This window comes from Vanessa cardui, chromosome 2 (genome assembly GCF_905220365.1).
Source record: "Vanessa cardui chromosome 2, ilVanCard2.1, whole genome shotgun sequence".
NCBI lineage: Eukaryota > Metazoa > Arthropoda > Insecta > Lepidoptera > Nymphalidae > Vanessa > Vanessa cardui.
This window is the reverse complement of record NC_061124.1, coordinates 11,804,660-11,876,748: the sequence shown is the minus strand read 5'-3', so window position 1 is coordinate 11,876,748 and position 72,089 is coordinate 11,804,660. Positions and strand designations below refer to the sequence as shown.

The 72,089-nt window shown below is 32.0% G+C and overlaps 2 protein-coding genes and 2 non-coding genes across 5 annotated transcripts; 1 reads left to right on the top strand and 3 right to left on the bottom strand.

The window, feature by feature from the left end:
- Nucleotides 1–1,192: 1,192 nt before the first annotated feature.
- On the bottom strand, nt 1,193–6,390 carry LOC124541950 (peptidyl-prolyl cis-trans isomerase). The gene is made up of 5 exons (XM_047119892.1): nt 6,066–6,390; nt 5,672–5,857; nt 5,138–5,341; nt 3,830–4,002; nt 1,193–1,348 (listed from the first exon to the last, which is right to left on the bottom strand). The coding sequence occupies exons 1-5, from the start codon at nt 6,273–6,275 to the stop codon at nt 1,204–1,206; spliced, it is 918 nt and encodes a 305-aa protein (XP_046975848.1). The 5' UTR covers nt 6,276–6,390; the 3' UTR covers nt 1,193–1,203.
- An 11,224-nt stretch (nt 6,391–17,614) lies between these two features.
- On the top strand, nt 17,615–47,050 carry LOC124542396. 2 transcript variants are annotated; one of them, XM_047120357.1, is made up of 8 exons: nt 17,615–17,697; nt 40,190–40,295; nt 41,789–42,082; nt 42,769–42,972; nt 44,008–44,226; nt 44,471–44,554; nt 45,071–45,156; nt 45,899–47,050. In XM_047120357.1, the coding sequence occupies exons 2-8, from the start codon at nt 40,197–40,199 to the stop codon at nt 46,023–46,025; spliced, it is 1,113 nt and encodes a 370-aa protein (XP_046976313.1). In that variant the 5' UTR covers nt 17,615–17,697; nt 40,190–40,196; the 3' UTR covers nt 46,026–47,050. The 2 variants fall into 2 exon arrangements, with proteins under 2 accessions (XP_046976313.1, XP_046976310.1); XM_047120354.1 differs by having other exon boundaries at nt 45,887–47,050.
- On the bottom strand, nt 40,382–40,463 carry Trnas-aga. The gene has a single exon. It is a non-coding gene; the product is annotated as a tRNA-Ser (tRNA).
- On the bottom strand, nt 42,131–42,202 carry Trnat-cgu. Its single transcript has one exon. It is a non-coding gene; the product is annotated as a tRNA-Thr (tRNA).
- Nucleotides 47,051–72,089: the final 25,039 nt, after the last annotated feature.

Here is a 72,089-nt window from a genome sequence, read left to right as displayed (position 1 = left end):
ATACAAGCTAAACCAACTAAAACCAATTGATTTCGACGCTTTAGAGAGTTTGCCGTTAAATCGAGTGACGTTACATGGATTTTACACTGTATATTAATTATCAATATATTTATTAAACATTAAATAAGTTCCAATAACAGTTTATTTCTACACATTGATGTAAAACAAACAATAATCAAGCACCGAATAGGTATTATGCAAGTCGTAAGTGAAATGAGCGAAACGGCAACGTCGCAATTTTGGACGCCAAATAAGCGAATCCGTAGTCAGGAATTCCCCTAGATATATTGTGTGCGATATACACGCTGAAGCAGCACCTCATCTGCGCGGTGATTTCTTCGGGAACTTTTCAATATTTTATTTCAACTATTTTTAACAACTTTTAGCTTCCGTCGATTTTTGTACTACGGCTAGCTAGGATGTATAGGACCTAAGTGCCACCGGCTAAAAAAGGTGGACGCCAGTTTATATATATATATATATATATATATATATATATATATATATATATATATATATATATATATATATATATATAATATTTATTATCTGTTCGCATAATATAGCTTTTAGCAATAACATATAGAGTATTTTGTATGTTATTCTTAACTAAAATACAATGAACTGTATTATAACAGCATGTAAATACCCTACTGCTAGTTTTGCAATACATCCAATTAATTCTACTAATATTCTCACGAACATTCCATTCGGTAATAATTTGACAATTACTCTATTTAAAATCTGTATTTAAATAAAACTAAATATAAGTTTAATTTATATCATTAATTTAAAACTTGTAAGTAAAATATTTTTTTATACATAGCAATCAATTGTTCGTTACATTTAATGTTATTTAGGACACTGCACTTGGGTTTACAACAGCGTTGCCAATGTGTGGGGAATTACCCAAATTGCGGGGTATCGCAAGAGTTCCCCATACAACGAAAAAAAAAATTCGTCAGTAACCATGACTAGTCTGATTTGACGAAATTTACTTAGTAAATTTGATTTTATTGTTAGGAAATGAAAAACAAACATACAATAACATGATTTTTTTCCTTTATTTCTGTGTGGGGAATTTGTGGGGAATTGGGACTTTTATCCCCCAATTTGGGGAATTTCGCTAAGATTTTTGGGGAATTAGGTGAATAGACATTGGTAACCCTGGTTTACAATTAAAAGACAATACTGTTGTTATTATCATTGTAATTCACCGCAATTGCTTATTGTAACTTTAGCTGTTGTTGTTCCACTTTTAGTTCCATATCTTTCCATTTTTTTCATTACATCTAGACCGGATATTACGTGGCCGAATACTACGTGCTTTCCGTCCAACCAGTCAGTTCTGAAAAAAAAAGTAAAAAGTATAGATACTTCTTTTAAAGTTGTTTGGGAGTATTTGTTTGAGCAAATACAGACAATAAAAAACAAATTACGATTTGGACATTCTTATTTCTCAAAATCGTATCCATAACTTCACAAGTATTGATTATCGGTAACGAATTTATCACATCTTATTAATTTAAAAGCGTACGTTTATCAAATAATACAACAACATGAGTGTATATTATAATAATGTTTGTTATTGACAAACAAATATTGTCATAATACAGATATTTTTTTCATACTGAAATACGGAATCTAAATAAGTATCCCGGGCAGTGTTGGCAAAATACCAAATCATAACGAAAATTTCGAAACCTGCAAAGGGCGCAGCTGTGCCGAGAGATTTTATTACATTACCATAACTTAATCAATCTATCGAGAATACAAGTTGTGTAGAATATCTTACAAGCGTAGCATTCTGTTTCAAAATTTAAGGCTGTATCAAATCAAATCAAAATATACTCTATTCAAGTAGGCTTTTACAAGCACTTCTAAATCATCATATAACAACTATATTAAGTGAATCTACCACCGTTTCGGAAAGTAGATTCTACCGAGAATAACTAGCAAGAAAATTGTTAATTACAATTATATTTGCATGGAATATATCCTGCCTGGATCCTTACATAGCTTTACTTACTTATGTATATTACAAAGCCTACACAAGACGTTAAGAAAATGAAATTAAAAAGTTATGAAACGCATGAATGCAAATCTATAATAAAAAATTATAATCGTAACGAACATCCGGTGTCGAGATACTTTGAGTTCCGGAAAATGACATAGTCCTTTTAGCAATATTTCCTAATTCACTTGGTGGAAGGGCTTTGTGCAAGCCCGCCTGAGTAGTTACAACCCACTCTTCAGATATTCGACCGCTAAACAACAGTACTCAGTATTGTTGTGTTCCGGTTTGAAGGGTGAGTGAGCCAGTGTAACTACAGACACAAGGGACATAGCATCTTAGTTCCCAAGGTTGGTGGCGCATTGACGATGTAAGGAATAGTTAATATTTCTTACAGCGTCATTGTCTATGGGTGACGATGACCACTTACCATCAGGTGGCTTATATGCTCGTCCGCCAACTTATTCCATAAAAAAACCCCTCGAGGAAATAATATGGAGTGGGGCGATATGATTGTGTGGTATAGGTAAAATTTTGTAAAATTTGAGGGGGTAGACACAGGTGCAACTAATACAAAACTGAAACAACTACATATATAACATGATGGAATATTATTTATTCCATAATGATTAACGATTATTTATTCTATCGTAAATAGTTAAACGCGTTCTATACGATGGAGTTGATTACATTATCCACATGATTAACGCAACGATATATTCCGTTTTCAGTGGAATAGTTCCGCTTTGAAGATTCATGACATTATCTTCTCTACAATCTATGCATATAATAAAGTTGGATTGTCTGTTTGTAATAATAAAATAACCACATTTCACTAAATGCATAGGCATGTATACCTGGTACATATACTAAAATAATATTTTTTAAATTTTTGTATGTCTATCTGTATCGCATTGGCAGATAGCTGATGTAATAATAGGAGTAACTTAGGCTATAACAATATTTTTTTTATCAAATTCAAAGGCGCACGAAATGGCGGGCACATCTAATAAATTCTAGAAAATGTCCTAAGTCTTCTAGAAGTTCAAGAAAACGTGTACAAATTAAAACTTTATTCTACTTATAGCAAACTTCGTCGTATACTACTATTAGCAAATTGCGTCTTTCGAAAAATATCTCCCCATAAACTGTACTTTATTATTTATTTATTAATTAATTTAATTATTAACTCTTCTTTTTTTGGCTGTCAATTGTTGCCGGTCTGATGGAAAAAAGAAATGCTCAAATAGTGCATGATCTCATATTCCGTCAAACATATTCCATCACCACTCACCACCAACTATACTGACCATCATCTTATATACCTATAAATGTTTCACTTGACCTTAAGATGTACATAAAATTGTATAAACTGTTATTTGATATTTACAGAAAATTCTAACAAATGCTATTATTTCATTTTAAGATGGCATCTGAATATACTATAATTTTTAATGATTATGTACTAAAAATATAAATATCTGAAATGCAATATCCTAAATTAATTGTAATTGTCCTATATTTATTGATTTCTAGGCAGAAATATAACATTTTAATGTCTTTTACTATCATACACTGTTATTAAACTGGTGGAAAAAGTAACTACTGAGTTTCTTACCTGTTCTACTTGATAGAATCTACTTTCCGAACTGGTAAAGCTTAATATACAATTTAACACTGCACTATCATGATTTAAAAGTGTTTTTATAGAACATATTAAGATTTTTGGAACTTGGCTTGACACACTACCATATGTCTGAATATTAATAAAAACTTTTTACACATAAATCAAGTATTTTAAAAAAAGATCCTTACTTAGCCGTGCATAAAAAGAATTGTGATCCATTTGTATTGGGTCCCGAGTTTGCCATGCTCAATATACCCGGTCCTGTATGTTGCAATGTGAAATTCTCATCTTCAAACTTCCTTCCGTATATAGATTTACCGCCTGTTCCATTGTTATTTGTAAAATCACCTCCTTGACACATCTGATTGCCATTGATTAAGAACATTATTGCATTATTTTATAATTAGATATAGGATTAATCTGAGAATATTATATATTTCTGAAAGACCTTCTTTCAGTTGTATTAATTAAAACAAAAAGTGACAAAGATGAAACAAGAATTATTCATAGAACTTAATAAGGGATTTGAATAGTCACTGTTTAAAACATTGAAAACTTAAATGCATATCTTCACTAGGTCAAATGATATATTTTGACTATAAAAATTGCAATGAATAATATTACTGATCTATTGTTCATTTTAAAATAAAATTTGAAAAACTTGTTTTAAAAGGAAAAGAAAGGGTACACATTAATTCTATACTACGGAGATTTTTTTTTACATTCAATAACTATATATAGCCAAGCCAAGCCCAACATGATATAGCCACTAGACTAGTGCAGTTTAGCAGGGCTGGATTTAGAGGAGGATAACCTGGGCAACTGATAGAGCTATTACAAAAGAGATTCTGATCACTTAACAAATATCTAAATATAGACAACTTATAACTGTTATGTTGTATATCTATGTATATGTTAACAATTACTGCCTTAAAAGCAGAGTCGGATTAAAATGTCTGAAGGCCCTGGGACCACAAATCAGTGGAGGCCCTAGACTAACAGGAGTGTAGAGACCCTAATAAGTTTTTTTATTTCAATCTCTAAGCTATGATTTATTTACTTGTATCGGGAACTTTAAAGATAGTAAGTTATTAAAATTATTATAATTTGACTATATCTTCTAAGAACGACTATATTTCTAAGAAGATAGTAAGTTATTAAAATTATATTATAATTTGACTATATCTCGGTATTTTTTAACTTTCTGAAAACTGTTGTGGCCCCCACTCGGGCCCCAGGGCAGTTGCCCTGGTTGCCCTTCCTTAAATCCGGACCTGCTTAAAAGTTACAGATACATTGCAGATGAAAGTATAATCTAATTTATTTATAATTATTAGGGTTTTGGTTTGGTCTAGGGCCTCCTTTCAATCCAACTCTTCACTCAAGTATCATTTGATTTTGAATCATAACTCTAACTTATATTTTATATCAGGCAATAAAATACACACTTCTTAATGACACTAAAATAATTTCCTTAAAAATTATTAAAAGGATACAAAGTCTGGTATAATTCTGTGGAAACTACTTCCTTGGTAACCAAAGCCCTTCTCATGAGTGCACAGGGCTCTGAAATTTTCTGCAGTCTTCGGCACTACATCCGCTCTCAGCATCATAATTATCCTACCTATTTCTTGCTTGCCAACGCTTATGTCAAAGTACACTTGGGGATTACGTTTTTCTGTTGGCTTCGCGGGTGTAACCTAGAAATGAAACATTTATAAATATTAAAAATAAGCTTGGGATTCATATCTTTGAAAATGAAAAAAATAAGTTTACAATATGTATGATGATTACAATATTTGATATTCAGCTTGAAAATAAACTGTGACTCTTCAAGTTTTATTTGAAGCTGATTCACATTAAAGCACAAAATTTCCCTATTAAATTATTTTATTAATCCTTTTATCATATATGTCATTAGAAGTATTCTTGCAATTAATAATAAAATATCATCAGTATTTATATTTCATGGCATGCTTTAGAATCATATTTCATATTTAGAACCAGAAGTTAAACTATAATTTACTTACTGTGCCAGTTTCTGTGCTTTCTTTCGTACTCTCTTCTTCTCCTTCTTTATTGACATTTAGCGTCTCCCCAGCATGCTTCTGCAACCAGCTGTCTTCAGACCAGACCGGCCGAGTGGAGCCTTCTTTGATACGTTGCGGTGCTGCTATGTTAACTCTTATTGTGCGTCCAAATAATTCTGAGTCATTCTAAAATAGTTATAATTTAAGGTTATAGGATATTGAGTGACAATTTAAGCTTTTGCAATAACTAATGTAAAGTAGCTTATAAAGATATAGGAATTTAAAAAAGGGGTATTAGCGCGAAATTGTTATTAAGTGTCTAGTAATAAGTTCTTAAATCTTTCTTATTAATTCTAAGTTCTTGTTGTGTGGCAAAGGATTTCTTTAAACATACCATATTATCAATGGCAGCAGCAGCGTCTTCAGCATTTTCAAATTCAATAAAAGCGAATCCCCTATGCTTTTCTGTCTCATAATCTAGAGGTATTTGAACATCAACAAGATCGCCGAAAGGAATGAACGCTGCATTTAAAACCTTCTCATCGACTTCTTCAGCTAAACCACCGACGTATATTGTTCTCTTCGAATTAGGCTTGCTAGCCATGATTCTTTTTTCTACTAATCACTTATATATACAAAAATAATGTTGTTTTCGGCTATCCTAACCTAAAAACGCAGTTGATGTTTACGCTTTATGATAGTTCAAATTCAAAACTTCAAACATAGATAATACATATTTACTTTGCGACAAACGTCAATTGACTTCAGGCAGAAACTAACAGATAAAAAATATTAAGCACAGAAAATTCATTATAATTAATAATTAATAATAAAATTATATGTATTTTTTTAAATGAAACTCACCACTTAAATACTTGTAACTCTAATTTCACAATAAGCACTATGCTAAATACTAATGGTACTTTTATTTCTTTTATTAGGATTTTATACTTTATTATTTTATATTTTATAATTAATTAATAATATTAAAATGCATGCAATTTTTTTATAATTTAAATTAATCTATGTTGAAAATGTCCTATTCATCAAACAATAAACAAAAACCACAGATTAGTGACGTCTAAGGATTCAAAATACAACAGCGTTCTAAAATGACTTGTGCATTTTAATAAAAATAAAAAAAATGTTCCGAAAATGACTTAAATCCCATAACAACATAATTCATAACATTCAAAATTACTGTTAGACCGGTTGTGACTAGTTTGCAGAAGGTATTATTAGGCAGTATCATTATTTTTTCCTTCAAGACGTAGTTATGCGAACAACTGTATTTAGCGCCATTTTTTAATAATAATTGTAGTTATAACAACTCAAGTCGATACAATGTTTGTTTGGCGTTAATAAATTCTTGTAAAATAACATTAATTTAAGGTCGTAAATATATATGTTTTACTATTTTGCGTCAAGTAATAATATAGACATTAAGTTACCCTTGAAAATGTTGCATGTATCGTTTGAAAATTATCTAAAACATACAAAAACACAATAATTATATTTGTATTGTATAGGTATTCTTGTAAATAAATTGAAACTACTTTTCGCCCCACAAAACGATGGTAAACTTTCACAAAGTGATAATATACCACTATTTTAACACATAGAAAATACAAATAACAATTGGCATAATTAATTACGTACATTATTTTAAACATTTCACGAATGAGATTGTATGTAAGTACCAAGTGAGTTCTTACAGAATAATACCGCTGAATCGTACGAAAGAAAGGGTAATTATAGACACAATGAAACAAAAACCATACATAGACCCCAATCTGTTTCTATAATGTTTTTTTTTTTTTGTTAAATAAGCACACCGGCTTTAGGGCCATCGAATCATAAATTGAATTTTAATAAATATTAACCTTGTGAACTAGGATTTTACCTACGTATGTTTCTTATGTCTGAATTTGTACTGGCTCACTTATCAATCAAATCAGAACACTAACTTTTGTAAAAATATACTTTTTATAATGCCAGTCCATGTTCATTTTTCTAATTTCCACATACATACAAACATCTACAAAAAATTACATTAAAAATACATTCTCACCCAATTATTCGTCTACATTACCACACTATCATATGTGAAATTGACCATTACTAATACGTTTCCTACTCCAATTTATGCAGACGATTAATCTAAGTGAAATATATCAAGTGCGGATCTACTGCATTGATTTATAAGACAGAAATAATTATTTTTGAAAGTTTTGATAGGCTCTTATTTTACATTAACCTACTAAATATATTCATATTTTCTTTCTTTACCGTAGACTCGGTATAATACTTAATGCGTGATACGAGTATAATACACAACGGCTTTTGTTTACAGGGTGATATCATCCATCGAACACTGTAGTCTTCAAACGAAAAAGAAAAAAAAAAACATAAAAAACAAACAGTGTCAAAGACGATTAATCTATACGTCCTTTTTTTTAAATACAGTAAATTTTAAATTATCGTCTTAACAAAGCCGCACGTAAAGTTTGTAATCAATGATCGTCTCGAATACTAAAGTCTGTTACAGATAATTAACAGTAGGTAGATCTGCATAGATAGTGCAAATTGACGTTAGTGATAAAGCAGGGATAATGGCGGGAATCGTACAGGTTTAGCCGGATATGGACATGCAATGAAATTAGCCATAAATACGTGTTTGATTAATGAGCTGTAATAAATATATCCAGATAAAAATGTTATCTTATAGTATTTCTGGTTTAATTAAGATTTATTTTATAAGTGACAAAGAATGACTACTGGCACTATCTGTGACTTTCTAACCGCCACGGCTAATACAAAAAGGCGTATGTGAAAATTCGATAACAATTTATCTTGAGATTTATGTTACTTTATTTTTTTATTATAAATTAATGGTTGGTCTGGCCTTACTTAGAAACGTTGTTTAGCGAATTTTAGAATAAAACATTTACTTCTATTTCTATTTAATTATTTAAGGAAAGATATACAACAAAGAATATCTACACACTGACGTGTACATAAGATCGTGTAATGATGTTTTAAAATGTATATTCCCCTTCATTTGTACAAAAATACATTAGGCAAATTTCAAATTAATAAATTAAAATGCATCCTTTTTTATGGAATAGGTGGACCATCGAGCATATGGGCCACCTGATGGTAAATGGTCATCATCACCCATAGACAATGACGCTGTAAGAAATATTAACTATTCCTTACATCGTCAATAGGCAACCAACTAGTTCCCACTAAGATGCTATGTCCCTTGTGCCTGTAGTTACACTGACTCACTCACCCTTCAAACCGGAACACAACAATACTGCGTACTGTTGTTTAGCGGTCGAATATCTGATGAGTGGGTGGTGCCTACCCAGGCGGTACCTACAACAAAAGGTAAATAATGGTTAGTAAAGACAAAGTTCGACAAATTAACTATATTAACTTAAGTTACAAGACAACGTAGAATATTGAACTTGAAAGAAGTGAGAGGTACTTTTTTCGATTTCATAAGCAATTTGTCTCAAGAAGCAAAGGATTTTTTCATATTTTCCTGTTCACTTTTAGTCATTCTTAAGTTTATACTCATGGAAGTTTGGGGACAGACGTGAAAATAAAATTATTTATTATTGAGTTATTGTTACAACAAGATGAGATCATTGGATGGTAACGAACAATGAAAATTTACAGAAGCAACTTTTGTGAATACATTTCCAAAACTTTAAGAAGATTATTCAATATTTTATGCTTTAGCGTAAACACGTTGGACTTTTCTTAAGTAGATTTCACAACAGGTCATTATTTTTCTTATGTCAGTGCAATGATATGATCCAAGAGTATGACTTATTAGCAATATCCCATAGTGAATGAAAGTATAATATGTAAATGCATATTTGAACGTGTCTTGTGTACCTTAAATACGCCACGTGTGCAAGTTGCGACCTGAATTAAAGAGCAAGGGTGGCTGAGCAAGATATTTAGGTTATATTATATATTTATAATACCTTCTTTTTTATATACGAGTAATGTCTTATAAAAATTGACTCGTAAGACACAAGAAAATCTATTAATGTAAAACCAGTTGAAGTTGGAGCACTGTTTAAACCCTATACAACGTTTATAGGTAAAAACCGTTAGCAGTTAATTTAATTATTATTAGTTACTAAGGAAACATCAAACTTTATTCATAAAACTAAGGAAATAATTAGCGTTTAAGCTCTTTTACCTATTCTATACAAGTCTAAACTAGTGTAATAAAAGGAGAACGCGAATTTTGTGAGTGTGAGGGTGAACGAAATCACGACCAACAATTTTTCTAATCTCTTCTTTACCTGTTGCTTATGCAGACCACTTTGGGATGGTACCAAGTTACAATTTATTATACCGCTGTTCAGCTGTATATACCTCGTATTCTTGTGTTTCATTTTGCAGCATAGGCGCCAGTGTTAATATGGGCACAAGGAATATAACTTCTTTGACCTCATGATGTATCGATTGACGTTATACGAAGTAATTTATACTTCTTTCGACGACAGGAAAAAAAAATATAATAAGTCTGTAGTTCGATAGCTGCTGGGCTATACATCCTCTCTTGCGGAGAAGTTAGCAAATTTTTACTCTAATGCGCGTTAGTGTGTACCCACATAGGACGATTTTTAAAGGACCCGTATAGATTTCTTCACTATATGTTTACCTTAATCAGAATATAAAATGAACTCAACAGGTGCATAATGATTTTTTTCTGGATCTTTGCTAATAAGAGTTCCACAAGGGTCAATTTTTGGTCGTTTTCTATTTTTCGCTGTATGAATGATCTTTTATGAGCCTATTTGAATAAATATTTAATATAATCGTAACAAAATAATCGATGCTTGCCCAGAGCCCGCAATCTTCGTTTGAGACTAACGTCTACCAACTAAAAGTAGAGTGGTATCTACACAGACAGGCTTACACAAAGCCTTGCCACCAAGATGGAATTAGTAGAATTATCTATGAATAAACATGACTCACCTTCCATTGGTTCTCTTGCTCGTCTTCGTGAAATAACTAGACAACTTGCCGGGAAGCATAGAATCATTCCTGTTGTATAAATTGCAGCGGCGACTTGTCTCATACAATAGATTAACTTCTTGCGCCGCAGATACAGATTAAGTCCCCGCCGACTCGTTCAATCCGTATACAATTCGTTAGTCACACATAACGAAAGTGACACAGGGTACCGTTTGTTTGTCGTAATACACGTACAGTTTATTTCAATAGATGTTATACAATGATCGTGACTTTGCTTTACTCAGACTGGTTTAGTGTTTGTGTAAAACAAAGTAACTACCATTCGGCAGCGCTATTCTGTAAAAACTCACTCATTTGTATCTCACTTGCAAAATATTGAAAATAATCCTAAGGTGATAAGGTTTTTCTTTATCAGTATCATTCAAATGGTATAATTATAATACGGTAGATGTAGTATATATATAGAAAGCTGAGATGGCCCAGTGGTTAGAACGCGTGCATCAACCGATGATTGCGGGTTCAAACCCAGGCAAGCACCGCTATATATAAGTGCTTAATTTGTGTTTATAATTCATCTCGTGCTCGGTGGTGAACGAAAACATCGTGAGGAAACCTGCATGTGACTAATTTCATCGAAATTCTGCGACATTCGCATTCCACCAACCCGCATTGGAACAGCGTGGTGGAATATGTTCCAATTTCTCTCGTTAATGGAAGAGGAGGCCTTATCCCAGCAGTGGGGAATTTACAGGCTGACATTTTACTTTACTTTAGACTTCTTAACTTTATACTCCGTAATGTATTTGTAGAAATTTGACATTGAAATAAATTTTCAAGATACTTTAGACAGCCAGACGAGTTATGTAGTTACAGTACTTTGTCATACTCAAGACCTCGATCAAGGAATTTTTAACATGGTATCAGTATACATGTATGTGAACATATTCGATTTTTTAATAAACTAAATTTAGAATCTTTTAATGACGGAATGGCATGAAAGCTGCAGTTGTTGTATTAACATAATATTTATCGAACAAAAATATCGTTTAATATATCAAACCGTGTGGGATATTTTTTTAAATATTGATCCTCAATATGGCTCAGAAGATCGCAGAACTAGGCAGTGTAAATCTTGGAGTAAAAATCAGTCTTAATCTTTTTTTCTCTTGCTAATATGTTTACTATGGAATCGAATAGATTTAATTACACAGATTACATGCACGTTTTATGATTGAAACTCTTCCAGGTCCCACGGTTAGAGTAAAAATCTACATTTATTCGTATTGGAGTCAGTTTAAATTTTAACTATGCACTGGCAACATTTTGACGCGCATATTTTTCTTATATATAACCTTTTTAGTATTATTTTATTTATTTAGGCCTTTTTCTTTGTAACATGTTATATTAAAATTTGTTGATTATTAAATCGAAAATTTGAACTGATTATATATATTATATAAAATAAATTTTATTTAATAGGTAAAAAAAGTTTCGTTTAAAAGATTTTTAAATTGCATGGGTCCCTCTAAGGTAAAGGTCTTATCCAAGACTTTTACTATACAATAAATTATTTCATACAGCAGCGCTTGTTTAAAAAATATAACTCATATTTTTAGTCATCAAAATTGACATTCGAAAATTGTGACAGTCTTTTGTTTTATAGAAAACAGCTCTAGCTGTAAATAAATACCTTAGTAATTATTTATTAATTGTATGGTAATAAATTTCATACATAGTATTACATAGTAACAAATTTTACTGCGAACATTAAAATATACGTTAAGTTTTACGTACAATAACCGTTCTCTAATGCGCCAATTAGTACCGATATGATCCTGCAGATAGAATACGTGAATCACATCCAAAGATCGCTAGTTCGAATACGTGCAAGGGCAACTAATAATAAAAATTTTACGTTACGCTTGTGTATCTAACAAATTTGATGGTGAACAAGATGAAACCTTCATTGGTAATAGGGCTAACCTACTCCCCAGGTGGGTTTGCAGAAGATTCTACCATCGAATAGGTTAGCCCACACATTGTCCCGTCAAAAACCAAAACTTGGTATTGTTATGTAACGGTTTGGGGAATAAGTGACGATATCAAAAATATATAATATTTCTTACAAAGACTAAATTATCTCATCTATACTTTCTAGCCATTCTACGTATATTTTCAACCGACTTCCAAAAGGAGGAGGTTATCAATTCGTCTGTATTTTTTTTTTTTTTTTTTTTTTTTTTTTGTTACCTCATAACTTTTCACTGGGTGGACCGATTTTGAAAATTTTTTTTTTGTTTGAAAGGTGTTGCTTCCCATGGGGTCCCATTTTTTTATTTTTTTTCCGATGATGGTATCCATGTGAAAACGACATAAGTCTTAAATTTGCATTATGTATATGCGCGACAAATAGGTGAATAACTGAAAATCACGTTAACCAATTTTGATAATTCTTTTTTTATTATAAAATATATACTTCAAAGGTAATTTGGTGAAAGTTTGGTAAGGTTCTGAGCACAGGATCCATGACAAAGTAACGGAACGGAAGGGAACGGAACGATTCTGAGGAGCACGTTAGCGATACTCGGTCGAATCTTTTATTTATAGGTTATTTGGATATTTGAGTCACCTTCCGTAATGTGGTTATGTTTATGTAATTATCATAGTCGAATATTATAATCAACTAGCTACCCACCCCGGCTTCGCACGGGTGCAATAGTGATACTAAATATACTACAGAATTTGTTTATATACGACATCACATCGCAAACTTCTAAAATTATCAGTGTTTCTTCTATATTGTTCATGTATTATATACACAAACCTTCCCCTTGAATCACACTATCTTTTAAAAAAAACCGCATCAAAATCCGTTGCGTAGATTTAAAGATATAGGGACAGAGAAAGCGACTTTGTTTTATACTATGTAGTGATGGAACTCCTATACGGCTGGCAGTTAGGGTGCGATATGGGGCAGAATTTCTTACTATCTTTAATCAAATTTTGTGTATGTGATGTGATGTCATATGATGTACGAAATATAGTTGGTCTTTTTCAAAGTTTTTTTGCTGAGTTCGATTACAGCTCTTTCGAGGGATCCTTGTAGTTTACGCCGCGTGACGTATTAAATCCGCATTTTCGAAAGTCTATTTTTGCTTTATTCGCAAATTTCCTTTGAAATTGTCCTCGAAGTAGTTTCTGACTCATATAAACGGAACGTTTAATCTATCCATGTTAAAAAAAATTAGTTAGTCAACATCAGCTTCACTTAAAATCAAAAAATAAATAAAATTTTAACAAAAAGAAAAACCGACTTCAAACAAAACACTATTTTAAAACAAATTAATATGCACGAAAAAGTAATAAAAATAATTGCGTATTCAACATATTTTTAGAGTCTTCCTAAGTTAAATGAAATGAAAAATATTAGACTACTTAAAAGTCGATTAACGATTATATCATGTAGTTATAATTATTGTTATATTTGGAGTCGGTGTCAGCCAATAAAACCCTACAGTATATCTATCAAAAAACAATACGAGAATACTTTAACAAATATGTTTTTTACAAATTACCTTTTACACAATAATATACTGGATCAATCAAGGGGCTCGTATCGCTTCTTTCTTTTGATTGTTGGGGCAAGGGCACCGTGGCTGACACCGGCTCCAAATATACCAATAACTATAACTACATGATATAATCGTTAATCGACTTTTAAGTAGTCTAATATTTTTCATTTCATTTAACTTAGGAAGACTCTAAAAATATGTTGAATACGCAATTATTTTTATTACTTTTTCGTGCATATTAATTTGTTTTAAAATAGTGTTTTGTTTGAAGTCGGTTTTTCTTTTTGTTAAAATTTTATTTTAATTCAACTGACAAGTGAGGTAATATGTACTCAAATGTATACTCAGAGCCCGCGAATGACAGTCGAAAACTCTCAAAACCCCTTTCGAAATAAGAGCATTTTCATGTACTCAGAATTTATATTTTTAAAGGTTATTAATATCACAGAAATAACTTAATTTTACTTGGTGGTAAATTAATAAATTTAGTATTATCTTTGAAGGGTGCCAGTAAAACTCTTTACTGGCAAACACAGGAGACATAACATCTTAGTTCCCATGGTTTAATGATGTAAGCAATGGTTCTTTTTTCTTACAGCGCCAATGTCAATGGGCAATTGATGGTAACTACCATAAGCCAACCCACTACCCATTCGCCAGACCGCCTATTTATCTACATCATTATCTACTTACTTACTCACTGTTACTTATACAAAAATATGTATTCAATTTATTCAATTTACAAAATTCTTCACAACAAATTCTACAAAACACTTCGAAAATAAAATTTAAAAAAAATAAAATTGTTTTTTTTTTTTTAGTTTCATGTTTAAATTGTTTTGCCAAAGATCTGAAATTATTATGCCAAAAATAAAAAGATTGTTAAGTATGTGCAATATTTTTTTTTCCTTAGATTTATTCTTAACCAAACATGACAGTTATTTTTTATAAATTGTTGCAACCGACAGTATGGAATGGCTAACACCATGCTATGGTGTATGAAAACCGATATCAGCAACCGCGTTACAGCTAACACGTTCCCCTCACGTATCTAATTACTAAATACTTATTTTTTTATATTATAATTATCTGGAACTATATACGTAGACAACGGGTTTCATTGTTATTTACAAATAAAATATTATTTGTTTCAATACTAGTTACCCGTCCAGGCTTTGCACGTATTTACATAAAACATTTATCTATATTATTTCTCTTTTATTTTTTTTAATATTATAAATATGAAAGTAACTCTATCTGTCTGTCTGTCTGTTGCTCTTTCACGACCAAACCGCTCAAGTTAATTTCATGAAATTTGGTGTGAAGCAAACTTAAACTCCGAAAAAGGACATAATCTACTTTTTGTTCCTGACTAATGATAACCAATCATGAAATACGAGCGAAGCCGCGAGCTACAACTATTCTTAATATATAAATTTATTAAAGTAAGTAGTGACTACTGGTCACCTTCAACAGTCATCGTCATTTTTCAGTAAATTTTCGCAAAAACTCAATAAATTATACGCCTAAATATTCCTTATGAATCACTACGTTTTTTGTGATAAAACGAAAAAATAATTGTCCAATAGTTTTTGAGTGTATCGAATGCAGAGACCGACTGTGGGCGCACTATGTTTTATAATAAGTAGGGACAGTACACAGAGGAATGCACAAATTACATCTTGGAATAGGTTACTTAATCTTATTAAAAAAACATATGACAGTGTAATATACCAGTCAATTAAGCTACCTGAGCGTGAATTATTATTTTAATTTTGTTGATCAATTTCGTTGTACGATAGGTCTGCTTAAGCTGGATGGAATTAGCTTGTTGATATACATACTGATGTAGCGGACAGCAATTAAAATGAAATTTAAAAAAAAACTAAAATCAATTTTTTTTCTACCATAAAGTATTTTTTTTTTTTAATAAATATAAGACAACACCAAATACATTACTTTGATCCCAATGTAAGTAGCTAAAGCAATTATGTTATGGAAATCAGAAGTAACGACGGTAGCACAAACACCCAGACCCAAGACAACATAGAAAACTACTGATAATCTATACTGACTCAGCCGGGAATCAAACCGGGACCTACATGGTCCCGGTTTGATTCAGCCGGTGTACACACCACTCGACCACGGAGGTCGTCAAATTACAATTATCGTCAATTTTACAAAACAACTGCAGATTTTTGATAGATGTGTACTATAATGGTAGCCGGCCGCCATATTGTATAGGCCGGTTTTTGAGGTCTTGAGCATAGATGTGGATTGATATAGAGGTAGAGGACGACCAAAGAAACGATGGATGGATAGTGTGAAAGAAAATATGGTTAGAAAGAATGTTACTTGTGAGAAGACGTATGACAGAAACGTATGGAAACAGAAGATTTGCTGCGCCTACCCCAAATAAAATTGGGATAAGGGGAGGAGGATGGTGATGAGACAAGCCAGTTTTACAAGTAGACAACAAATATTATTCCAAAAACATGAATAGAAAATCAGTTCCTGAATACAAGACCAGAATACCTCATAAATGCGAATTTTTTCATCGTATCGCTATTTGTTTTTTTATAACGTTGGTTCCGTGGCTTCAGCTGTTTGTTTTTCTATTATATAGCCCTATATACTTCCACGATAATTTGGAACATCCATGTTCAGGCCTAACTGTACAAAATCGAGAGCATGAAAAACATTGTCGTTAAAACATCATCTAAAAACTTAAGCCTTTTTATAGTCTGCGTAAATTAAAAATTTTAGAATAAAAAGAATATTGAAGCATTTTTATATAAAGTCCCTTATAATTGAGAAACATTTTAATTTACCGACATCAATACTGTCAAGTAAGAACAATTTAAACGTGTTCATATATAACGATGTATATTAAAAAAATCTTGAATATTTTGATTATGTACATTTTTGTATATAATCTGTATTTTTAAATGGTAAAAAAGAGTAACTACTGAATTTTGCCGGTTCTTCTCAGTAGAACCTACCTTCCGAACCGGTGGTAGCTTCACTTAAAATAGTTGTTTAATGACGATTCAAAAGTGCTTGTAAAAGCCTACTTGAATAAAGTATATTTCGATGTTGATTTTTTTTTTTATATTTTAATAAGTTAAGATAGATTTTAAAAAGAAAATGATACCGTATCGCATCGATGTCTTACCTCTACTTATGACCAAAAAATTCGTTGAGTATCAAGACAGTTTGAAATGTACTTTTGAATATTCAAAATATTTGTCAATCGTACACAAACGAAACCGAGGCGTACAAATATACCTTTAAAGCTCAAGCGTGCAGTTCATACCGTCCGTGTGTACATAAAATACAGCCAGTATAAAACAGGCACCGCGGAGGTTTCGCGGTACTCGCTCGTGCAAGGTCAAGTGTGAGAGTCATTGCTCTACGACGCGCATCTGGATACCTTCATCGACTTCGGTGAGTACATTTTTTGAGTTTAACTCATTTTTGATTATGTACTGTGTGATATTAAACTCAGGGCGATTATGAGATGGACCTTTTATTTGTATTCATTTGAAATTTTGATTAAACTTATCATTGACATTTCTAACAATATCTCATACTATTTATAAGTAATTTATTATTAAATTATTTACTACAATTTATAAAACTGTTCAAGTAATATAATTGTTCTTGTCTATTCAACACTATGATATAAAGAAAGAAAGAAATGTTTAAAAAATAAAATAAAAAACGTATTAACTTATTATAAGTACTGACTAACTTAATCCAAAAAAAAAAAAATATTGTTAAAAAACAACAATGATAATTAATGTTAAAAATAAAGCTTGTTAAATAAAACCTCTTTAAATCAATTCAAAAACAAATTAAACAATATCTCCTACAACATTTTCTTAAAAGGAAAAAGAATATACATAAATACACAGAAGCAAACGGGCTTTTCAATATTACTAGCCTAGGATAAGAGGCACCTAATATTTAGTTGTTGTTATAGTTTGTTTTGTTGTTTCTAATTCAATTTTACTTTTATGAAGGGCTTTTTACATGCTCGTCTCGCTAGATTTTACGCACATATCGTTAATGCTATATCTAAACAACAACACTGCATTTTTGTATTAACAATTTATTTGATGCATACGTGTGTCAGAGTAGTGATAGGCACAGTTAATTAGAGAAGGCTGAATAACAATTCTGGTGCCATCATCAATGAGTGACCTATCTAACCGTCTTAGTATATGAAATAAAATAAATTATATATAGAATTGAATTGACAGAATTCTATTCTATACCAATATAATAAATGTGGAAGTAACTCTTTCTGTCTGTCCATCGCTCTTTCACGACTAAACCAATGAACCGAATTTGATGAAATTTGTTGTGAAGTAAATTTGAACTTCGAGGTAGGACATAGGCTAATTTTATTACGTAGCTCATGACAACCAACTTAATAACACACAAGCGAAGTATAGATATAGACAGCTAGTATTTTATATATCGCTCATCCAGAATTAAATAGTCACAATTGCAATCTCTAAAATTACTTTTTCATTCCAAACGATCTAATTTCGTACATACGTTACGTTCTTATTTCGTACAGCGTTCTGGATGAGCGATATCTCCATTGTCCATACAAGGGATATGGTTACTGTAAATTTAGTAAATGTAAACACTTCGGTATAAAAAAACAACTTGCTCTAAATACACAAGCCAATCACTGTACACGATTTTAAATATTAACTTCGCATAAGATAACTGTTGCTTGTAATTATTTTTGCAATGATAATATTCAATACCGTTAATTAATAATACAAATATGTTGAACTCGTAACGGTTTTTAATTCACAGCTTAATAAATATATTATTTAAAACAAGTACAAGCAAATTAAATAAAAGTATTATAACTATTGTTGTCTCCTCTATTAATATTAAATAGAGAATATGCATTTTTAAAGACGTATAACAAAATTAGAGTTTCTATATGTAATATAAAAATATCTGCTTTTTACTAAATGCATATATAACATGTATACGGTACATATACTAAAACAATTTATTTTACAATTTTTGTCCGTCTGTCTGTACTGTACCAGCTGATCTCTGGAAAGACTTGACCGATTTTGACAGGTCTTTCACTAGCAGATATCTGATGTAATAATTAGTAGCTTAGACTACCTCTTTTTTAGAATTATATGTAAAAAAATAGTAAGTACACTACAATATCCAAATACTGTCCAGTATCGCAAAGGGTCTCCCACCAAAAACTTATCACAAATTATATTACAAAAGTTGCTTATATATAAATAATAAGTCATTACTTAAAATCCGTAAAAGAAAACGCGCACGAAATCGCCGGAACAGCTAGTATAACAACTTTAAACCAGGGATATTATAGAAAGTAAAGTAAAATAGCAGCCTGTAAATTTCCCACTGCTGGTATAAGGCCTCCTCTTCCATTAAGGAAAGGGTTTGGAACATATTCCACCACGCTGTTCCAATGCGGGTTAGTGGTATCGTTGTTTTCCTTCACCTCCGAGCACGAGATAAATTATAAACACAAATTAATCACATATATATAGTGGTACTTACCTGGGTTTGAACACGCAGTTATCGGTTAAGATGCACGCGTTCTAACCACTGGACCATCTCAGCAGCAGGGATGTTATGGAGCTCCGTAACCTAAACTGGAACAATCAGATGTCCGTAACATCTTTTTTTTTATTTTTGCACAATGCTGTAAGTATAGAGAGTAGCTAAAATTGGTGTTTCTGCGATTACACCAAATACCAAGACATAGCCTAGACATAAAGTTAAACTTTTACCTTTTAAGTTTTCTCTTTTACAACACCTAAATAATGTTATATTCGTAATTGAAACTATCCGTAGTAATTGGTTTATCCGTAACCGTATCTGAAACCAAGTGAAATGTTATTTACACACGTTTCGGCTGATTTAAGCTTTTACCTTTCGTAAATGTTTTTAATGTCAAGTATTGTACATACTAAGATATACTGAAAATTTTATTCAAAGCACAATATCAGACAGAAATATTACATACGTTAACAGCCTGTAAATTTCCCACTGCTGGGCTAAGGCCTCTTCTTCTTGGAGGAGATGATTTCGAGCATATTAAACCACGCTGATCCAATGCGAGATGGTGGTGTTGGTGTCACGCTGCTCAAATGGGGGTTAATGGATACATGTGTGGCCGAATTTCGTTAGAATTAAACTCATACAGGCTTCAAACCGCATGCAGGTTTGAACCCGCAATCATCGGACAAGATGCATGCGTTCTAACCACTGGGCCATCTCGGCTATTTTTACCACCGCAAAAACAATTAAACGAAAAAAAACTTTACAATCAGACCTTCGCAGGTTATTTCTTAAGACGTGTAGATTCAGAGAAACCAGTTCAAAATTATACCCTATAAAATAAATCCATCAACGTGGACATCATTATGATCCTTATGTTGATGTATTACGGACTAAGGATTACATAAGATTACATATGTTGCCTACCGTACGAGTTAAAATATAACCTGTTGTACTTTAATGAGACCTTGAAGGGCCATGATGAACTCCGCGCATGTGAGGGCTTACAAAAGTTTATTTTCTTCGCCATCTTGTCGCACGTGACAGTGAAACATAATCCTACCCAATACAAATAGTCATAAGCAGGTATTTTAGAGTCGATATTACTGCAACTGCAGCGTAATTTTTCTTTTTTACTTATCATCATCATTACACTCTAGAATACAATGTAGTGTAGGACGTCTTTGGGCACGGTGGAGTGATGACTTACGCCAGACGGCTGGCAGGAGCTGGATGCGAGTAGCCCTAGAACGATTTTAGTGGCGTGCAATTGGCGAAGCCTATGTCCAGCAACTTAGTGGACGAAAATAGGCTGATGGTTTGGATCATCATTACATAGTTAAAACAAAGTCGCTTAATGCTGTCTGTCTCTATGAACGCTTAGCATTAAAATTAAACAACGGACATGGATGCATTTTTTAATATATAGAGTGATTCGAGAGGAAGGTATTTGTATATAATACATAGAGAATATAGTAAAAAAACACTGTAAATTAGAAGTTTCTAATGTGATGTCGTGAATAAACAAGTTCTGTAGTATATTTAGTATCAGTAATGCACCCGTACGAAGCGCTAGTTTATTATTAATCTATTATAATCTACATAATATATGAGCAAAATACCACCCATCTCAAGATCTCCGACACTAAATGTCTCGACATTTATGAAGTCTTTCAGTGAAGTAGAGAATCACTAAGACGGATTTGTTGGAAATATGGGTAACTTTGTATAAATTTTACTAAACCAAATTTATAAAGATCTAAAAGTTCTAGCGAGCTTGGTCTGTTTCCAGTTTTAGGTTGTGGTTATCACAGAAACAACTATATATTTAAAAAAATGTAAACAAATACATCTGACAAATACTTGCACATACCTCTTCATATGACGCGGTTGACATCACAAAACTTATACTGTAACAAGTAAAATGCAAGATCAAAACTAAAACAAATAAACAATACATATTTCCTTAAAAATCGCCTTATAAAAATGCGTTTGTGTGCAAACGCTTTTCAATGTATTACGATTGCATTCTTCAAGTTGCATTTTGATTCTAAGCAATGAGCAGTCCATCACTGGAAATAATGTGCCTCTCAGCGTACCCCATACCGGGTCGTCCACCTTCCGTATCCTGTCGGATTACTCCACTTGACTCTGAGTTGAAAAACGCCTAAAGTCATCTATATTTTTTCTAAACAAGTGGTCAGTTTTTGATAACTAAGTAAATAAATAAATAATTCGTAAAATTTTCACCCTTTGCTGTGAACATTTACAGTAATAATAAATGTCTTTCATATTAAAAGAAGGGCTAAGTTTAATTATTTTTAACAAATCTGGTACCTCCTTCATTTTCTCTGTTCTGCATAATAAATAGAATTAAAAGCCCTATAGAGATCAGTGTCATTTTATGGACCTAGTTGTATTAATTCATTGGCCCAAAATTGACTATCCTTTAAAATTATTCGATAACTTTTATACTCTTGACATACGGAGACATCGAGAAAATAAATATGGGCCTAAAGGCCATTGTATGTAAGCATATTTGCACTATATATGCAAAAGTTAATGTGATGAGTCCACAGATAAAATATTGCCTCTATTGCCTATTATTATTGCCTCTATATATCCTCTATGGAACAAATAAAAATATGTAATGGTGAACTACTGTATATTCCTGTGTTTGTTTCTTATTACCTAACTGACATCGGATGGGAGATTCTGCTGTAACTGAAGATTATAATTAAAACATGAGTCAAATTTATGCGCTAGACAGATAAATGTGCCACTAGTTGCTAAGTGGTCACCAACGCCAATATATATTGGTGCTTTAAGGAATCTAAACCATTCCTTACATCAAACCAATGCGCCACCAACCTTGGGAGATAAAATGTCCCTTGTGCCTGAAGTTATATAAAAACACTAAGTCCTGCAGATGAGCGGGTGTTACCTACCCAGACTTGCACAAAGCCTTACCACTAAGTCAAGGTTATTGAATATCTCAAAATTTAAATAATATTTAAATATTTTTGTGTTATACAGTAATTTTATTTATGTAAAGAGAAAAGAAAAACAACGTTTTCAAGGAAATTCTAAAAATGTTCCGGTATCGTTCGACACAAATAAGTCGTTACAAAATTGATGTCAAAATAATAATCGTAAAAAAGTTTCGCTAACCCGCGGCAATTCGCCATCGAATATAGTCCAAGCGTCTTGACAAAATATGAAAAAAAATGCCTCAACTTTTAAAATTACTGTTTGATTCCGTTTATAATAATCGCGAGCTATGGTTTTTCTGTTCAATAAAGTGTACGTGTTGACACAACTATTCTCCCGTTTATAATGGTAGCAATTTCTTTTTTCGGAAGCAATTTTGATGGAACTCTTTTTTCATCAAACACTTTTTTAATGGGCACTCGTACCTCGAATCGTTTATGGCATTCGAACGTGACGGCTTTTTGTTTTAACAAAAAACTTCACAGTGATATTTAAAAGCTCATTGATTTGTTCTGTAACTGCAGTAAATTTTGTCATCTTTATTGAATTTATTTCAGTAAATTGCAATTGGGAGGTTCTATCAGAAAACAGTTGTAAATGTGAAATAGAAAAAAAAATGCTAGCCAATAAACGCGCTGGGCATTCCTACCCCATACTGTTCGTATTTTTGGGTCGACTTCAAAAAAAGAAAATTATTAACTTAGGATATTTTAAGTCAAAGCCATATCTTTGTGCAAGGCCATTAGGCTCAGCAATTAATCATCAACTATTCTGCCAAACAGGTATACTTATTATTGTTGTTGTTTTGATTTTAAAGGTGAGTAAGTGTAACTGTATATAGGCAGAAGGGACATAACATCTTAATTCCAAACATTGGTGGCGCATTGTCGATATAAGGAATGATAACATGTTATCATCATAAAGATGAGATAAATTCTTACAACTTCCAATAAAAAACATACTATTGAGATATCTCTTTATGTTAACTAAAAAACATTTGGCTACTTTACCCAGAAAATGATATCAAGTACTCAGAATATTGCATCCTTATAAGCGAAGGAAACAGTTAAAAAAAAATTAAAACAAAATAAATTAAATATAAAACCTTCTTAGACGATACACAATACACAACATCGTAGATAAAAGAAACAATTCTTAAAACTCTATTGAGTGCTCAATTAAGTTAAAACTGTGTCTAATTGGAGAAGCTACGATTGTGATATTATAACTGTTATTTGTAATGACGCTACGGTAAATTGATTGTATTGTTAGTATTACGTTATAAAAATAATACGTTAAAAGAAAAAAAAACGTTCAAGCGCGCGTATGACTCACGATCCGAGGGTTCCTTACCGTTATGTCTTATGAAACCACTTACTAGTGCGTGAAATGTGTTTGGGAAAGATTAAAGGGCTATATTTGTTAAGCTAGCTATGATGTCTTACTTAGAATACGATTTAATTTCAACACTATATGTGTACAATAGCGAGTCGAGATGGCCCAGTGGTTAGAACGCGTGCATCTTAACTGATGTATGCGGTTTCAAACCCAGGCAAGCACCGCTAATCCATGTGCTTAATTTGTCTTTATAATTCATCACGTACTCGTGAAGGAAAACATCGTGAGGCAACCAGCATGTGACAAATTTCATAGAAATTCTGCCACAATACACTGTTGCGTGGTGGAATATGTTCCAAACCTTCTCCTCAAAGGGAGAGGAGGGAATTTACAGGCTGTTGTTGTTGTATATGTAAAATAAGATTTAATGTTTCTATATAATAGAATGTTTATATGACACGCTATCGAGTAACTACTGGAAATCCAATAATACAGGTTTGAATTTCATTTTTTTAATTCTCATTTTAAGACCTGAGTCTTAGGTGACTATGTTGCCCTGGTAGGTTACACAAATATTCTTATCTTTACATTAATTATATTATGTTATCTAGTGTCGGTTATTTATATAATGTTGTTTACCTTTTTATTATAGAAAATTCTGGCCAGCTCTGAAGTAGGATTAGCAAAATAAATATCATATCATGAAATACGGAATCCCAAATATAATCCCTATTACGTATAAGAAATAGGCTTTAATCACTTTGACAAAAATGCAATATTTAGCCAATACGCCGCCAATCTTGTTAACTAAGATGTACTGTCCTTTGTGCCTGTAGATACACTGGCTGACCTTTTGTTGTTGTGTTGTTGTATTTCTGTTTGGAGGTACATATACCTCATGTAGTGAGCTACCTAGTGAAATTTGCGCTAACGATTATGATTTAAGAATTGAACAATGCAGCACTATTCTGTTATAATTCACTTCGATTCTCACTCGTGAAATGTTGACAAGCGACTTTTAGAGTTAGTAATTCACATTTTGACATTTAACGTTCGTGTTTCGAATTTCTTACAGAATAGTTCTACAGATCGGTGTTCGATATTCGAGTACTTGGTTTTTATTAGCCAAAATAAATAATTATCCTTATATACTACATACTATGTATATAGATAGTAGGCTAGTACATTTCTAGACAGGACGTATATATATAAAAAAATTATTGTACTTTATTGACTGACAAAAATTGCGGAAAGAGTAACTACTTTATAGAATACTCTTTGAGAGTCGATGATATATTTACATTTAATTCAACACTGCACCATGACATTTCAAAGACGGCACATAACTACTAGAATAGAGTATATTTTGATTTTGATTATTAGAGAGATTCAAGTATAAATGTTATACTTTGTATAAACGTGTCACACAAACCTTTAAATTATATTTTTATCAGAAAATATCAGCGAAATAAAATTGTTATTATTATTTTTTGTTATAAAAACTTATTTTTTAATAAAGTTATTTTCAGTCATCTTTCTATGAAAAAACGCACAAAAAGCGTGCACGAAAAAACTTAATTTTCAACCATTCAATTGAGACGAAACCTGTTTACAAGATCGTCACAAACTATCGTAACATTAAACAAAAACCTACAGCTACATTAAAATCAAAAATATATACTTTTACATTTATTTTTCGATATATGCGTGAAATATTAAGCCTATGTAATTAGCCTTTAATAACGAACTTCTGACAGGCTTCTTATCGAGAATTTTTCGACACAAAAACCTAATAACTTTTCATCAGTATTTAAAATCAGATCCTCGGATTCTCCGGCCTCATCTGAAGCAACGGCAGTCAAATATTTGACGATCTCCGTGGTCGAGTGGTGTGTACACCGGTTTTCATGGATACGACACTCCGAGGTCACGGGTTCGATTTCTAGCCGACATACATCGAGTATGTCTTGGGTCTGGATGTTTGTAGTACCGTCATTACTTCTGATTTTCCATAACACAAGTGCTTAGGCTACTTACATTGGAATAAAAAAAAAACAACACGATAATATTAAAACAGTTCCGAAGCCAAACTAAGTCAGCGCTATTAATGAACATGGAGAGCAACAATAGCTTTACCGCTACAATCACGGGCCCTTGAGGCTAAACTGATACATTTTCTAATGCGTGTGTAATGTTCGCCTATCGCGGCGAGCAAACTGTAATCAGTTAATGCTCTGAGCTGTCAGACAACTCCGCTCAAACATATCCATTGAGCGGCTTCGTGGAATGCCTTTATTTTATACCGGACGGCCGTGCAAACCAATACTATAAACTCGAAACCAATATTACTAATCAGTATATACTAAGTATAAGTATATTATGAGTCAAAGTTAGTCAGTTCACGGTTTTTCCGAACCGATACGGCATGGGAACCTTCAATAAAAGAGCCTATTCCTGCAGATGTCCATTGGCGGTGGTAGTCACTTTCCATCAGGTGAGCCTCCTGCTCGTTTGCCACCTATCACATAAAAAAATGATAATATCTTCATCATGCCAACATATCTACCAAGGGTTCGGAAATAACTGGCATTTACATTATCGGGTGGTAAATGAGGTTTACTAAGTTTGAACTTCATTTGCCAAAAGTACCATTTAAGAGATTAAGTATTTCTTTCAATCTACTGGAGATTTGTACATATCACATATAGGAATACATGGAATACATGGAATTCTCTGTTGAGTTCTACATGCATTTTATAAAATTAATTTACTTTTTCTGGTGATAATACATTGTGCGTGTCTTTTGCGATAGAAAACCTACTCTCAGTACACATTTTATACGAGAACAATACTAATATGTAACACTATTTGTCGCACTTAGTGAGCTGAGATGGCCCAGTGGTTAGAACGCGTGCATCTTAACCGATGTTTTCGGGTTCAAGCCCAGGCAAGCACCACTATCTATATATGTGCTTAATTTGTGTTTATAATTCATCTCGTGCGTGAAGGAAAGCATCGTGAGGAAACCTTCATGTATCATATTTTACCAAAATGCTGCCACATGTGCATTCCATCAACCTGCATTGGAACAGCGTGGTGGAATATGTCCCAAAGCCTCTCCTTAATGGAGAAGAGGAAGCCTTAGCCCAGCAGTGGGAAATTTACAGGTTGTTACTTTACTTCTTTACTTTTTTTGCCGCATGCGGTTTTAAGGTAAATAAAGTTACACCTTCCTTGGAAATGAAAGTTACTTCATAAAAAATCATCAAATTCGTTTCAGTTTATAAGTCGCAAAAGAGCAAAAGACAGATAGACTGACAAAAATATCTTCGCATTTATAATTTTAGAATATATATCATCCTTGATACCACTGATATGCTGGCAATCTGAGAGTATTAATGTATGGCTTGTGTGTCTGTAAGCCTTCCTGCTTGCCTGCCCTGTCTAATAAGAGCCTGTAAATATCTAACTACCGCGTCTCCATTTGAGAAGGTAAGAAGCTTATTCTACCTCGACGTAATTAATAGCTTGTATGCAATGCTTTATATAAGTTCATTTAGAAATATCTTGATATAATTGCGAAAGTTGTATACAAACGGTAATATCAAGAAATTTTACATAAGAACTGTCAAGGATTCCAAAAGAAAGTACCTTCAACTGACGTAAAAATCACATAATATAATATCATAATAATCCGTCGTTATAAGATAATTAAATTTTTATTAGACATCAACAAAAAGTAATAACTTATAATATTAGAGAGATAAGTACACTAACATTCCATCGAGTAACGGAACTTCTATATTTTTATACATTAAATACAACATCATTAACTAGCGTGTAATTCGTAACTGACAAATTTTTTTACTCGTCACACGTAAGTATTATCGAGATAACACCGTTATTTTAATCTTACAAAAACAGCACATCTTTGATTGCTTGTTAATTATTTATACCGAAACTTTGTGTATTTAAAACTATTAGTATGAAGACAAGGTATTGTGCAGACTCGGGAAAAACAAACAATCTTGATATACTATTGATATACAGACGAATAAATGTTAAATATCAAGAGCTATCTCTAAATTAGAATCAATGATCCAAAGCCGAATTCATTATGTCAAAAATTATTAAATACAATTCCAGTCATATAATTAACAATATTAACAATATTATTAATGAACTGGATATAAAAATTAATGTAATAAAATGGACAATTAAAAAAGAAATAAATCTATGTTCAAAATATTTTTTCCGTCTCGGAACGCATGTGAATCAATAAAACAGGGGGGCATTTAAATAGTTTTTAATAAAAAAAACAAATAATTGTAAAATATAGAATTTTTGATAAATACATGTTTTTATTACATTGCCTTAGAGCATCGATGGTGTTATAAGTCGCAGGATTACTTGGTGGTAGGGCTTTTTGCAAGCCCGCCTGGGTAGATACCACCAACTCATTAAATATTCTACCACTACACAACAGTACGCAGTATTGTTGTATTCCGGTTTGAAGGGTGAGTGAGCCAGCGTAACTACGGGCACAAGGGACATAGCATCTTACAGCGTCATTGTCTATGGGTGATGGTGACCACTTACCCATTGGAGGTTGCCCATATGCTCGTCCGCCAACCTATTCCATAAAAAAGTAGTAAAATATTAGTAATTCCATTGCATAGCAGAGATTCTATTATTATGCCATAAAGCAACAATGAGCAACAGCGGATAGGAAACACGAAAGCATAAAAAGAAACATGACGTATATCGTTGTATATATAGCTAGTTAGAGGATAACTCTACCGAGATAAATAAGTATTTTATACATAGCTGGCCCCGCTGGCGTTTATAGTATAGTGTCATTGGGTGGAAGGAAAGTTGTCGTCACTTCGACTTTGCTTTGAAATTGTCATCCCCGGCTGCAAAGGACGGCTATCTTGATGACGTCTCATTTAAGAGCCCACGTGCTACTTACAGATAGGATAGCTCATACTCAAAGCTCTATTAATAGTCTTCTTATTATTGGATATGACTTAGTAAAACGACGACCTCCGTGGTCGAGTGGTGTGTACACCGGTTTTCATGGGTACGCCACTCGGAAGTCCCGGGTTCGACTCCAGGCCGAGTCGATGTAGATTATCATTAGTTTTCTATGTTGTCTTGGGTCTGGCTGTTTGTGGTACCGTCGTTACTTCTGATTTCCATAACACAAGTGCTTTAGCTACTAACATTGGGATCAAAGTAATGTATGTCATGTTGTCTCACATTAAAAAAAATCATCTTTTATAAGTTATATACAACATGTAACATCTCAGTTCCCGAGGCTAGTGACGCATTAGCGAAGTGAGAAATGATTAAAATTTCTAATAGCGCGTGTTAATATAAATTGATACCTAATTGTCTTTTTTCATGAACAAATCAGACGGCTAAATATCATCTGATGGTAAATAGTCACCATCACACTAGATGCCCATGCGCCCCTAACCTTGTGAACTAAATTATTACCAATCAAAAAGAAAAGTACATCAAATACTTCGTCACAAGAAAACTTCTATAAACTATAAGTTAGTCACGATTATCAAATTATCCTTTTATTTAAATTTACAATCGTTTGTAAGCCAACGGAAAGACCGACTACTTAAGACAAACATACGAAGCGGCTATAAAGGAATCCGTTATTCGAACCGTACCAAATGAATAGCGTAGGAATCATTTATATTTATTACCGTTGACCTTCAATTTAATGATACACCGTGTATGCTGTACTTGCGACTTTCTCGGTGTGAACCCAAGTATGGGAATAAAGCTTATTCGTTAATTAGCTCCTTTCTTAATGATTTTATCGGTTTTTATTTAAACTTACGTTTTATTTTTTTATGGTGTAGGTTGACGGATGAGCATATAGGCCACTTGATGATAAGGTCACCATCACCCGTAGACAATGAAGCTGTAAGAAATATTAACTATTCCTTACATAGCCAATGTGCCACCAACCTTGGGAACTAAGATGTTATGTGCTGTAGTTTGTATTGTATTGTGCCTGTAGTTACACTGGCTCACTCACCCTTCAAACCGGAACACAACAATACCGAGTACTGTTATTTGGCGGTAGAATAACTGATGAGTGGGTGGTACCTACCCAGACGGGCATACACATCGAGTCGTCCTTTTATCTTTCTACAAGGCTATGGATATTTTGATATTGGTGAGTTTTATTTTAGTTTTATAAAATTACCTTAAATATTAATAGTACAAGCCAATTTTTGGGTCTGTAATTATTGGATGGGATTATGGGTCTCATTTTGAAGACATCCAGTTGTAGATGCGCAAAGAAGATTATTGATTGAAATTTACTGATATTTCACAATTAAGGAACTAATGAATTTTAGAGAGCGAAAACATGTTACTGATGGTCATATAAAAATAAAAGTGAATTAATATCGACAAACTTAAATTCTAACGTATACATACTAGTTAACATTATATATTTTTTTAAATAAAGTTTCATAATTTTGTCACCAAATGTATATATATGTGGCTTACAATTTACAATGAAATGAAATCAAAACAAAACCGATCACTGGTCTTCAAATTCCTAAAAAATATTTTAAATAAGCCCGAAGTTTCGCGGGTGACCCTAATATGAGATTATAGACGTAAAGTGAAATGACTCCTCCCTTTGAGAATGAGCTATGGAGCTTAAGCCAACATGGTGCTTAATTGCGGACACAGGGTTAAAGACCATCGATGATACCAGTATTTTTTTATAACACTTTATATACATGAAAAGTAATTAACCTTATTTGAATACGTCTAATATACATTGCGTAGTCAGTAGGTTACTTTGGCTCTACTAATTGAATTTCAAACAATTTCCTGCGACAATAAGTGACGGTATAGTAGTTAATTATAATTAATTATTTATACGTAGTATTAGCAACCTCCTTTCACATTCAGTTTAGTTGACAGCGCATATTTCTACGTACTGTCTCCATTCCTACAGCAAACGTATTCCTGAATGCAAAAAGCTTTGTAGGACGCATAAATGTATACGAGTTGTATATCTAACCAATTAAAAGCGTTTATCCATCGCGGTTTACTTGCGAAGCACAAGACTGACCAATCAACGTCAATTCAGTCTGTCGTATAATAAATACTTGTCAAAGATACTATTTATTATTCGTACAAGTATCTTAACAGCGACGTGTCTTATTAGCTGATGTGTGTTTCACCTACATTGGATGGGACATTTCTACAACTTTGTTTATGATCCGTAGCTGGGGTTCGTGTTGTTATGTTAAGTGTATAATTTTGAATGGTCTTTCAAACGCAAAGAAATCCAATCTCAAGATATACTCGGAGCCCTAGAACGGAACGCCCCACGTCCGGTGACTTTGTAAAGGCAACAGGTCAATAACAATTACACAACCAGAAATAAAAGCAACAAAAAACCATTTCATCATGATCTGAGTCCATTCGAATAAACTAAGTTCTAAGCATATTGGAACGTATCTAAAGTAAAGTAGTAGTAAAGTTTAATTTAATTTAATTTAATAAACACCCTGCCGGCCGTTGGTACATTCTCCTTTTGGAGCTAAACTACTACTAACTTACTAAGTACATGTGGCAGAATTTCACCCGATGATGTGTCGCTCGACCACAAGACACGAGATGAAATGAAAATTACTTATTCCAAACTAGATTAATGAATTAAATTGCAATAAAAAGTAAAAGCAAGTGAATGTCCTGCCGGCCGTTGGTACATTCTCCTTTTGGAGCTAAACTACTACTAACTTACTAAGTACATGTGGCAGAATTTCACCCGATGATGTGTCGCTCGACCACAAGACACGAGATGAAATGAAAATTACTTATTCCTGGGCTAAGGCCTCCTCTCCCGTTAAGGAGAGGGTTTGGAACATATTCCACCACGCTGTTCTGTTCTGTTCCAATGCGGGTTGGTGGAATGCACAGGGCAGAATTTCAACGAAATTAGACACGTGCAGGTTTCTTCACGATGTTTTCCTTCATAGCTGAGCACGAGATGAATTTTAAACATAAATTAAGAACATATATACGAGTATAGTGTGCTTAGCTGGTTTTGAACCCGCAATCATCGGTTAAGATGCACGCGTTCTAACCATTGGGCCATCTCTCTGAACGGAACGTATCTATATTAATTGAATTATTTAACGTACTTTATCAGGTCTATTTAGACAATAGCCGTAATAAGACGAAATACTAATAACCTTGTATGTAGCCGTACGTAAAAAAAATGCAACCAGTTCTCTTTACATAAATACAAAATGATAAATCAACAATCAATATTATAATACTCAAATTAAATTAAACTTTGAAAATTTTTTTGAATATTTCAAACTAGTTTTGCTAAATTCGGTCACCGCAACACTGTCATAAACGATCCGGTTTATATAGTTTCTAAAATTACATCCGGTCATTCAATTACTACGAAAATAAAATAACATATGATATAAAAGATATACTAGATGTCTGAACGTATTAATTCCAAACTAGATTAATGAATTAAATTGCAATAAAAAGTAAAAGCAAGTGAATGTCCTGCCGGCCGTTGGTACATTCTCCTTTTGGAGCTAAACTACTACTAACTTACTAAGTACATGTGGCAGAATTTCACCCGATGATGTGTCGCTCGACCACAAGACACGAGATGAAATGAAAAAAGATTAATTTATTGGAGTTTCAATAGTGCTTTCAATGTTGAGTAACTCCAGTCTTCGTTTAATATTCTTTTTCAGTAATTTTCATTCCCATTCGCCCTCCTAAATTAATAATAAAAAAACAATGAGTTTGAAACTCACATACGCATTAACTAAAACACATTAATTCATTCAATTACGTTTAATGGCTGTTAGTTGTGACGTATCGGCATTTCATTTCACCAATGTGATGTAGCATGCAGAAGATACAACATACATTCATATTTTATATTCAGAATACCAATGATAACACAGATCATTTCAAAGTTAAAATCAATTATGCTTATTTGACAGTTGTTTTATTTTAATTGTAAGAAAGACAAGGTAGCTCTTTATTAAGCCACATTTTTTCTTTTTTCGAATCAATATATTTAATATTTTGATAGCAATTTATAACCGGCGAGCTTCGAACACCACTGAAATTACTGAAACGATATACCGTTTTAGATTTAAAGAAATCAGGAAAAATAAATTTGCTTCATTTTTTTTTAAATAACTATTTTTGTAGCAAACCTCTTTGCTGAATATCTATTTATAAGGTGTTCACAATTGACAAACGGAAAACATGCTGACGTTCAATACATTATACAAGCCCTTAAACAAAAACAAACAAGGCGTTTATTTATTTTTTAATTACGTCCAATAAATACAGATTAATGAAAATAATTTATAGATAAATACTTGGGATGTTTGTTCTGTCTTCCAGCGATTGGTCATACATTCAACCGCAACAAGCAAAAACCCCGTCGCGATTATAATTCATGACTGATGTTATTAAATTGATTGCAAGATAAACGTTCCATTTGATGAAGCAAAAAGAGATAGGAAGCGATTGCATTGAAAGATTTTTCCTTGAATTTCTCACGTTTATTACAGCTACTGTGTATATACTGTTTGGCGTCACTTCACACGACTTCCTATACTAACTATTTGATATAATTCTGTAATCAAAATATTTGGTCCCTAATTAAATTAACGATTTCAGACGCGAGCTTTCTTGTTGGAATTAGAATATTCTACTTGAAATTCCTAATTCAAATTATATATTTTTTTAACACAGGCTGTTTAAAAAAAAAGCAAACAGTTGTCATTTATTTTCCCGCCGTTTTCTTTTCGTGATATTGTGATTATTCGTGATATTTATGTCTCTGTGACAATGAATAAATCGAAATTGTACGTCATTTTCGAATACGATACGAATTTCTTAGTAGTAGTAGTAGCTTAGATGGCAATTTTCGTTACCATAATAAAGTTTTCAAATGTATTTAATTTCCAAATAATACCCAAAAAAAACTTATTATTAATACTATAAAATGAAACTGAACAGAAATAATATAATTATGTGTGATTTACAAACAACAAACCTTTCATTCGATTAATTTGAAACTTTGCACACTCAATATAAATAGTTACGTGAGGGTTTCTGCCTTTGTACTATTAATACATCACATAGTTTTAACTCACTAAACACACTAATTAATAACAATTAAAGTTTATCGATATTATAAACAAAACGGTTAAGAAATTATAAACGTATTTAACAGCAGTAAATAAAAACACTTAAAATTTATCTATATTATAAACAAAACTGTTAAGAATTTATTCCAATTTTATTTTTTGATTTTTAAACTAAAATCATATTTTAATCATTATCGATATTTAATCGAATTGGAAAATAATATCGATTTTTTGTCATAATCAACAAAACTTGATAATCTTTGAAGTCTGATACAAATATGTTTAATTCAATTCAAGAAGCTAATATACATAGTTCATAAAATACGATGAAATTATTTTCAATTTCCATACTGTTAGTCATGTACTACGTTTGTTTTCTTTTTTAAACCTTAAAGAAAACAAAAAACAACGACCGTGTAATAAACAGCCAGTTCCATCATGTTCCCATAATTATGTATAACAAAAAATTGTTTTGTTATGAAGGTACTAAATAACCTATTATAGATCGTTCACCTGAGATTCCACGGAAAACGATTACGTAAAAGCAACGATCTCAAATTATACGTTTTCATTATTTCTATTTACTATTTAGCATATAAACAGGAATTATAGTATTATAAGTTTAACTTTTGGAAGTAGTATATTATAAGTTTAACTTTTGGAAGCCTTTTTTTTAATAATCACATTGAGATCCAGTTTGAATAAGACTGTATGTGTGTGTGTGTGTGTGTGTGTGTGTGTGTGTGAACGTTTCTGTCGTATGTGTTGAATACAAATTTGTCGCATAATGAACAATTATTAATTATTTAATTAAACATACAGACTATAAATTAGTTTCTCACTCGTTTCGACATTAGAGTGATACGTTATTTTATCTATGACTAGCGACCGGCCCCGGCTTCGTACGGGCGCAATACTCATACTAAATATACTACATAATTCGTTTATTTATGACATCACATTAGAAACTTCTAAATTTATCAGTTTTCTCTACTATATTCTCCATGTAATAACACAAATAAACACAAACCTTCCTCTAGAATCACTCTATATACTAAAAAAAAACGCATCAGAATCTGTTGCGTAATTTTAATGATCTAAGCATATATGTATATGGACAGAAAGCAGTAAGCGACTTTGTTTTATACTGTGTATTTAAAATAGTGAATATAGAATAAAATAATTTTCTAAAATTTTACGATCGAGTTCCGAGGCGAGATTCGAGTTCCTTCTTACGGAATAATCCGATTTAAATTTGGAGATTTTTTGTTTATATTGTAATGTTGAGGCGTAAAGAAAAGTTTTTGCGATATTTTTTTATACAAATCGCGTGCTGTGCCCGTTCAACCTTGATCTTCATCTAATCAATTCAAAGTTTGATTCTTAACACCGTAACAGTTAATTTATAGTGATCTAGCGACCCGCCCGGCTTAGCACGGGTGCAAGCTGATACTAAATATACTACAGATTGTTTCTTGTTTCTTTACTATATTGTCAACGTATATACAAAAACTTTTCTCTCGAATCACTCTATCTATTTAAAACAACCGCATCCAAATACGTTGCGTAATTTAAAAGATCTTAGCATACATGGGGACAGACAGCGGTAAGCAACTTTGTTTTATACTACGTAATAAAATTATTACGGTAATTAACTAATTACTATTTAGTGTACGACTGTATTCAATTAAAAATATCTGTAATTTGATTGATGGAAAAGATTTAGCACATGAAGTTTTGACTATGTTTACCTACCTACTTACTTAAATTTAAACGAGTAATTCGAGAGTATTTGCTCTTACACCACTTGAAACAAATATAATGTTATTAAAGTTATTAATTTTGGGATATCTACCATGTTTTTTATGTTTTTTCGGTGGAGCTCGATATTTCGAAATTATCTACGAATGTCTTGTTCACGAGACTAAAGTGAATATCCCGAAATTAATAACTTTAAAAAAAATAATCATGTTAATTTAAAATCTTAAATATAATGTTATTTACATTGGCAAAGTTGTGTTTTATTTAGGTATTTGTCATTCAACGATGCCTCTACCGAGAGACCTGTCGCCATAATTTATTAAAAAAAAACTGTCTACTTGAGATAACTAAGATAGTGATACTTTAAATATTAATCGACAATTAATTCCCAGTAGCAGTCTGGTTATAGTGAACAGCTTATGGGTTTATGTGTAAGTATGTAGTGAACAGAGATACAATCCCATGCCTCAGAAAGCACGTAAAGCCTGCGCGTGATTAGCTAACCGTGGTATTTGGAATGTATTATATTAAATAATAATGTCAAATAAAAAAACCTCTTTACAAATAAGGTAAAAGAACGAAGATAATAGATAAAATAAGTTGTTATTAATGTAGTGTAACTAGCCAGTGTAACTACAGGCACAAGGTACATAACATCTTAGTTCCCAAGGTTGGTGGCACATTGACGATGTAAGGAATAGTTAATATTTCTTCCACCGTCATTGTCTATGGGCGATGGTGACCACTTACCATCAGGATGCCCATATGCTCGTCCGCCAACCTATACCATAAAAAAAAAAATCAATAAACGTTTCGAATGTACCCAGAGCTGCAAGACCTGTCTTAGATTAACGATTTTTTTTTTGTTGTATTGTTATCTCAGGTTATGTTATGTGTTATGTTATTCATTTCGTTTATGTATAAATTGCATAAATTTACTCTTTTCATTATATTCATTTGAAATAAATTATATTACACAAATTTAGCACCAGTGTCGAGTAAAGTTGTAGAATTTATATTGTCGGTGCAATAAGAGTCTTCTTATAAATCTCCTTTCAACAAAGGTTGTCTCTGAGAGATCGCTGCGAGCGATAAGACCGCCATTGCACGCCAAGTGCTTCTTTACCCATGCGTTTTATATTTTGAACTTGGACATTATAAATATTAAATAAGAACAATTTTCCAAATTATTTAATAATTTTTACGTTCGTATTGTACTATAAAAGTGTTACTTGCTTATAAGGGTACGCCACAGTATAAAAGAAATTATGTAAATGCATATATATTTATTAAATACATAAAAGATTGCCTAACCTAAATCCTATATTGTCGCATAAACAGAATGTATTTTTTTACTACAGTAGTGATTTTCATCAGTAACTTATTATATATTTATATGTATTATATATTATATTTCAGTTTATTCATATTTTTAAATAATATTATTTTATATACATAGAATTATTAAATTGATATTTTAATTCGAACATAACAAACAACCTGTTGCAAGCAATGTTCTTGACTCCACTCGATTATTCAAAAAAAAGGCTTTCTGTGTCCCTCACTTTTGATCCAAGAATTGAGCAATGTTTGGATAGGCCTTACAACGAATGTACCGTGGATACAAAATATTTAATATTTTGAGGTAGTGAGGAAACTGCAACAAGAGTTATAAAACTCTTATTTTGACAGTATTTTTATTGACATAACATAAAGCTCTCCAAAAACAATCGAACAAAGAAAATCGCTTGACAAACAGAGCATTAATGTAATAAAAATAAACTTATCGTATTTTATAGCAAATTGTAGCAATAAGATTCATAGCTACTATACGTATAATAAATTACCCATAAAAAAAGTATCAAGACCAAGTCCAAGTTCAAAGACTTGCTCTACAAAAAAAGCATCAAATGATAAGTATGGTTAGTATGGACGTCATTACGCAAGTTGTATAGCAGATGCGCTCATGCACAGGCTGTGCGAAGGCCGTGCGCGACCATTGACCCCAAGCAACGCCATCTATTAACAAGTAGCTGTAATAAAATTTAATCTAACCTTGTTGTTTGTTTCACGATATGAAATCACTTAAATAATAATACAACAAAAAGAAAATCACTCTTAATCTTTCGTACATATTTCAATATATAAACAAGAAGCATTGAAAGTTCAGTTAAGCCTTAGAACCGTAATAATTCTAATTAGAAATTGCAAACACCCTACCACATTCTATTACGGGAACAGGTTGTAGCAAGATTTTTTAAATAAACCACTTCTTCCAAGAATAAACCCGGTGCTACACGAGTGACAAAGTCGAACTCATGTAGAATAATATACGTAGAAGCTTATTCATAGTTTTTAATTTTATGAACAAAACACATTTTATTGGTTTATATTATGATTTCTTATTAATGTACGTGCCAAAAAGAATGACAAATGAGTTTATGAATGGCTGTCAATTCTCGTTAAAAATCATAATTCGAACTTGTATAATTCTCGTAACTGATTTCGTTACGAGGCATAATGGCTTTTTTTTCAAATGTAATTAATATTTTACAAGCGAAACTTGTTTATTAGAATCATACCTGATATTGTATTTACAACACTCTTTCATATATTAATAATGATTTTATAAAATAGTAAGTAAATTATGGTACTAAATTGTTTGTAATAATCTTAACACGCTTCAATGTGTGTGTGTGCTCTCAGATGCAGTCTGAGGCCAACGTTACTCTGCTATTAAGCTACTATGTGTGGAGGATTATAATTAATCAATCCATATGTATTTCTGGTTTTCCATTCATGGCGTGCGTGATTGAATAAAGAAAGGGAGCCGAAGCTTATTCAACAAGAAAGTTCAATGAATACTAAACGATTAATTCTAATAGGTCTAAATAGACCATGGAAAGCCTATATTAAGCACTATATATGTAACTTATACGGATTATACAAGGTTTTATTAGTAAGGCACTTCCAAATATAACCTTTTCAATTAAGATATCAATGACATAATCAAATTGATTTTTGTTTAATTCGCGCTAAATCCTGTCTCATCCTTACTAAAGCGCCATCTATTATCCGATAGCCGTAATTATAAAGTACATTTTCAAAAACAAGTACTAAGTTACTAAGCTGTTATAAATATAATTTCTCATGTCACGCTAACGGTTTTGAGGCGATGTTAATGAACTGGTCAGTAGATTTATTCGTTAGGAACGCCCACTTGACACCGCTGTTAGATAACGATTTATTTGAAATACATTAAGCTAATAAATATAATAACTAAAAAAACTAAATTGATTCATGCTCGTTTAAATCAGTGCACTTGATAAAAGTAAGACTTAGAAGTAGAAAAGAATTTAAAGACCGTGAGTCTCTATGTCTTAATGTTTTAAAAAAAAAGATTTTTATGTCTGTATTTTCACGTAAATATTCGAAATTATTAAACGAGTGTCACTCAGCTCAGCTTGGAGCTTAATTTAGGTTTAGAATCATTTAAGCGAATGACATAAAAAGTTATCATTGTATAGAGAAAATTGTATTCTTCTTATAACGGAATAAGTAGCGGGCACTAGATAGTATGAAATAAAATTTGAAAAGTATCCTTCCCCTCGAACCCCCCTATATTGAATTGAAATAAAGTCAAAAAGAAAAGAAATAAAAGGAAGTCAAAATCTATATAAAGATATTGAATATTAAATTGTTAACGTACATATGTAAGTATATATTTCAAGTTTGGCGAGTAGGTACAATTTCCTTTCCTGCACTTAATAATCGGAAATTATACGTTAGGAAGTAGGAAATGTTACAAAACAACAATTTTATACAAATCATGAATTATCCCTAATAAAGAGTATAGCTCTTTTCAATTTTGATAACCCTTTACTACATAAACATTTAAAACTAAACTAAAATGACTATTAAATATTGAAAATTTACGTATAAATTATTATAATGTACGTATGTTATAATATGATAGATAACTAAGAATTCGTAATAATACAAAACCATCTATGTATATATCATTTTTTTAAAGTATATTTTATGTTTTTTAATAAATAAAATGTTTTTGTCGTCAGGTACAAAATGGTGCAAAGAATATTCTTATTGTGCCTCCTCAGCTTGACGGCGAAGGCGTTAGCCAGCAGTGATGATAGATTTATAAAGAAATACGCAATGATGAAGGTAAGTAAACTATGGATTGAAATGTATTTATTAAAAGTAATTTAAAAAATACAAAGAAAATATTATTATAGCAAATAAAAACATTTCGCAGTCGGTAGGATTCGAACCTACGCTCCCAGAGGGAATCTGATTTCTAGTCAGACGCCTTAACCGCTCGGCCACGACTGCTGTTATGTGTTGTTGCGAAATATTTGTATACATACTAACACTCACATTATAAAAATGATTATCACGAATAGTGTTTTAAAATTTTTTTGGAATAATATTTCGAAATGGCAAAAATAAACGAAATGATGCCATACATTAGACTTATTTGAAACATTTAATAATAGCTAAGAATTACTTACTTTCAATATTGTTTCTAGATTTTTTTTTAATTAGGACGTGATTATAATATCTCAATTTGAAAATATAACAAATAATGTAATAAGTATAATTCGAAATTAAATATAACTAAAATATAATATTTATGTGATTATTGGCTCGGTAGCAGCCAAATTTCGGCGCTCGAATTTCGAATGTAAGCAAGTAAGCATTACTAAATGTATAACGGGTAAATACTAAATATTTTAGGGATAATATTTTTATGATATATAATATTATATTTGATATTATATTGAAAATAGAGTATTCATAAAATATGTAATTATGAAGAATTAATTATTAGTGAATTAATTACTGCGTTTGAAAGCAGCGACGTCACTGGATGATAAGCTAAATGTAAGGGTATAATTATATTTAAAAAAATAATTATCGTTATATTTCCATTTTGAAATATTAATGATTTATATTTTTGTATTATTAAGATTAACTATTATAACGTATTATTAGTTAGGTTCAAGTAGAAATTTAGAGTTTATATTGTGTTCCGGTTTGAAGCGTGAGTAGGTGGAATTATAGGCACATGATCAATGATATTCTAATAAACAAATATGTTATACCCATACTAACCAACAGAAAAAAGTGTGCCGCGCCGGGGACCGTTAATTTTACATTTCGTTACAAGTAAAAAGGATAGCTTGATAAAAACAATAAGTAAAAGGGATAACTAGATGTTTTAATTACGCAAAACGTATTGCTACGTAATTATGATGTATTATAACGTATTACTACGTAAAAAAACTAAAGGCAAACGTCCCAATTAGGACGTTTTCTAGTCTTCACTTTTTGCGCGTTAATGACATATCTTACTAGAACGTCATTGTCATATAACATCTTCGTTCTAAAGGTTGGTAGCGCATTGGTAATGTAAGGATTGATTCATACCTACATGGCGGTGTCTAGCGACGTATGGTTTCATATATTGTTCATAATATCTACTTAATTTATTTAGTAGGAATTATCTGTTACGTTGTAGCTGATGATTTCTCATGTTATTTTGTTTAAATCACCGTATTAACCAAATTCGAATTATTTGAAACTTTATAAAAATGATAATGATATTTCATTATTAACGGATTCATTTTTAACAATGAACACATCTCTGTTTTCAGATTTACGAAAGTTGTTTCGGTCCGGAAGTAGTAAAACAAATACGTAAAGAAATGAAAGATGCCTACGCGAAATGCTCCTCACCGCCATCTTTTGACGAGCCGCCGAACCAGCACAGCATACCATCTATCCTATTAGGAAAATTACCGCCTGGATTTACGATGGACCCGAGTTCGCAAACCATCACTAAGCCGACAGATGGCGCTATTCACGGCCATGAAAACGATTTGGCACATGACCAGATCCAAACACACAAAGTGACACCACTAGGCAATATCCTACCATTTAGACAAGGGGTGAGTGTTCATATGAAATTGTTTAAAAAAATATATGGATGATATGGATGCCTCCTGTGAGGATTGAACTCACGACCCCTGGTTTACGAGACCAGTGCTCTACCACTGAGCTAAAGAGGCGATGTTAGCAATTGCGAAATATTTTCTTACATAACACATGACTTTAAAATTTTTGATATATTATTTGTAATTCAACTATTTTATTTAAAATTGATAACATATCCATGTAATTAGAAGTAATTACTGATAATAAAACTATTTAATGGTAATTTATAAACATGTTTTATAATTTTACTAATGTATGACTGATAAGATTTCTGATCGACTACATTTCAGGAAAATTTTCTGAATATATTTGAGAATATGAGTTTTAGGATAACATGTTTGGCTTAAGAACAGATTCTTGGCCATTCATTGTAAAGCAAAATTTCTTCCGCGCCAAAAAACAGCCAATCAAAATTGACGACATTCTAGACGCGATCGATTTAATTTTCTCATGGAATTAATTTATATAATTTATATATTAATTATAATTTAGGAAACATAAGATTATTTCCTCTTCAAAAGGCTGGCAACCTTATAGCGAGAAAAAACTTCTAGATCTTAAATCAATCATATAAAATTTAAGCTAAGTCCTAAATTATATATTAATTGTAGTTATTAATTAGGTACTCTTTGTTCCACAGCCTACTTTCCAACCACCAGCGCCCTACATGATGCCAGGGCAGTTCCGACCATTCGCACAGCCCTACTACCAGTTCCCATACAACCCTATGTTCTACCCTCCTGGAATGCAGTACAACCCCTACGCGTACCAGCAGCAGCAGCAGCAACAGCAGTATCCACATGGATTATACCAGCAGCCTTACTTTGGAAACAGTAGGGTGTCGGTAAGAGATTGTCTTAGACTAACTATTTACGCGTACAAATATATCATAATAATTTATGAAATAGGCTATTTGACAATGCGAAAAATAAATTGTGAATTATTGTAACCAGTGTATATTATGAGTTTAAAAATGGTTATTTACTAACGAAAGTTGAAAATAATACGTAATTTATTCAAATATCCATAAATAAAAATGCAAATTTTCAAACGTTTGTCACGTGACACAAAACGCTCCTGATTGGTCGGGCTTATGATGAAGTCACTTTCTTGTAAACTTTGCTTTTTTACTATATGTACCACAGATTAAAATACAGCAAAGTGACGTCACCGACCCCACTGCAGCGCCATAGTGTCCAAATAGCGTTTTTGCGCGCTAATTAAATATGGAATTTTTATTATGATATTTTTCGGCAAATATGTACTAGAAATAAAAAATACAACTTTTACTGGATTTCTTAACTTCTACTAAATAATATAAAATGGATATTAAAAACCAGTCAAATAGCCTATTGTCTTCCAACTTCAACACCTAGGTGTTGTTGTGGTCCGATTTCAAAAGATAGAAACTGGCTCATACTTACAACTGACTGGTTATAACTACAAGCACAAGGGACACCATAGTGTAGATCCCCAAGACCTGGTGGGCCATTTGCTAGTCTGTCAACTTATTTAAAAAAAGAATATGCAATGACAAAGTTAATTAAAGCATACATTATGTAAAACACTTTGTTTCTATATAATATAACAACGTTAAGTTAAACAAGGTTCCAAAAAGTATGTACAAGGCCAATGTACCCACACTTTTTTTAGAATAACGGTAATTGTACAATACGTGCCCATAGTTACTATTAGGTACATGTTTTAATGCTTATATTTCTGACTTTCAGCAGAAGTATCTCACAAATGATTTTTTGAGCATTGTATAATTATGAAACTCCAATTAAACAAAACTAATTGAATTTGAAAAAGAAACATAAGCCCATGATTTTGGGATATCATGTCGAATAAAAACGATCTTCTATTTATCTTCTTGCAGAGAGATTTGGACCTTCGCGATCGTCTTGAAATAGTATCCCGCGGTCCGAACGCGGGTCGCGTCCGTAACATAACCTGCGTGATGCAAGAACTCGGCTACATCGATCACAACCTGGAACCAAACTATGAACAGATCACGCAACGCATTGCCAACCTGCCCGTGTCCAGCGAACTCAAGGGAGACATACAAGATGGACTTCAATTCTGTCAGAAATTCTCGGTAAGTATATGTTAGCGCCATTGTCTTTTTCCGAAAATAAATTATCTTTGGACCATCATCGTCATCATCTTCGCATGTTTAAGTATTCTCTGGGAGATAAACCTTCGCATATCGTACATAAATCGATTTCACCATTGCATGATAAAATTATTAGCACGACTTGCATATAATATTAAATAAAGTTAGAGTATTGCTTCATTAAATTAAATTTTTAATATATTCTATAAAATAAAATTATTTCCAGCAATGTGTACCAGATATCAAGCGGGACGTAGCTCCATTATCTCAAGAACTTATTAAGCCGATGTTCTTCTTCCGCTGTTATAAGGTATGTTTTAAAATATTTTAATTGTATATCTGTTCCTTTAATATGGACTTAAATAAGACCAATTCACTCAACCCTCTTAGACAGCTGATCGTATCGAAGCTAACTAACTAAACAAGATACATTATCGAACACAAGTATATGCGCCTTGGAAAACTTTATAAAGGTACCCAACATAGCCCAAGAGGAACCTGTCTTTATTAACGATTCCTATCCAGTAAAACAATTGCGATCGTGGTCTTCACCACGAATCCCCTCGTTTCTTGTCAGAGTTCTCCTTGGATTACTCCTCGCTAGTACGTACAGCGCTAGGCCATTCCGGCTGACTTCCTGCTTAGGCACCTTACTCTATTCCATATCTTCCATACTCTGATAGATAATTAATGATAATCCCACACAATCGAATACAGTTCAAACCTAGAACTGCGGCATTGTGAGCTAAATCTAGACCGAGAAGGTAGTCTATGTGCGACAAATTCATGAAAAAATCATAATATAGATGTAATATAATTTTACCAGCACAAGAAGCTAGAGGCTTGCATCATGAAAGACATCCGAGAACGTTTTACAACCGAAGACGAATTGGACACAGACGGCGACTTTAGGTGAGTATTCTTCATTTAAAAGAGCTTAAGTTACTTCTTTGAGTTTTAAATTAATTCTAGCAATGAACTTATCATTGAGTTAAATATTTCTATTGATTTACTCAATTAAAAATATCAGAGTTAAATTTTTGTTGATTAATTATTAAGAAACCTAAGATAAAGTAAAGTCAAAGTAAAGTAGCAGCCTGTTAATTTCCCACTGCTGGGATAAAGCCTCCTCTTTCATTAAGGAGAGGGTTCAGAAAATATTCCACCACGCTGTTCCATCTAATGAGGGTTGGTGGAATGCACATGTGGCAGAATTTCGATGAAATTGAACACATGCAGGTTTCCTCACGATGTTTTCCTTCACCGCCGAGCACGAGATGAATTATAAACACAAATTAAGCACATATATATAGTGGTGCTTGTCTGGGTTTGAACCCGCAATCATCGGTTAAAATGCACACGTTCTAACCACTGGGCCATCTCAGCTCTTACAATAGTCTAAGACAATAATAACTTGAAATAGCATATTGATAAAAGATTGTAAGTGACGAGTTAAAAAGTTACTTCGATAGGAAATTCCTAGTTTTGCATCAGGTATTGCAATCGATATTATATTTTATTGAATTAAAAAAAAACCCTACTTTTCTATATGTAATCTAGTTTCTTTAAATGAAAGGTATCCGTATCCATGTTTACATCTTCTCATCAATGCAAACAATTGTATTTTATAATAAACCCACAGGTCTTTACCTAGGTCAGCAAGGTCGATCCGCGAGGAGCCTCTGAACGACCCAAGGCTCGAAGCGCTTGATGAAATGGCTGTATACCTGTACGACTACCTCAGCGGCGGAAACGGCCTCGACTATGACTTATATCTGTAATGTGCAAAAGTTATTGTATAGATTGAAATCTTAATTTCGCGATTTTGTATGAATAGGCTTTCAGATTTTCAAATTTCAATTCGTACATACATTATTTTAAAAAATTATACGCTTTTTTTGAAATTGGAACATATTATAGTTCAGCCGTTGAGAGGTTGACTTAACATCTGTCCATTCATCGCATTTTGATTTACCAAAATATTATTCTCTTATTTATAAAATTTATGACAAATTGTCATTTTAATTATGTTTGTTAATAGGACAACTAATATTGCTATCGTAAATTCACTTCTTTAAACCTACGATATAGAATACTCTTATAGTCGATCTTTAGTTAAACATTAAAGTTTTGATGCTGAATTAACGTGAGTTTAGAATTACCTCTCGAATTAAAGAGTTAATAATGAACCAACACTACTTATAGGATAGGATATTCAGTTTTATTTAATAGAGTAAAGACTCTTTGCTGCATTTTGTAAGATTTTTTTTTTTTTATTTCGAGTCAGTTTATCTGATTACATTGCCAATATCACATGCTCAAATAGATAATAAATATGACTTGCCATTGAACGCATTTTTTTAACAATAAGATAATAATAAATATTTTATATAATCGGCCTTTGATTGTAGAGTAGAAAGATATTTGACTCTTTCTTTCATCGACAATTCGGTATACGAAAGAAGAAGATAAGCATAGTGTCACAATACAGCTGATATTTAACGTTTATTATTAATGGGAAATTTTTGGTAAAGGATTCTAAGTGTTTGCTACTATTATGTTTCTCTATAATTTCAACAGTATGTCGGGATGTTTAGAAATGTATATAATACGTAGCAAACGACGGTTCTTGTCAATCAAGCTGACGTGACGTCATATAGCTTTTTCGGCAATAACATATATCTTATAGTTTATTTTAAGTTCCTTTGAGATTATTAAGATTGCATTTAATAGTTATTATGTGTTTAGTTATAAGATTATCTTAAGCTTTGTAATCTTTTGAGGATTATAATTATATAATAAATTATTTTTATTTTGTTTTATTTAAACTCAATAATAATAAAACCTTAATAATATACTATATCTATTGATACGATTTAAAGAAAGAGAAGTCTTTCTTTACTCAGTATTACACAAAATAAAAAACTCACGGCTAGATTTTTCAATGACACTGGATTGAATAAAAAAAAACTATAATATGTTACTAGTTACGTTATCATAAATGTCAAATAACACGTTTAACAAATTTTGCACATGAATATTACAGATAAAATCGACGTCGCTTTTATATGAACCCCAATCATAAACCATTTAGCACATTCTAAGAAGTATATTTACGAAAACTTACAAAGAAATCATAGTATAAATATTTTATTGAACACGTCGCGTGCTCGAGGGCGCAAAGGGCATCAAAGGTGAATGTCCATCACGACACTCCCGTACAATTACCCTGTCAATACCTCACCTTATTCGTTGCAATAAAAAAAAAACCATAATTCGAGACATTTGTATGTATTCGCGCAATCATAATCGTAACATCAATCAAACATGTATTTTAAATTCAATAACAGCACTTATTATTAAAGTTATTCATTTCGGAATATTTGTCATGTGTTTTTTTTTTTTTGTTCGGTGGAGCTCGATGTTTCGACATTATCTACGAATGTCTTGTTCACGAGACTGATCTTATATAATAACAGCACTGTTCTGTATCATGATTATCTCACTAGTAAATTGCTGATTAAGGATTTACTTTGCTCTGTATTTTGATTCGAGTCTAATTTTTTTTTTTATTTCAATTGTTAAATTTGAAAGAATCGTTAAAGAGCGTTTGTGTGAAAGATATTAGAAAACGCATGACTTCTTAATTAATAGCACACCTTGAGAACGAGATGATCGTCGATTGATGGTTTCTTACACTGTCCATGGCACCACGTACCTCGTAATCAAATGTTACGGAAATGTATTAAACAACACGTTTTTCATGTATAATTCGTATACTACACTTTTTTAATGTTTAGTAGTGCATTCTACTTTTAAATTCATTAAATAAATTATCGAAATCGATTCATTATTCGATGTTTAGCCTTGAAAGTATGACAGACTAACAGACAATTACATCGGCACAAAACATTATTATTGATAATATTATAAAAGGTCACGAATTGATGTCTACACGACATGGCATAAAAAAAAACCGCTGAGTTTCTTTCGCCGGTTCTTCTCAGATCCGAATTGCTTCTTTCCATCTCGGTGGTAGAATTTTGATTATAAATAAGCAATTCTAACGCTTCTGTATTGAACAATGATTTTCGGCTTTGATTTTGATAACTATTTTTAAGTAAATAAAAAAAGGTAAATTTAAGTGACTGTACTGTATTTGTGTACATTCTTTTTCTGCACACATTAAAAATATTTAACCAACTTATCACATACAGCCAATTTGAAATACTCTGTGTTGTTCCGATTTGAAGTGTGATCACGAACCCAATGTTAATTTAGGGAAATAACATCTTAATACCCTAAGTTGGTGGTACCTTGAAAGTTTATAATATGTCTTACAGTGTCCGTGTCACCACTTACCATTAGGTGGCTTATTTTCTAGAAAAACATTTGATGGAGATATATTAAGCAACATTCTTTGCATTTCTAATATGTATACGTAACTTTCTTAATGTTTAGTGGTACTTTATAACTTTACTTCATTAAAAAACCATCGAAATCGATGCAATTTTTAGCCTCGAAGGCTCGGGGCCGCACTAATTTTTTCGTCTCACCTGGTATATCAGAGCATCACTAAATCTGTACTCTTTTAAACAAACTACTAGCTACTACGCTAGACTTGACTAGACCGACTAGAGGATAAAAGAAACAAAGTGCCTGTGCCCGATTGAGGGTTAATGCTTAATCGGGCACAAGGAACTATTTTCCAACTCTCCTCTATATTTAGCTAAATTCCCCAATATTGAAATTGGTTACCTTTTGGTTGTATTATTTACACAAAAATAATCTTATATAAATATAAAATTATTTTACTAGTTAGTTAGGTACTATATAGCTTTCAAATTTCAAATGTCAAAGTATACTTAAGCTATGAAAAACTGATTTTTTTTTTGTTCCTGCCCGATTAAGGGTTAACTTACAGACACAGCAACATTTATCGGCAAAATATATACCAAAAATATATTTTTTAAATAAACGAACTTTTAAAGCTCGCTTATTTATTTTATCTATTTACATTGTACATCAAAACCGAACATAAAAATGTAGTTACGATCCTCACCACAGGATATGACATTTGTGTACTTCTTTCGACATCGCAAAAAAATTTTCGTGAAATCCAAAACCCTTTTGTGATCCATCGGCTATTTCGGAGAAAGAGCGGTATTTTTTCAACCGATCTCATAATATAAAAAACCCTACATTATATTTGTTTGTTCACTGAGATCCTACAAAACTTTCACCGGTTCTTTTATAGAGCATATATTTTTGTCTCTGCGAAAAAATTTCTACCTGTGTTATTGAAAGAGGTGCTGGGAATGTGAACCAATTTTGAAGGATTACATTTTGCGACATTATATACTATTTACTTTCTTCTATTTTTTTTCTTTTTACGATGCAAATAAATTATAATGTACCGTTTGTTTTAATAGCCTCAAGTCCCTCCAGAACTCTCGCTTTTATTTTTTAATTACTGGAAACTACGGAACAGTTTAAATTGATCTCATCGGAAACATAAATTTAAAATGAGAGCCAAGTTCAATATTATATATGTAACTTGGTTGTTGATTGCAACGAAAAAAATTCAATTCCTGAAATTTATTTATAGCTACATTAAATATTATTTATTCTATATAATGTCCTTGGTTCGTTACTTATAACATCAATGTAAAATAAATTAATATTGTAAGAGACATAATACGCTATCCTTCTTACAGATGCAAATAGCATGCACATATTGCTTACCTATATTTTCATGTTATTTGAGGCTGAAAATACAGCAAATTAAAACTAAAGTAACAGTTTTGGCCAAATACCTTCTTTCCAGGGACCAACAATGAGACGTTTGGTAATACGCTGATCCAACCCGGGATAGGTGGATACATGTGCAATAACAAAAAAAAACTATTTTCTTGTCCTTGTTATTTTAAACAAGCAATAATATAACCTAAGTATTGTGTATATCTTGATACTCGACTCATACAATTGTTGACATTAAGAAGGCAAAGAATTTACGCTCCAATATTTTAAAACTAGTGGTCGCCCGCGGCTTCGTTTTATATTTGGGTTTTGGTTGTCAAGTGTTAGACAAAAAAGTAGCCTATGTGCTTTCTTGGGATTTAAATTTGCTTCATACCAAATTTCATCAAATCGGTTCAGCGGTTTAGCAGTGAAAGAGCAACAGACAGACAAATTTACTTTCGCATTTTTAATAAACTCAACTAAAACTCAAACTCAAATAACTTTATTCAATATAGAAGCATTACACTTTCTTATTGATGGTTAAGAAAATACCCTGACCTGAGAAGAACCGGCGAAAGAAACTCAGCGGTTATTTTTTTTGTTTGTCCCATATATTATATAAATAAACAATTTAATATGAGATGAAATAGCCAGAAGGCGATTGTTTCATTCCCAAAGTGTGCTAACGATCATAAACTCATTAATTGTATAATAACTTTTTGCACATAAGTGTTATAATATTAGTATAAATTTACAATCGACCAGAATATGTTATGTAATTTTCAAATGTCATTGTTAGTGATCATTCATCGTTCGATATGTGATATCAAAGAGTTATACAAATGATAGATTCGTCACACACATGGTGCAGATGCGTTCGCAAATAAACACTCATTGTAATGTTTGTTAATGTACTGCGAGGCACTCAACCCATTGGGATACACCTTTCGCTTGTAATAGGGTAAAGGGACCATATATTGACACCATTATTAAAACTACTTTTATCATTATTAATAACATCATCACTACATAGTATAAAACAAAGACGCTTTCCACAGTCTGGCCCTATGTATGCTTAGATCTTAAAAATTACGCAACGGATTTTGATTCGGTTCTTTTTAATGGATAGAGTTAGCAGGAAAGTTTTGTATATAAATACATGGACAATGAAGCAAAGAAACGCTGACAATTTAAGAAGTTTCCAATGTGATGTCGTAAATTAACAAATTCTGTATTAGATTTAGTTAATGTATTAAAAAATAATTATGTCACTACAAAACACACTTGTATGTGAGTGTGAGTGTTATTTCTGTTTACATATTTGTATTTATTGAAACAATTTATATATATTAGAAATAATTAATCCTCCATAAAAGCTCTGTTTTATTGTCATTATTCAATATAGTAAAATTATCTTAATTACTAATGATAATTTTTTTTTTTTATCACTGGATAAAGTTTTTTTAAAGCCTCAATATTTAAATATATCTTAAAAATTATAAACTAATCGAAAATCAGTAATATCCTTATAAAAATATAAAACTAAAAATCAGTTATAGTAACATTTACCCTACACAAAATATGTAGGACACCTTTTCTCACAAAATCCTCGAAGAGAAAGATCCTTGTCAAATAATCGCCTGCGCAAGTGTTGTGTATACAACAATAGCGCAAAAACCGGAGCTTAAAGGATTGGCAGAGATAAATGTAAAATTTTATGGAAGTTGCGATCGCAAGGTGCTTTATGACAATCACAATTCATCATAAAGAGTTCATTATCAAAAAAAATATAAGCGAAAAAAAATGTCCATCAAGATGTTTCAGAAAATAAGCATGTCTTGTGACAAGGTGACCAGATGGCGGATACAAGGTACTTAATACTTTATTGGGTACAGATATAGGATGAGTGAGCCAGTGTGACTACAGGCACAAAAGACATTAACATAGATCCCTTGTTTTAAAGTGTCGAGAGTTACACTGTTACCTCGTTTCCATTAATTTACTGGCATTAGGCTTACTTACCTTTGCCCATGTGTCAATATTTTTAAATAAAAAAAAACATCGGCCAAAAGCGTGTTCAGAATCGTGCTCATTGAGCAAAAGATCACATGATTTATACCGAATTTAATTTCATAATTCATCTCGTACTCAAATATAAAAGAAAACTACGTAAAGATACATTCACATATCACATAACATTTTGCATTCTGTGTAACCATAATCTACGAACCATAGGAACATTGTTTTTAAAAACGCTTGAAATAAAAATTCTCCAAGGAGAATAATTCTTATATGAGATACTTACACATGTAGCATTCATGTATGAATAAAATAATAATACTGTTTTATGTACCCCAATAAACATATATGTACATAAATAACATTCCTATACCTGAAACAGCGATCTCTTCCAGATCTTAAGGTGGAGTAAAGAATTAGAACTATGAAGTGTAAAGATGTAAAGTAACAACCTGTAAATTACCCACGGCTGGGCTAAGGCCTCCTCTTTCATTAAGGAGAGGGTTTGGAACATATTTCACGCTGTTCCAATGCGGGTTGGTGGAATGCACATGTGACAGAATTTCGAAGAAAATAAAACATATGCTGGTTTCCTCACGATGTTTTCCTTCACTGCCGAGCACGAAATGAATTATAAACACAAATTAAGCACATATTTATAGGTAGTGGTGCTTGCCTGGGCTTGAACCCGAAATCATTGGTTAAGATACACGCGTTCTAACCACTGGGCCATCTCAGGTCTCTCCAAGATGTACATAGCATAGATAAACATTATAATATATAAATCCATAATAACAATCTTAAGATTAATGAATGTTCAGTCCAATCATACTCATAGACATATGTATATGTATAAAATTGGATGTAATTTATCTATCAAATTCAATTAAATTCTCGCGAAATGTACAACATTTATCCTCTAATATTTTTAAAGGAAAAAGAGTAATACAATTTAGTTACCTTGTAAATACACTAGTTACCTGTCCTGGCTTGGCACGGGTAAATTGCCGATTATAAATATACTACAAAAGACGACGACATCTCTTAAGAAACCTCTAAAATAATCAAGGTTTATCTATTATATTGTGCATGCATACGTATAAACTACTCTTGAAACAGAGTCTTCAGTAAATTACTGTATTTTTTAAATGTTGATAAAGAGTAACTACTGAGTTTCTTGCCGGTTCTTCTTGGTAGAATCTACTTTCCGAAACGGTGGTAGCTTCACTTAATTGTTAAATGACAATTCAAAAGCTTACTTGAATAAAGTTTATTTTGATTTTGATTTTGAATGCATTAAATAACCCGCACCTCGTAAAAGAGATTTGAAACGTCAAGTTTCAGTGTTGAATTAAATTTGAATCTACCACAGATTTGGAAAGTATATAATCATTTCCAGAATTTTATTTTTTCTATACTCTGTGTATAGAACAATTTCTTTTTTATATATTCCGCCTAAAAGTAAACAAATACTAAGTCCACGCTTTTTTATCTGTAATATAGTCTTGTATTAAGTACATAATATGCATTATTAATCAATGCTTTTTGGTATGAGTTTTTTTTTTTTAAATAAGATTATATTTCTTGTATTAAACACGGTATCATAAATAATAGGCTTAATATAGCTAATAATTTCCTCGAATTCTTTATTTACTGTACAATACATTTAATAAATTAAAATGAACTTTATGTTTTAAAGTATACAGTATGTTTTCGTTTGTACATTATATATGGATGTCAAGTACAGGATGAACGACTAAAGTGTGAACCGTATCTAAGATGTAGCTCTTGAAAGTGTGAAATCCTGTTCATTGCGACAAAAAGTTTTAAAGCTATCGTTGCAGATAGAGTTAGACTTAGGGTATTTTTAAAATTGCCAGTATTACAAATAACTATTGTAAAGTTTTCTTGGTATATTACGTATTATAAAACAGAGTATTTAATTAAATCTTTAGTATAAAGATTTTGATTTTAATTCGTTACAGATTATCGTAAACTCCTTTTTAAGCCAGACAGGTTTCGGCAAATATTTCCATTTAAAAATTTTAAGCAAGCAACTACATATATCGTTGTTGAAAAAAACGCAAAAAAATAATAAGTTAATATTATTTCTGTATACTGAACTATATCAACTTAAACAAACTTAAATAAGAAGTAACGACCTAAGGAAAAAATTAGTATTGTATCTTTTCAAATGTTATAATTTTAAATTAAACTACAGCACCCACGTGCGGCTAACCGCAGATGCTAGACCTAATGAGCTGGGTCCCATGGGACTCGAACTCTGAACTGCGAGGTATTTCCGCAAGATCGCCACTAATCATTAGGGTATCCGAATGTCATTTACAATTGTCAAAACAGATAAGTCCTGATGTGACATTTTTTTCTCTGTATTCTGTATTTTTTTTTTATAATTAAGTTTAATCATAAGTAACACACACTCAAATCAAATCAAAATCCACTTTACTGTACTTTGTTGTGAGATGGCCCAGTGGTTAGAAGGCGTGCAACTTAAACGATGATTGCGGGTTCAACCCCGGGCAAGCACCACTATATATGTATATGTGCTTAATTTGTGTTTATAATTATTTTTAGAATTTAGTAGATGGTGCAAAGCCTGAGATACTGAGAAATTATTATGGACAATATTAAAATGTGTATCTAATGTTCTTACATTGTCAAAAATGATGAAATATTGAAAGAAAGACATTTTAAATTGAATTAAATATACATGTACAGCGTACAGGTGATGAATCCTCCAAAAAAATACAAAAGTATTTACTTATTACTTTATATATATTGGAATAAATCTACAAAATTAACCGTTAAATACTACAAGTGGTTTCTAGAGAGAGGAAATTACGATGGAAATAATGTATAATATAAAAAAAAGGTATAATTAAAGTATTTATTAAATAAAAATGATTTTGTTCACGAGAGCTTACCGATAGCGGAGAAAAATGTTTTCGGTCTCGCCCTAAGTATCTATAGGCTTTGCCCGATAGATACGAATATTCGCGTTATCACGATGTGGCCTTGCCATCACTGCCATCAAATGCGACGGTAATATGACACGAACGTAGAAAGATTACTCACAGGATCAACCGCTTGACAAGCTGTCCAAGGCATCAGAGGATTTCTTATAGTTAATATTGGCAGATATTTTTTTTATTGACTCTAAATAGGTTCGAGCCTAAGAATCTACAGCCTAATGAGCAATCAAGTCAATAATTTTTTTTTTGCTACATAAAAACTTTTTTAAAAAACTCAAGATAAGTGGTCACATAAAAAATATATAAATATTAAACATAACGGTTTTCGAAAATCACACGTATATCACTGGTTAATGGTTTAATATGGTTGCTATCTCGAGTTCCGGATCGCTTCCCCCGGGTCAGATAAGTCAGGAATCGGAAGCACTTGGCGTATTCCCAAAACTATCATAACATAGAGATACAAGTTTGTAGAAAATTTCTTGCGATGTTTTACGATGGAACGAAATTAATGACATTTTTAGCCATTTTTTTTGTATCGGGAACATAAATTGGCGACACTATATAGCTAATATATGTTACTAATATGTGATGTATTAATCTATACTAACATTATAAATGTGAAAGTAATTATGTCTGCCTGTCGCTCAAACCAATTAAACCAATTAACCTATTGAAATAAAACTAGTTTTAACGGATTTAAATCGCGTATATTACAACTACCGCCAACGATTTCTTAATTAAATAATATTTCTTTTGTACTTCAAATAGACAAACGTCACCTCAGTCTACCCGTGACCACGAACGCTGTAAATTGCTCGAAACGTCGGGATGATAAAAATAATTAATATACGCGATTTAAATCCGTTAAAACTAGTTTTATTTCAATGTGTAATAATCGCGAAAATCTAAGACACCAATTAACCCAATTTTGTGTGTTGCGAACTTGAAATCTAAGAAAGGACATATTCTACTTTTTTAGCCTAACAGATGATAACTAACCCCTAAAACACGAGCGCAGCGGGTGACAGCTAGTTTAAAACGCAATGTCATAAATAATCAATCGAGTATAAGTGTATTTAACCTAGAACACTTCCTATACACAATAATTTATTATGTAAACTTATTGTTCGAAAACACAACTATAATTAAATAAAAATAAAAAAACACAACTGAAAACGGTATTTGTATGATAATATTTGCTAATTATGCTTAAGACATACGGATCTAATAATTTACCTCAGTGCTTAAACTTGCTGTATAAAAAGAAGATACATAAAAAAACGTCAAAGAACTTTGTAAACCGATATCTGCCGGTTCAGTGTCTGAAATGTAGCGACAAAAAGGTCCTATCGACGCCTCCTACTCGTACAGAAACGCCAAAAAGAACATTTTCGATGATTTATGGAGCAAATTAACGAGAATATATCCTCATTCCTGAACATCATTTCCTGCTAGAGCGAACTCGCAACCGAGCTGAAAAAACGCAGAGCAGAAATGCGAAAACCTTAAAATATTTCGGGTTTAACGGAATAAAAAGCCACGGATAGTTAAAATTCATCATTAAAAATTATTCGTTACTTGCGTTATAATTTAGTAACGTTATTTTTTTATAACGTTATAGTGGACTGAATCTTTTATTAAAACAAATGCTTGCATAGATCGATGTTATTTTTAAGAGTAAAAAGATCTTTTAATCACTTGGAACAACCGTCTAAATTAATCAATGACAAAGATTTGTTACGTTTAAAATTAAATTATCATGGTACAAGATAAAAATGAATTATTTCAAAGAGAATTGAAAAAATAAATGATTCATTTTAACTCGACGCGAAGGATCGTTGCAACTGACATCCGCATACCGTTCGGCTCGTGTTACAATATTTTTTATCTGTGAAAAAAGTTAAATAAAAAGTTTGCTACCATGCGGCAAAACAAGTGCAGCTTAACTACCGCCTTGAAGATTTTAGATCAAAGATTCAGTATAACTTAACTTACAGAAGTGCCTTTTTTATTACAAAGGAAATTGATTGCCTACAAATATCTACTAATATTATGAATCCCTAAATGTAAAAGTAAAAGTAAAGTAACAGTCTGTAAATTATCCACTGCTGGGCTAAGGCCTCCTCTCCCATTAAGGAGAGAGGGTTTGAAACAAATTCCACCACGCTGTTCCAATGCGGGTCGGTGGAATGATCATGTGGCAGAATTTCAATTAAATTAGACACATGCAGGTTTCCTCGCGATGTTTTCCTTTACCGCTGAGCACGAGATGAATTATAAACACAAATTAAGCACTTATATATAGTGGTGCTTGCCTGAGTTTGAACCCGAAATCATTGATTAAGATGCACGCGTTCTAACCACTGGGCCATCTCGGCTCCCTGCTTAAATATATACTAATATTATGAATATGAAAGTACTTTTTCACAAAAGCAGTTTATTAAGAATGGATACTTGTTGATACTTTTCTGTATCTGATCACAATTATTTAATATATTTATCTAGAAGCTCTAGTTCCAATGTGTGAGTGCATCTTACGTCGTGACAATGACGTTGTAAGAAGTACCTATAATAACATACTGATAACGTTGCCAATATTGGCAACTTATCGGCTTCTATTTTGTCTAAAATTGCATTAACTCACTCACCCAACTTTTGAGCTGAAACTGAGTTAACAAGACAAAATAATAATCGATGTCCCTGTGCTTATTGGCCCCTGTGGAATTAGTTGTGATGGTGTTAAGAGATCTGATGGACTGGTTCCCTGGAAACAAGGACAGTATATTTTTTGGAATGCTACATGAATTAACACACTGGCCCAATCTTAAATCGTACAAAAATCTCTTACTGCCCTTTTCAATTCCTTTTTAATACAGATGAGTCGTAATAGCATTTCAACGAGGAAGTCACAATAACATCTGTACAACCGAAATTTGTATTTTTTATTTATATATACATATAGCTTAATGTGAATAATTCCGCCGTTTCATTACTTTTTAACTACGATTATATTTAGTACGTCTATTTTTGTGTTAATCTTTGGTCAAACTCGCGTCATTCATTAGATGGGTCGTTCGTCTTCATTGCATGTGACGGAGATAGTTTAGTGTTTAAATTAATGTACGGATCGACTTTTAAAAGCTATAACTGGATTATTTATGATGAAATAATACGGAGGTAAAAAGTTGCTTCAAAATTCATAACGGCGTTATGACAACAAAGCCAAAGGGGATTATATTATTATGTACATATATAATTATGTTCATTTTAATGCTCTATAGATAGCGTTATGAATATATTTCATAGCTATGTAAATGTCCAGAAAATATAAGAAAAAAGATGTAGGTGGATTTGCAAATGGGATAACCGGTGGTAAGTGGTCACCACTGTCATTAAACATTGGAGTCGTATGAAATTTGAATAAATTCTTCTATAATCAATGTGACGAGTTGCTTTGTGCTTATAATTACACTGGCTCATTTTTTAAACCGAAAGATAACAATGCTAAGAATTCATTTAATCTTGGCGGTTCTAACGCCAACACAAATTCAGAAGTATTAATTTGCCAAACTATAGCCGTATATATTATAGGGTAAAGTTTAAATATAGTTATACATTTTGTCCAATGCCGGACTAAGACCTCCTTTCTTTAAGATGATGGAGCTAACGTGATGGGCATTGTTCCCCTGCAGCCAGTTACACCCGTGGCACATTTTTCGTCTAACCCAAATAGGTATCCTAACCATGTTTTACTATAGCGATCGCCACACAATAAATATGAACACAACATAAGGACATGAAAAGTGAAAAGATGTGTAGGATATATAAGCTGAACTATGTCAAACATATAAAATAAAATCTATGATTAGTTATGTTATTATAAATTATAATAATTTAAAAAGCCTGTTTTGTTTAAAAGTTGTTAGTTACCTGTAATGAATTACTTTTCGTTTGTAACAATTAGAAGTAACATTTATGATTGATCATTATTTTATAGTTGGTTAATCTAAAAAAGAAATAATGGAATTTTAATGTGACGTGTTACTAAGTACATATACATGTTACATGTTCGTGTTAAACGCACAGAAATGTCAAATTTTAGTGTCAGAAACGTTTCACTCAAACGTTGCATGCTCATATTCGACCTTGAAATTTTAATTTCCTCGCCTTCGAATAACTTTTACTTCATAAATGTTTAAATGTCAATTTATAATGTAAAAACGTCTTTACAATTTCGAACCTGTGAACGTGGCCTCTCATCTTCTCGTCCTCGCCCTTACCCTTGTCAGTCGCAAGTAGTAAATGCTTTACTAACAGATTTTAAAATCGATGTTCAAGGAATTCACACTTTTATTCATATTTAGAGTTATTCGGTTCATGAAATTTTTGGAACATTTGTGAATAATATCTAATAAGCAAAACAAAGTAATCGACTTCAAATAATAAACTATTTCAAAACAAATTCATATGCACCAAAACAGTTATAAAAATATTAATTGCGCATTCAAAATATTTTTAGAGTTCTTCTTAGTAACATGAACTGATAAATATAAGACTACTTAAAAGTTGTCTTAAATTTTCGCGATTATTACACATTGAAATAAAACTAGTTATAACGGATTTTAATCTCGTATATTAATTATTTTAGACATCCCGACGTTTCGAGCACTTTACAGCGTTCGTGGTCACGGGTAGACTCGAGGTCTATCTCGGCTCGAAACGTCGGGATGTCCAAAATAATTAATATACGCGATTAAAATCCGTTATAACTAGTTTTATTTAAATACTTAAAAGTTGATTTACGATTATATAATGTAGATACAATTATTGTTATATTTGGAGTCGGTGTGAGCCTTCAGCCTCCATTTTTGAAGTTGATTAATAAAGATAGAAGAGAAAAGTAACGCTATATACCTTTTGCACATACACTTGGGTACGGCACGGTGACTGTACTATGTATAATTTCATAAGGCAAAAACAACACCAACAACAGCGCGATTTTAAAGACATTTTGTGCCTCTCACAGCCACTCTGTGGAACCAGCTTTCGCCGGTGGTTTTTCCGAACCGATATTACTTGGGAACATTCAAGAAAGGAGCATACTCTTTCTTTAAAGACTGACAACGCACCTGCAAGCTCACTCGCTTTCCATCAGGTGAGCCTCCTGCTCGTTTGCTATCTATGTAAAAAGGCACAACGATAGTGCTGTATTCCATGTAAGTAATGAGAAATCACAATTTGTTTCGTGTACGTGGCCAATTATTATCAAACATGAAATATTAATTAGTACTAGTTCTTTTTACACCACAGCGGGTGAAATACCCGCTTTTCACCCATTTAGTTTCACTAAAAAAATGTAATTTTAACATAATCCTATCGAAAGGTAAATGTTACTGTTTAACCGTTTTTCTATTCTAATGACTAAACTCTCGTGTTGTGGTTCCGTCGAAATCAGATCGGTAAGGTATCAGAAAGGTAACGTAACCGTTGTAAATTAGTAGAATTGGTCGATTTTTACGATTCAACTGAGGTTTATTTTTGTGAAGAATTGTCCTGGAAAGAGTCCAGGAAAGCTATTGAAATAGACAACGATTTATATCATATGGTGTGCTAAAAAATTAATCATAGCTAAAGTAATTAGTAATTTATACCAAGCTGAGCTCATACAGCTATTGTGCATACATATTGCTTGCAAGAAATATAAATCTTATTGTATGTTGGTAATAATATACAAAAAATGTATGATTGCAAGAACACTTAGTCTACAATAGTTTATAAATAAAAAAGCACGTTTAAGCACGTGTAAAACATATCAAAAATATGAATTCATTAAAAATATTGAAATTAAAAAATCTTAATATATGCTGTACATTTTAAAATAGCGTTACAACTGAGTTTTGATAAAACGTTATCCTTTTTTTTAACGAAAATCATTTGACCTTGAAAACATCTGTAGCAAATGATTTACAAGCGAAAACAACTGAACAAAAAGATAACTAATCTATCCTAAACAGTTAAATTGGCACAAACCATCCAACAATGGGGCATTTTTATCTGAAGCATCTGCAACCGGACACTAAGACCACAATGTCTACTGCATACATAAATCTACAATTATTTTAACCGATGCCTTTTTTAAAACATCCACCCTCGCATCATGGGCCATTGTGCACAGTTGAAGTTTTTCTGGTCATTTTAAGGTCTATTGTTAAAAAGATGTCAAATAGGGGACAATTTTTGCTTAATAGCGCGCAGCTGAAACTTTTGTAGGTTAAGAAAGTATGTTACATGATATGGTCAGTTGGAATGCGGGTTAGTGCCATATCGCTTAATCAATTAAAAAAAAATTGACGTTTCGATTTAACAAATTAAAAAAGGTTTTATTCTAGATCGTGTAGTTTTGTAGTTCTGTCTATATATGAATACTGTATGTATGTGTAATGGTACTTGAAAAATAATAAAAATTCTAGTATGTTATTGGTAATTACTTCAATATTAACTAATCCATACTACGAATTTGGATAACATAAATCATCAAATATAAATTAAAACAAACTATTAATTTTATCACAATGTTAATTACATTATCTAATTCTGAGTATTTTTTTTATCCAATAACATATATAAGGTATATTACGTGAATTTAATTTTATTTAACTTTAAAATACTTCCCGAAATACATAGCGTACAAATGTTTTGTAAAAATAGAATTTAAATAAAGAAATAACATTATATTTGCATTTCCTTAAATAACTCAAGCTAATAAATAAATACAGAGTAAAACAAACATGTCAACAAAAAACAACTTTTTTCACCTTGACATTACGGGTGGCCAGTAATTAAGTGACCGTTTGAGACAGAGCCACCTTAGAAGCGAGATGTACAGATAAGATTGCCACCTTTAAAATGTCGCAAATTACTCGTAATATTGATAATAGATAGTTCCGGATTAGAAGAAATTTTATTATTGTTTCTTAGGATCGCAAAGAAAAATAAGCACACTGAATTATAAAGAAATCTTAAGCTTTAGAGCTGAGATGGCCCAGTGGTAATAACACGTGCATTTTAACCGATAATTTCGTGTTCAAACCCAGGCACTCACCATTATAGATATATGTTTAATTTGTGTTTACAATTCATCTCGTGCTTCGTATTCCACCAACCCGCATTGGAACAGCGTGGTGGAATATGTTCCAAAACCTTCTCCTCAAAGGGAGAGGAGGCCTTTAGCCCAGCAGTGGTAATTTACAGGCTATTGTTGTATATACATATATGTGTTTCTACAGTTATAGAAAACCACATAATATCTTATATAAGTAAGGAATGAAAACAATAACAACGACAAAAAATATATAAATAAACAATATTTTTAAAATCTTAGTAGATATACATACATTAAACATATAATAACATTACGTTAACATTATATTACATTGTCTTAAACGGTATGTTTATATTTTGAGATGAATGTAACAATAAATAATTGTTTCAATTTTTAAACTACTGCATAACAAAGATTTTGTGTTAAATTCTTATTGGGTCAAAATAGCTTCAATTAAAAGTACTATTAATATTCTAAAATCTCTCGGGCCTAGCTAGAGCTAACAGTGTTACTTTTAAGTAATGTTAGCCTAAAACTTACAGTGAAAATATAATAATTCCCGTCTTTTCTCAATTTAACCTTTAATGCAGAATAATCCTATCCAATATTATCAAAAAATAACTAAACCAATATTCATAAAACTTTTAGGTACATAAGCGCATCAGACATTTATTAGATAAATACGCTTTACAGTTAACTTAAAATTTAAATTATATATATGACGTAAACTTCGTTCTTAAATTCTTGACATCTTGATTATAGCTACATTAATACAGTTATAGGCGATACCTATGTTTAAAATAAAGCTACATATACATGCTTACATAATACATCTCTACATACTTGAAACTAAAGCCGCTTTCAGACGTCCTTTGGTCCTTTAAACTACTAACTAAAACGGTGATGTAAGTGGAAGATTTGTTTGTATATTATATGTATAAAGTAAAAAAAGTAAAGTAAAGTAACAGCCTGTACATTTCCCACTGTTGAGATAAGGCCTCCTCCTCCATTAAGGAGAGGGTTATGAACATATTCCACCACGCTGTTCCAATGCGGGTTGGTGGAAATTAATGTATAATACATGCATATTCATTTCAACTTACCTAGCCGGAAGTAAATAGGTTTTTTTTAAGTCAGCTGTTCAGTCTAAAAGTATATTCTCTCTTATTAAATCCGCGTGAAGCCGGCTAGGTAACTAGTATCATAATAAAATATATATCATAATAGTTTACTCTATATTTTTAAGTTCATTATATCTCCGTTATAAATGTACAGATTAATATTATGTGACCATTTCTCATTTGTAATACGGAAAAGCACTTCAAATGATCGTACTTTATCTAATATCTATGTTTTGTAACCCTCTGTCCATAATTTGTTATCGAAATAACAAATCGGATTCCTTTTGTTAAAATGTTCACAGAGTTTAGTCAGATTGATTATTTAATTAAATCTGTACCCGCATTGTTCATTATGAACGAAGTATTAAGGATACCAGTGGCGAAAAAAATATTAATAAAATAAATGGCAACACATTGAAAACAAATTCTTAAAATAACTAATAACGTAATGTATTTTATCTATGCTTACCTTTCTGTTCGTTACATAAACAGGTGTAGAAATATTTTTTATCTGTAATTTCTTTGCCAGCCATATGCTACATGGTAGTCCGGGCGTAAGTTCGAAATTTAAACGGCAGCTGAGCAGAAATAAATAAGAGGCTGTGACACGCGCCGCGCCCTCCCCTTTTATAATTACTTCATTTTATTTTTAAATTGTTTTTTCTGTTCCACAAAGATTCCCCTCTATGTTCGTTCGAAAACAATGTATTCTCCCCAACACCTAATGGTCGCTTCGGCGTGTGTTGTTTTAAATTGGATACGGGTATAATAATAAATTGACGGTTTTAACTCGACTTACGGAGTGTGAGTAATGATAATTAAATTGATCCTTATTTTTATCTTATGTTTAAAAGTTACATTATATAAGTTTTATGGGATTCCTAATTTGAATTATCAAGTTTTTTTTTTTAAATTTGTATATTGATACTTATTGAAGTACTCCATTACTTTTTGATACAATAAAATCTAATATGTACAATAATAAATTCACATATATTTTATTTCTATTTTTATTTTTAACAGTATTTAGGAATTAGTAGAATTATATTTTAAAATATAATTTGAGTAGACTAGTCTAATTGAATATATGACATACAAATATGAGGCTGTACAGAGAACTGTTCCAGGATTTCGGTTCCACCTTAGAGCGGAAGCCGTAACTTGAGGACAGGTAAACAATACAATATCTAGGAAACCCGATCTCCCCACGACACGTGACCAGACCGAAATAACACCCACAGTCTGCCATATATTGACAAATCTTACGGCCTCACTGAACCAACACACGCTGTGTATTATGAAAATCCGAAGTAACACCGACAATACATCAACCTAGTCCCCTAAGGAAGGGGAGACGTTCTATTTTTAAATACTTCCCTATACGGCTCATTTTATATTTTTTCCACGCAGTATTTTTAACCAACCAGCCAGTCTTAGATGGTCTTTATTTTTAAATATTAGTTCGTTAAAAGGAACAGGGGAAGGTTATTTTAAAATGGTAAGATTATAATAATAACTTGCAGCCGTCGTATGTAACATATGAGCGCGTGCGTTCGATATTTGAATTTGAATGGTGGAACGCGTGCCCGTATCGCACGCGTCTTTATCTTTTTTATTAGGGGAATCTAACCAATGAGGAACGTTTTATTTTAGTTTTAAAAAGTAGGGGAGTTTTTTATTTGTTATTTACACGATATGATTCTTTTTTTAAATCGTATTAGGCGTGTGTTTTGTACATAACTCAAAAGGGGCGGGTGGGTTGTTTTTTACGAATGTTTTGTATAATAATATCCTTTAGGAACGAATATGTTTGTATAATAAAAAAAAAAACATTTATTCACATACTAATGATTGTAATTGTGGACATTTATTTATGAAATGTTCAATAAGGGATATATTTCTCTTTGGTTGATAAAAAAATTTAACTTTTTTTATCGTCACAGATTAAGCAATCACAGCAGTTACATTAACAATGGCGGGTCAGACGTATATCATTTTCCTAATCCCGTTATTTTCCGGAGCAAATACGTCCATGGATAATTGATTTCCAAATATTAAGTTACTGTATTTGCTAGTTAAGTTGGAACGAATATCGCATCTATTTGCCGACTTTGTTATTTACAAAGTATATGTTTACGCTTCGCTTGACATTTTTCTTTTATGTCTGATTTTCTCAACTTCAAATATGTATGACAAATTGTACAATTCAAATGTACATTCGTTCGAAATTCAAATAAAAGAATTTTAATTTAGTATAGTAGCAAAAAGATCTTGAATCATTCAATAAAAAATTAAAAAAAAAAATTAAGCGGTCTGGGAGGTAAATGGTTCTAATGTTCGCCATACAAAACATTGGCATATATAAATCTGTTCTTATACCTCCAATGCATCACCAGCCAGTTAAAGAGATGTTATTCAGTGTAATTTAAGGCCCATACTTAATTTACTTGGTGGTAGGGCTTTGAGTTAGCCCGTCTGAGTAGGTACCACCCACTCATCAGTTATTCTACCGCCAAATAACAGTACTCAGTATTGTTGTGTTTCGGTTTGAAGGGTGAGTGAGCCAGTGTAACTACAGGCACAAGAGACATAACAATTAGTTCACAAGGTTGGTGGCACATTAACGATGGAAGGAATAGTTAATATTTCTTACAGCGTCATTGTCTATGGGTGATTGTGGCCACTTACCATCAGGTGGCCCATATGCTCGTCCGCCAACCTATACCATAAAAAAACAAAAAAAGCCATGGAATACTAAGGGCTTTCAATTACACTGGTCATTCATAATTAAACGCAATGTATTGTTGGTACTATTGCTGTCTATCAGAATAACTGGTGAGAACGACGCCCTGTCGAAGGTATATTCCTGAAGTGGAACTTCAAGAATTGATAACAAAATATAAGATTTATTTAATGTTTCAAAATGAATATAATTGAAAATAATTAAGGATCTAAGCGATCGTTACAAAAATGCGAGTTAAAATTTGTTGAAGTAGAATTTATATTCTATTGTACCTACATATGTAGATGTATGTTTGTGTACGTATACTTACAAATTAAATCAAATTGAAATTATTAAAGAAACTAAGGGATTGTAACTAAAGATAAAGTTTCAATATTTTGAAGAACTACTGTGTTCAAACAATTTGAACGAGACGGACGCCGGCAAGCATCATTTTTTTATTCTATGCAAGGATAATGATAATGATGATGATAGGAAAGTCTTTCTGCCTACATACCTTTGCATCTTATTTGATGAAATTTACTAATCAAGCTTTGACTAGTAATCAGCCTATGTCCTTGAAAGGGAGGGCATAGATTACTTTATATGCCTAGCACCTGACGACAAACGTCTAAAAAAGATTGCTTGGTACGGGATCACTATCTTCGTCATACATATTCACGAAATAATATAAATAATTATGAGACAACATCACCTACATTACTCAGATTCCAATGTAAGCGCTTGTGTTATAAAAAGTAAGTAGTAAGTAATAGAATCGTGCCTATATTGATTTGTTACAATATTCCATAGTTCACGACACCATCTGTCATCCTCTTCTTGACAGCTGACATTCCTTACTTTTCTTACATGACGAAGAGAGATTGACCTCACTGGCCATCCAGAATCAAATCTCTAAACTAAGTGATTACAATCAAAGCTTTAATTATTTTATACTGCGACAAAAAGATTTTATTTTCCATAACCAAGTCCTTTACTATGTGATTACAATCAAATTATTAATATCTGATACTGCGGCATATACATATATTTTCCATAACACTTAGCTACCTACATTGGGATCAGAGTAATGTATGTGATGTTGTCCAATATTTATATTTATATTACATACACTTTTCTATGTTGTTGAAATGAATATATGGTAAACTCTTAAACTATATCTAAATATATATGTATTCAACGAAAACTCATCTCCTGCTCAGAAGACTAACCTAACTTACGTTCAGGAAGAATTAATTATCATTATATATATATTTTTTTTTATACTTTTCATCTTTGTTAATTTAATCATCATAGCGACGCCTAACTATAGTTTTTATTTTATTATTAACAGTTTATTTTATAAATTTAATATTACATTAACGAACTAAAGCATGGAACATTTTTACTCAATAAAATGTCCTAAGCTTTTATCCCGGGAGGGGCGTGTTCGTTGCCAGGCAACGCGCGACCCTCTGAGGGGAAAAAACGAGTAAAACGCCGGGAGCGAATGGACGGTGATTTTTTATGGCATCGTACATTTTTTCCTTAGCGCCGCGACGCTCGGGATGTATATGTGTGCGTTTATACAGGCTGTTACATTGGGCCAACATAGGTATATATTATTGTTTTTATAAATAAACAGTTGCATTCAGTTACAATATCAATTGCAATAATACTCCTCTTTATCAAGTACTAAGTTTCAAGTGCTATTTATTTTAAGTAATAGATATAGAGACTGTTTGTTGTTGTACCTATCTTAGTTTTGTACAATTATGAATTGTTAAGCTGAAATTAAATACATACAAGCATGTTGTAAGCTTACAATGTTTAATATCATTTAAATACGCCATATGTTTTTCTGTTTATATAACAAAACACAGACGTAAAAACAAAATATATTATTTTTTTCTATACAACTAAGTCAATCAAAACACTCTGTATATAGTGCTGAACTCTCCAAAGAGAGCTAAATCGCGTTGTCCATGTGTGCGTGAAGTGCGAAGGCTGCAAATATTATAAGTATGGATTTTATTGGCGTCTCCTTCTAACCTCATCCTCCTTCCCATTTCAACCTTCGGAAAAAAATATTCACGAAGGGAATCTAAAGTTATGAGCACAAGGGAAATTCCCGATTATAAGAAAAGAACCTAGAATCATTTCGGTCCATATATCTTGTATGAGGTCGTTGATAGCGTTACTACATTTAGCCCGGCAAATAACGACAGATTTAATGGTCGTCTCGTAAATGAAAGCTCTGAATACTATTATATATACTGGCCATCTATACTAAGTGATAATTAAAAAATGTTAATTAGTAGTAATTTATTGATTAAATATGACAACAAAAAAGTGTATTATTTTTTAAATACAGTGTAAACTCTATATAACGTCACTGAACGGACTGTGCATTTTATGGCGTTATAGAGAGTGGTCGTTAAATGAAGAGAAGAAAAATCAGAATTCGAAAAAAAAGTTTATTTTAGTCTATTGTTAGTAGTTATGTACGAAAAAAAAAATATCTTATTTGAACGCTATTGCGTATACTCTGTTATTTTTGTCTGACGCCTTTTGCTGCACCACCAATTTTGTTATATATTTATAATTATTTTATTTATATCAGATATTGAGGCACCTTGGTGATAAAGGAAGTAATTTTCCAATAATTTAGCTGCTTTCAGAGCTTCTTTAACGCTCGGTGGAGGCTCAAGCTCATCCGTCTCATCTTCTTTATTTCTTTGTTCTTGAACCTTCTGTGCCATCCACATTAGCAGCAACAAGCACCGTAATACGTTCATTGGAAAGCTTTCTTTCCTATACACTGTTCTCCTTTAAACTTCAGAGTTTTATCTGGAGTCAACTTATAGAAAATTCCTGCTTCATCAGCATTGTAAATGTCTCTTGGCGCATATTTTTCTATGAATTTTGACCACACTCTAGTAACGCAATCATGAGTCACATTCGTATCAATACTTCGTTCTTCGCCACTTATTTTACCACAGTTGATATGATGACGTTGCTTAAATTTGCCAAACCAACCTTCTGATGCTTTTTAAAGAAGTTATACCAAGTTCTTCAGCAAAATTCTCTTATCCTTAGCTTTCACGAGTGGCCCCGAGAATAATATGCCTAATATTATTCTGGCGTTGAACAGCTTGATCCAAGTTTTTAGTTTTCTTTAATTTTTTGGAAGATTTTCTCTCGCCCTCAGCTTGGAGAATTTTTTCTTTATTTTTCCATATTGTGGATATGGTAGAGCGACTAAATCCAAAGCGTTTGGCAACATCACTTATTTTTTCTAACGTTTCTACAGCGCGTATCAGTAAAACTTTTTCGTCAATACACAGTGATTGTCTTTTAATAGCCATTTTATAGTTTGAAAGTTTGTGCGTAGTTTTTTACTAATTTTAGCAACTTAAAAGGTACTTTTTATTTCTCAATTGTTGTCGTTATTGAGAGTGGGTGTGATGCTATGTAGAGTGTATCATTGTATGGAATTCAAGCTAAACCAACTAAAACCAATTGATTTCGACGCATTAGAGAGTTGCCGTTAAATTGAGTGACGTTACATGGAGTTTACACTGTATATCGAAGTTAAGATGATGTTAGCAAAAGCAAGATACAAGAATTACAGATACTCGTATATTATGAAATTATTATTTTTATTTCTGGAATATAATCAATTATTATTATTATCTTTTGTATACGTATATATATTTTGATACCGAATAAAATATGCTTGTAATACTTGAATAAATCACTTTTATTTTTATTCGATTTGTTTGACCTGCCCCCATCCACTGCTGGGCTAAAGGCCTCCTCTCCCTTTGAGGAGAAGGTTTGGAACATATTCCACCACGCTGTTCCAATGCGGGTTGGTGGAATACACGTTTGGCAGAATTTCTATGAAATTTGTCACATGCAGGTTTCCTCACGATGTTTTCCTTCAACACTGAGCACGAGATGAATTATAAAGACAAAATAAGCACATGAAACAGCGGTGCTTGACTGGGTTTGAACCCGCAATCATCGGTTAAGATGCACGAGTTCTAACCACTGGGCCATCTCGACTTCATTGACATAACGAGACCAAAACTCCGCCAGGAAAACTATTTTACAATTTCATTCACTACCTATTTTAAATGGCACTTGATACTTACTTTTTACAGTCTTTAACATGCATCAATTAATACAGTATTCATTCATTCCATTGTTATGTGAATGAATCAATACATCTATCTATACATAGTATAAAACGAAGTCGCTTACCGCTGTCTGTCCCTATGTATGCTTACATCTTTTAAATTACATAACGGATTTTGATGCGGTTTTTTTTTTACGATAGACTGATTCAAGGGAAAGGTTTATGTCAAAAATCAAAATCAAAATAAACTTTATTCAAGTAGGGTTTTACAAGCACATTGTAATCGTCATTTAACAAATAAGTGAAGCTACCACACCGGTTCGCTTAGTAGATTGTACCGAGAAGAACCGGCGAGAAACTCAGTAGTTAACCTTTTTTAAAATTTAAAAAATACAGGCATATATACAATTATAAATGTATGTAATGTATCCTGCCTGGAAGTCAACAACATTAATTCCACGCTTTTTTATCATCTATGTGTAGTACATTACAATATAGTAGAGAAAAACTGATCATTTTAGAGGTTTCTGAAGTGATGTCGTAAATCAACAAATCTTTCGTACTTATATTGCAAACGCTGACTAAAAATATCTACGAGATAGATCAAAAAAATGTACTACAGTATTGTATGCCTTAAAAAAGCCTTCAAATAAAGTCTGAGACAGTTTATGTCTATCTGTTAGGGCTATAGCCTAAAACAACTATTTTTTATTCTTTATCAACCTTCAAAAAGGAGGAGGTTATATGTATATTACATTTTTTTTTTGTTTGTATTAATATTCTCGTATTGTTTTTTGATAGATATACTATAGGGTTTTCTTGGCTGACACCGGCTCCAAATATAATTAGTCTTATATTTTTCATTTCAATTTACCTAGGAGGACTCAAAAAAATATGTTAAATATGCAATTACTTTTATTACTTTTTAGAGAATGTTTATTTGTATTAAAAAAGTGTTTTGTTTAAAGTCTGTTTTTGTTATTGTTAAAATTTTTATTTATCGTATAGATCATTAGTATTACATAAAACTATTTACTCGATAACCATGAATGTAATAATAATTCCAGCGTACAATTTCACGTCCCCTTTTCTAAAAGTAAAATAAATCAATACTTCGATATTGTTCTCAACCCTCTCTTGATTGTCACAAAAAACTGTGGGAGCGTTTATTAAATTGGCAGCAGGGAAAGGGTTGATCCCCCCGTCAATCCGCCATGTTTTATTCATGGTGCGTTTGGACCGAATCAGGGTATCGCAGATTCCCAATCTCATCTTACTTATATACTTGTTTTGTAAATGGGAAAAAATAAATCGATGGAATTTTACAGTCTCGTATATGACTTTCCAGCTTCGATATGTTTTACATGATTTTTAACCGACTTCATAAAAGAGGAGGTTATCAATACGTCTGTAGGTATTTTTTTATATGAAGTAATGAATTATAATGTACATCTTATAATAGGATTTGTTTGATAAATCTTAGTACGTTAATAGATGTAAAGCTTGCAATTTAAATGATTGCCTGTAAATAGTTCAAGGAATAGCTACTGTGAGCGATTATGTACTTCAAAGAAAAACAAGCTAAGAAAACTCTCTTTTTTTACATATCCTATTTAGGCAAATGGCCAATCAAATAGTAAGTGACAATCACTATACATAAACGTTAACGCTTTAATATAATATAGAAATATTAGTCAACCCAGCAAGTGGAAGAAGTTACGTTATTTAATTACAGTGGGTCAATCATCCTTTAAAATGGAACACAACAATACTACTCATCGCTGTATGGTGGTAGATTAAGTAACGAATTGATGGTACCTATATAATATACTAAGAATATAAGTACTAATACATGAGTACCTACTAGGAGAGGTTTTAGACTTCTGTCTAAAACCTCTCCTAGTAGGTAATTACAATTGTAAAGAAGTTTTACATTAAAGTCAGCTTTTTGCATTCCTACTAAGACACTACGCAATGCAGGTGCGAAATAACAATCCAT

Excerpts from the sequence above, each read along its gene's own strand:
- LOC124541950 (XM_047119892.1), bottom strand. The coding sequence starts at position 6,275 with ATGGCTAGCAAGCCTAATTCGAAGAGAACAATATACGTCGGTGGTTTA. Across the intron at positions 5,342-5,671 it reads AAAGCACAGAAACTGGCACA|GTTACACCCGCGAAGCCAAC; the intron begins GTAAGTAAATTA and ends TTTCATTTCTAG. Across the intron at positions 4,003-5,137 it reads ACAGAATTATACCAGACTTT|ATGTGTCAAGGAGGTGATTT; the intron begins GTATCCTTTTAA and ends AATGGCAATCAG.
- LOC124542396 (XM_047120354.1), top strand. The coding sequence starts at position 40,197 with ATGGTGCAAAGAATATTCTTATTGTGCCTCCTCAGCTTGACGGCGAAG. Across the intron at positions 40,296-41,788 it reads AGAAATACGCAATGATGAAG|ATTTACGAAAGTTGTTTCGG; the intron begins GTAAGTAAACTA and ends CTCTGTTTTCAG. Across the intron at positions 45,157-45,886 it reads GACACAGACGGCGACTTTAG|GTCTTTACCTAGGTCAGCAA; the intron begins GTGAGTATTCTT and ends ATAAACCCACAG.